At 39.7% G+C, this 72,089-nt stretch overlaps 1 long non-coding RNA gene across 1 annotated transcript; it reads right to left on the reverse strand.

The window, feature by feature from the left end:
* Positions 1-7,572: 7,572 nt before the first annotated feature.
* Positions 7,573-54,033, reverse strand: LOC140264652 (uncharacterized). The gene is made up of 3 exons (XR_011906067.1): positions 53,874-54,033; positions 16,307-16,388; positions 7,573-7,978 (listed from the first exon to the last, which is right to left on the reverse strand). It is a non-coding gene; the product is annotated as an uncharacterized lncRNA (long non-coding RNA).
* Positions 54,034-72,089: the final 18,056 nt, after the last annotated feature.

The raw sequence follows: 72,089 nt of genomic DNA on the forward strand, positions 1-72,089 counted from the left end.
AACATTTTAAATATGGTCTAGCTAAGTGAAAGGCATGACAAATCTCTATTATCACAAAGCAAAAACTTAGATTCCAAAGGTTGAATGCTAGTGCCCCCTAAAAAGGAATAAAACTATCTCACAGGAGGTGATTCTGAATTCTGAGGGACGTGGTTATTGGGTATGGTGGGTGTGGGTTGACAGCTGGGTAAAATGATCTTAATGATCTTTTCTAACCTTTATGGTTCTGTAATTGTCTAATTGTGTGCAGGGCTCAAGACCAGCTTCCCAGCCCTCTCACAGAGCAGACATGCTGCTACATGTGCAGGCAGCAGAAACACAGTGTGAAAATGCACAATGATACTTGTCTGCCTTTGCCAAACACAGTAAATATTGCTGTGATCCAGAGAAATGTCCTTTCTATAGCTGCAAAAAAAAGCTATGGAAGTAGAACAAACAGCACGGATGAGACATGGGGATATTAAGAAAGATGAGGGACACCACATGATTTGCAACAAGGACAAGGAGATGTCTGTTGCCTTCAGAAGCAAGCAGGTAAGTGAAGAAAACTTGTCCAGTGAGGACAGGCATTCATTCTTCAGTGTGCTGGCTGAAAAAACACAGAATTCATTTTCCCTTTCCCCTGTATTTTGCATTAGTTATTCTCATTAGTGTGCTTATTGTCACAGATAAAGCAATAGAAACCTTGGCAATATGACACATTTTCACTGTTTACTGTAACCCATCTACTGATGGTGACAGGTTCATTGCTATGCATTATGCAGGCAAAATGATAGCGCCTTCCACAGTCTAGTGTAATAGAGAGGTTAATGATTTTAGAAACATAATTTGAAGGATTATGTATGATTCTCAAATGGTAAAACCACAAATGAAGGTCATCCTAGAAAACGAGCAAGGAGACTCACATATCTTTTCAAGATATGATATAGGAAAGAGTACCAAATTGGATTTTAAATGGCACTCTTACACTTCTCTTTTTCACAAGGTCTCCCATCTAAGGTTAGTTGTATAATCTCAGCATCAGCAACCCTGCTGGTTGAATGGTCAAAAAGATCCCGGTGTCATTCATACATTTAGTAGTCACAGGGATAGGAGCTAAGTTAAATTCAGAGCATTCAGTCCTTGTAATGATCCATGTGATATATTAAAGTCCAGAAATTTGTATCCTTACCTATTTCTCTTATGATAATGCCAGACATGGGAAAGCTATAATTGCCAAATAAAGGATTTGCACGTCTTAATTTTATCAATGTAATTGAAATGGGAACATCCAAATCCTCCACCTCTGCTCCATATACTTCCTTCAGGTAATGTCTTCTTCTACAGAACTCAAAGTCTTTGAAATTAAAATTTAAAGACATAGTGTCTTCATTATAACCTTTGGAAAATAACTTTATAGCTATACTTTGCCATTCTGTGATTTTATGATTCTATACCAGTATACCCACAACGCAACAATACAAGCTTTGTCTCTATTTACCACTGTCATTAATAACAGGGTATCTTGACGCTGATTAAAAGCATTCTCTGCTAGTTCTTCTCTGTAAGTTGTCTGTTCTAAACATGGCTCCTGAAAGTTCATCATTGGAAAAAATAATAATCTTCTTTTGAGTCTGCAAAGCATCAGATGTCAGATAAAATTAAAAAGAAAAAAAAAAAATAACATTGATTTTTAGTTCATCTTTTATTAATCCTTCTTCAAACTAGGTGTCATCCCTTAAAGTAAAAGGGCAATTTATATTTATTAGATTTGAGTTATATTTATGATTGTTCATGTAGGGCTGTTCTCATTTTATACCTGAGAATTTATTGAAACCTGTGGAGACTGGCACAAAGTTACAATTTATCCAGACATAAGTGACCTTTTCAAGATGATAAGAATAATATTTTTCATTTGAATGTTCTACAGCACGGGAGATCTGTTATTGCAGATTGTAGAGCCTGTTTATTAAATGAATGCTTTCCTGATGGGCCACGATATGTGAGATTTCAGAAGTATAACCCAAAAAGAGGAATATATTTTAGAAAAACTGCCACTAGAATATTGCATTGGAAAAGTTTAATTTGAAAGCAGCTGGTATGAATATGTATAAGGCATATGCAATTACAGAATATAATTCCAGCTTCAACAAATATCATCTATCTAACAGTTACGCAGACTCCTAATTTTGTTCTTTTATGTGTGTTATATTTGGAGCACAGCAGTGAGAAGACTCAAAATGAATTCTTCTTTAACATTTCCACCTCTGCAATTGTTATCTAAGAACGGATTTGCAAAGCCATGAATGCAAATTAGCCCGAATTCAGTGATTCCTCTTGCTTTTTTCCTGCTTCAGCAGAATATAAACAAATAAATAAATAAATAAATCGAGATAATAAAGATATCATTTCATATTGGAATTCCTGGAACTTCTTGAAATCAAAGAGCCATTGGGTATTCATAAATGTCTTCCATTTTATCTGGCAACCATTATTCACTTCTCATGAGGCATGGCCCTGGAGAGAAAAGGGATCCAGGAGTCTAGGAGAGCTGGTCGATATCCAAGGATCACTTCTTCCAAGCTCAAGAACAGCGATCTGAAAATGAAGTAAAGGCAGCAGGAAGCCCAAATGGTCTCAAACTAAACTCAGACATAAAACAGTGGTATAGAAGAGGTGGTGGCAGGCCAGGTGAACTGGAAGGAGTGCAGAGACACTGACTGTGAAGGAATGGGGCTAGGAAAGCAAAGGTCCAGCTGGAGGTTTATCTGGCAAGGCATGTCAAAGGCAATGAGAATGATGTCTACAGCTGTGATCAGCAGAAGGATGAGCAGGGAAATTGCAGCCTCACTGACAAAATGAGGCAGAGATCACAGTGAAAAGCAGGAAGAAAAAGCTGATGTTCTCAATGTTTTCCTGTCTCTGCTAGTAAGATGAGACTTCAGGAATATCACATCTCTGAGTTCAGAAAGAAAATCAGCTGCAAGGAAGTTTTATCCACACAGGTGCAGGACAAGGTGAGGGAGCACATAAACTAACTGGATTTGTGTAAGTCAGTGGTATCTGATGGGCTGCACCCGAAAATACTGGAGGAGCTGGGTAATGGCATTGTGATGCTACTCTCAGGTATCCCTGAAATGTCGTGGTGATTCACAGAATCACAGAATTATCAAGGTTGGAAAAGACCTAGAAGATCATCCAATCCAACCATCAAATTCAGAGAATTTCCTTAATACTGGAAGAAACCAAGTGTTGGTTCAATCTTCAAGAAGATCAAAAAGGAAACATGTGAGAAGTTAGCTTCACCTCTGTCTCTCAACTGATGTTCTAATGCCCTAATTAACAACTCCAAAGCAATAGGGTACATTTGTTTCTTCTTTAATTTTTGTTGTTGTTGTTGTTGTTGTTGTTTGCTTGTTTCATTTTCTTGTTTGTTTTTGGTGGTGGTGATGGTGGCTGTTTTTTTCCTCTAGAATTCTGATCTGAGAACGAGTACCAGAACCCCTCCTTTTTGTTGTTACTGGCAAACACTAGCAGGAGGAGAGATATATATAGCACAGACCAGCTAGGACAGTTCATTAGTCTCACATTTATTTGCAAGCAGAAATAGACAGTGCAGAACATAAAGCACAGAGTATGGTGTTCCAATATCAGCTAGCTCCGTTGTCCCATCAGATGACTGACAACAAAAAGAAAGATGCAAGTTGCACTGCAGACAGATGAAAGCATGCTGTGATAAACCTGCCAGCACTTCCCCACTAATTTAATTGCCTGGACAAGGCTGGCTTTGAAAATAATAACCAAAAAGAACTTGATAAAAGCTAGATAATGTCTGGACAACCTTTCTGTTTGTGTTGGTTGCTGTTTTCTGTTTGTTTGTTTGCTTCCTGAGAGGACAAATAAAAACATAAATCTAAGCTTGGTTTTGTGTTTTCTTTCTTTTTTGTCACTCTGCCTCACAGTGACTGGGGAGGGCTGGTGCAGCACAGCTGAGGACTGTGAAGGACATTCTCATGAGGATGTGTGTGTCACTTCCTCAATCCTCACTAGTAGAGCATGGCTAGTATCATCTTCAGCCACTGAACCCAGCAGATAACTCCCATACATCCTCTAGGACACCACGCCATCATCATTAATAAAGCAAAACTAGATGACACTGCAGGAGCAAGCTGATATTAAGGACAGGATCCTCCATTAGACTGTTCATCCTTCCCCGTTTCCTGGGTTTAGTCTTTAAGCCTTTAATGAAAACTAAATTTTCCAGAGTTCACTTTCAAAACATTTACCTCCTCACCTTGCTCAATTAGGTGACCGCATTTCCCCTAATTTGAGCAAGTTGAGATTTAGGCGTTCTTTGAGGTCAAAGCAGATTTATGTGGCACAGCTGTCATTTGCATTTCCCAGGAGTAGCAGAGCTGAACTAAGAGCAACCAGCAAAAGCTTTGAAGGGAAAATCATAGATGTTTCTAGTATCCAGGTTACCCTGCAGTCCCACGCTCTCCTAGGGCATAGGCAGTAAGTAACTGGTACCTAAACAACACAATACATACACAGTATATACATACAACAGTACATATATATATATATATATGCCTAGTTTAAAGACCTGTCAATGAGTCCTGCCAGTTCCTCAGCTAAGACCCGTTTGCCCCTCGGAGACAGGCTGTTTGCATCCTGCCTGGTGCTGCTATCATACCTGGTGCTGAGTAAATTGCCTCATGGTCAAAAAAACCCAAATTCCTACATTTGCACCAGCTTTTGAGCCATCTGTTTAAGAGCTGGGTTCTTTGGACCCTTTCAGTACCTTTCCCTGCTACTGCAGGTATAGAAGAAAAGACCACCTGCACCCCAGCTCCATCAAGTATTTGCCCCAGTCCCCTGAAGTCTCTCTTGGTAGAGCTTAGGCTTACCTCAGCTATTTCCTCACTGCCAGCCTGAATTATCAAAAGTGGGTAATAATCAGAAGAGCGAATCAGCCTAGGAAGTTTCTTTGAAATGTCCCTGACCTGTGCCCTAGGGAGACAGTACACCTCCCTACGGGTAGGGTCTGGCCAACATATAGGGCCTTCCGTTCCTGTCAGGAGGGAGTCGCCTACGACAACAGCCCTTCTTTCCTTTCGGGTAGAGGCAGTCCTGAGGCGTGGGGTCACCCACTTTGTCTGAGGCAACCTTACAGGTGGACCTTCCTCCACACTCTCACTCACCCCTCCCTCAATTTCCAGGGCCTCAAACCTATTGCACAGAGGCACATGGGGAGCCAAGGATGGTCGGCCCCCTTCGCCGAGCCGGTACCTGTTTCCACTCCTCCTCCCCTCTCAAAATGCTGGTAGGGGTAGGAGAGGACAGGGGGCACACTGCAGCACCGTGTGCCAGTCGGTTCCCCTCAATCACCTGTTTGCAAGGTGGCAGGGGATGACATGCTCCATGTGGAGCATCAGGCATATGCCGAGATTTTGAAGCCAAGAGGGACTGGCACCACCAGTCAATCTCCCTCTCACATTCCTTTATGCTCCTCAGCCTCTCCACCTCCTCCTTCAGGTCAGTCACAAGGCTGAGTAAGTCAGACAGTTGTTCTCACCTTACACAGCTGTCTCCATCCTGTGGCAATGCAAAAGCCAGGCTCTGGCTGCGGACCTTGGCAATCAAAGGCTGCTTCCACATTTTCGCCTGTTTAAATCCCCTGCCATTGCCCTGACATCAATTATATATAGACTTTAGAAATTAACAGTCTGTGCAACAGATGAACGCTTCAACAAATGCATCTTTTTCCTGCAGTTTATGACCATGTTGTCCTTCTCTTGTTTTGATGGAAGCTGACCAGCCACCAGACAACATACTCATGCAGATATCTGGTAATCAATTAAAATTAATAATATAAAATCAGTTACCTTTTTCAGGATACAGCCTCAGATTGCTGCTGAAATATTTATTCATTCCCGACCCAGAGGGCTCTATGCAGTACAGAAACCAATAATTCTTGCATATTAAAAATCTTACAGTGAGTATCCACTTATCTGACAAGTTCGCTGTCTGTCACCCTACTGAAAAAGAGAAGAGCGTCATGCTTGAGACTCACAGGCAGAGACTGCTGTTGAGGAATACCCCATGAAATATCCTTGAACTTATCACCTTTATCCAAACATAAACAATCTTGTTTGTAAACTAATATAGCTTCCATCTGGGGCCTAAGATGTTATTAAAATAATTCCCTTTTTCTTTCTGTTCAGCCCTCTGGGCCACACGCTGTTGTAGTTTGACACTGAGAGCAGCATCTACCCTGCCAAGGAGTGGCACTTGCTGAACTTTGCATCGCAGAACCTTCATGGAGTTGTGAGAGGAGACCCTCTCCTGAGAAGTCAGCACAGCTCCCCAGGAGCATTGGAAGTCTCTGCTCAGGTGTCACAGAAGATCAGAGCTCCAGATCCAGGCAGCAAATGAACACAGTCATAGTGTTTATTTCACTGTTTAATTATCTTACTGGAGTCCAGAAGCCAGTTGAGTTTCTGGGAAGGGAGCAGGATAAGGACTGGCAGTTTGAGGAACAGAGGATGCCTTTTTGTTTCTACTTTAATTGCTTTTTGCTCTGTGCATAGCTGTTTCTTAGGCTGAATAAGAAATTACTACATTATTTTTGCATAATATTTTATTTTACATTCCTAAATATGACTGTGTACACGCACACAATTTATACAAATTAAAGTCAGGTTTACATTACAAATCTAATTCTGTTCCTCTTTGAAGCTGGAAGGCAAATAGAGCTTCCTCTGTGTGCAATATGCTTCCTTTGCAGACTACTAGACTACTCAGCACAGCATTATCATTGATTACTGCTAAGACCCTACTGTTACAGCTGCTTTTTTTTTTTTTTTTTTTTTTTTAATCAATGAATGTTACTCTGGAAACTCCTCTGGGAGGAATGTCACTGATTGGACTTCATTTTGAGATCTGGTAATCACCAAACATAGGAAAGATCTGACCAGAAATGATGGTTGCTTGTGAATTAAAAGCTTTGAGTATCTGTAAGCTATCAGAAAAAGAAAGCACAGCAGGAGTTCGGCTAGGATGATGTGCTTGCAGGCCCCAGCCTAGAAGAGGGTCAAAGTCTGACATGATTGGACAGAGGATGAGGAATCTCACCCCTTGTTTAGTTGGCCAGGCAAGACAAAGTCCTAACAAAATGAATGTTGGTGCAATGCAGTCTCTGACTGTCTTGTCTGGAGATACAATATGTGTGAATGCAGGCACCTTTGTGAAGCAAAAGGCAGAACAAGATCAGGCTGTGTGTGCTGGCTTCCAGTACTGATGCATTTCCTCACACAGAGCACAACACTCCAGAAGACAGGCATTTCCAGATTTTTTAACTACAGATTCTGTGTCCAGTATCTGTAATCAGGCCTTTTAAAGCCATATCAGGTTGAGCAGTAAACTCTAAAGTTGCTCAAAATGTGGAATTTCCCATATGCTTCAACTCTGACACTGTGCTCTTCTTTCCTTCTAAGGGAGGATGTGAAGTCAAACTGTTGACATTTCCTATGAAGGCTTTATGAAGCACTTTAAAATTACTGAAATGACTTAATCGAAACGCCACTGTATTCTACCAGAGCTCATAAGCCTATAAAAAGCATTTCCTTTTTTTGACAAAATCACCACAACTTTTAGAAACGCAGCAATAAAATAAATATATTTCTCTTGAAAGTGTGAGTAACAGCATTTCTGAAAAACAAATATCACTTTGTTTTGCATCACAAGACATGGATCATTCTTGAGTTCTCAAAATCTTGGACAATCTCTTATTCAGTACCAGGAACTTAAATAAACAGGAGTAAACATATATGCTCCCCAGGCATCTGCAATATGTTTCAATCAGTGTATACTGCAAAGGATTCTGCTGTCCTGATGCGTTGGTGGGAGGAGTATTCACTGAAGACAGCTGTCTGTGGACTGCTGCTGAAGGCCTGGTTCAGTCATTTTCACCGACTTCGTTTACCCACCACCATACCTACAACAATGAAAAACAATCAGCACGTTCAGATTCATTTCTAAAATTAACACTCAGTATATTGAGATGTGGATATCGAGTAAAAGTGGATGTTTGGGTGTTATGACTACAGGCTTACAGATGGCACTTGTGAATCAGGGATGGTGAGATCTGCTGATGGTCGTAAAGGTGGGAACTCTCTGTGTCCCCAAGAGACCCTAGTATATTTTAACCACTAGATGCATTCTTTGGCTTGGTCTATTTTCTGCTTATCCCAGAACACAACACCAGAAATCAATGTAAGTATTCTGCTTCAGTGAGAGATTTGCCTTGTAACTGTCTGACAATATCCACATTTTAGTCTTAATGGCTAACTTACAATCTTCATCCAACATGAGTGCCAGTAAAGTACGTCCCCTACTATATATTTTGTTATTGAATGTCTCCGGAGCCCACTCCGAAGATATTTTGGTCCTTAATGTATTATCTTCACCCTTACCCTGAGCAGGCAGAAGCAGAGCACGCTCTGCTGTAACGCTGGTGTCTCTGTTGTGCATATGTGGATGTCTCACACTGTGTGTTCTATCAGATGCATGAACACTGTCATAGATGGTCCAACCAGCCACTTTTAGCCATGGATGGCTACCCGGGCGTCCCAATGCTGTCGACATTTTTGCAAAATAACCACACCTTTTGCCTGTCTTTCAATTTGAACACCCAGGCAGTCTATTTTAATGCACTAAATCTTGCTCAATGATTACCCTAGCAGCTCTGATGATATTTCAGTACCCAACTGGATTTGATATTTAATTACTGAACAATCCCTCTGATATTGTTAAGCTACTCGCAAAGCAACCAATTATAATTGGAAAAAATGGCCTGTGGACTTTTCATGGTTTTTTTATTGTGTGTGTGTATGTGTGTGTTCTTTGCAACAGTAAATTCCACAGAATAAATAAATATCAACTCTGTTTGTTTTTAATAACAGCTCGCTTTGTTTCTCTTTCTCATTGCATTAATAGTGTTTTATGCCAACGAAAGCACTGCCATTTCAGCAACATATTTAAGCTTATGGATGACATTTATCATGGGATCAAAACCCAGGGGTTTCAACAGGAGCACAAATTATGCTTAAAATGAAAGATTTATGTGAATAGGAATAGAGTGCTGAAGTACATACAGACTGAGATTCATGCCTCCTCTAATTAGATGCAGACTGAATGAAAATCAACCAGCAAAATGCATTTTAGATCAGCATCTACATGTGTGGAAATCATCCCTTGAGGAAATTCATACAGTCACACGTATGTGCACGCATACAGACTCAGAAACATATTTCCATATTTGAACATACATAGACACATAGAAGAGGATACCAGCATTGATGCTTACATAGTCTATAAGGGGGATCAAATTATGTACCTATGAGTTTCCCATTTTTTCTCTTTACCACCCTTCTGGCCGTATCAAAGTGAAGAATCATCTTAGAGCTGAATAAGGAGGATACATTCTGAACTGATTTACCAGGAGCATTAATGTAGAACAAGGCATAAATAACTTTATCAGGAATGCTATATATCAGAAGCATTTCTGTCACAGAAACATTCCACCTGAAACTATTGCAGGCCTTTTCATTGTTCACACGACAAATTTTGCTCATTTCTTTGACTTCTTCAACAAATGCCCACTAAGGCTATTTGTTAATCAGAAATAAAAAATGACACCAAACACCATTTTACTGGAACAAAGCATCATACCTGAATTGAACTACCATACCAAAATAAACGTGCGGTCCTTTTTATTTCATGTTTCAAGCCCAGCTATGATGAGTAATGCTGGTCAACAACAAGGTCAAAATAATAATCTTGGGAAAAGAACGATAACGATGCTAAACTGAAGTCTAATTTTTGAATCAGTAGCTGCAAATGCAGTTTGTGCAATGATGTCTGTTAGACCCTTTCAGGTATCCACCTCTCATAAGGCTAGGCAAAATGCAGTGACGTTGATAGCTTATTCTGCCATCCCTTTAGCATACGTGCTTCTTCAAAATACTGCTTCATAAACAGTGGGATGTTGAGATTTGGGGTTTTTCCACTTTGGGGACTTTGGTGGACTAAAAACTGGATTTCTTCCCATATTTTGAAATTACTTATTTCTTACAGATCCCAAGTGAACTGTATCTTTCTTGGCAGCTTTAATTCTCCTCTCATTTGTGCTGTATTTCAATTAAGAAGCAAAGTATTTCTGACCTATGTGGCACATTTTGCCTCATTTGATTTTCCTTGGGATTGAGAAGTAGCACCTCCTGTCTGAAGCTTCCTCATACAAACAGAATAAACAAACAAACAAACAAACAAATAAATGTCAGAAAAGACCTTTGAACCCCTCAGCTTGGAGTGGATTTATTAGTGATCCATGGGGTAGCTCTGGATTCTTTGAAGTATTAAATACAGCAGCTACAAATGGCAATATGAGCAAGAGCCAGGCTGCTTCCTGCAGACATGGTCAATTACAAGGAGAGAGCCAACACAAAAGATGGCTAATAGTACAGCCTGAGATTTTCAACATGACTTCACAGAGTCAGGTACACTGCCTGCTTCGAACATCTCTGAAAACAGAGTGGCTTACCAGCACACCACTCTGTAAGGTTGCAATAGTTCCCAGCACACACAGCATAATCTCCTCAGAGATTAAAATGCTGTTCTTCAGAAGAAGGAAATGTGTCTTTTGTGAAGAAAAGCCAATGCAGAACAAAGGGAAAAAATGGAGCGAGCATTTATTTCTCACAGCACTCCAAGCAAAGGCAAAGAAAGCCTAACATTTATTTTGCAGGTGGAAATGCACATCAGTAATATAATGCTAATTGCTGTTGGGGTTAATGGTGTTGTCATCATAAATGTATTGGAAGGCTGATGAAAAAAAGCACAATAAAGCTGTCATAAAACAGTTGGGGCTAGTTTTCCATAATAAATGGGTCCGCTTTCTTTTTGCAAGCAGAGAGAAAGATATTTACCTATTTTGTGTGGTAGACAACATCCTTCTTCTGTCACAGTGCATTCTTACTAGGAAGTCTGTAAATTTTAACATCTCTGCAGGATTTCCTCATTGTTTGTTATCCTACCGTGCTCTCTCCCAAGGCATAGTATGGATTCAGCAATCATTTCATGGATCATGCTAACCACAGGAAAGAACTGCAAGATATTTAAATCTCAATAACTTCCCAGTAAATTACTTTATAATGGGTAGTTCCACATGACTTCTGTCTTTTTAGAAGCAGCTTTCTCCATTAAGCCAAAGGGAATTTTGTCAGTGGAGTGAACTGTCTGGACCTATGGATCATTTCTTTATGAAGAAGTACACAAATAACTTGAGTCATAAAATTTTACATTATTTGCAACATTTATAATCTTTTTTGTTTTGTTTTGTTTTGTTTTTTCCCCCAAAGGATGCAAAAAAATCAGGAAGGATACAGAAATTGTATTCTTAAGCTCTGAATGAAGTATTAATGGATTTTTCAACTACAGTGCTTAAAAAGCTCTGTCAGTGGCACACAAGTAAAGTAAATATCTATTTAATATTCTTTCAGAGCCTGAGACCCTGAATATCAGGTGGAATTATTAACGAAAAGACAATTAACACAGAAGGAAATGAGTAATGTCATGTTTTTCTGTAGGAACATCCTGTGATGCTGTAGGAACTGTTCTTAGAACTCTGCGTTATGCTCTTACAAATTAAATACAAATCTTGGATTGAGAAAATGCTCAAACTTGCAGATTACCATTTATTAAGCACAGTTTGTCTGTGGAATGGACCTTTGGTTCCTGAAGACCTCCCTGACACCCAAGAAGTTGGGAATCCTTTCAGAAGTTAAAGATGTATGGCCTCAAATGGCACATTATAAATTATGCAGGGCAGTAATCGCTGCCTCCTCCTCAGCTATCTGAAGACATTGTAGGTCTAAAAAGTTACCCGAGGTAGCATAACCTCTTGTGCTTCTGGTTTTCATATTTTCAATTTTCAATTCATGATTTTCAGTTTCCATATTTTGTGAAAACACTGTGCAAGCATTTCATAACTGGCAATTTCACAGCCTGCACAGATTGTTTTGTTGTTTTCAGGTGCATAACGAAGCATGTCTGTTTGGCATATGAGAACAAAGTTACATTGATGCCCTGTACGAGAAAAGAAAAACTGACGTGGCATCAATATTGATGAAGCAGAGTACTTTTAATTCTTGACCTGTGAGTATTTTCATGCAGTACAGACTACTTCAGAACAACTACAGTCTTGGAAATAATTAAGTTATTTTAAGTGCTTCTTGTCATCAGCATGTGAAAGTACAATACGCTTATCAATTTCTCACATAACTGCTTTTTCATTACGGTCTCCTTCACTTGTTTTAACCTTCCTTTACTCCCCTATATATTTCCTTCCTCACTGAGGCTCCTCATCTTTCTTAAAAGTTCATTCTTGCTGAGGCATGCACAGTGAATCAAGATGATTTATACTCTTCTCCACCCACCTCCTAGTTTCATAAAAATATTTAAAACTGCATCAGAAATCAAAATGTCTTGTTGGATGCAGGTGTTTGTAAATAACAGCACAGGAAAACATGTCCTCATTTAAAGGGGAGGAGGAAGGTTTAAAATACCCTTTCCACAAGAACAGACACACAGTATTATGTGTTTAAAGCTTGCTGTATATAAAGATATTTTCCTGGTTTCAACTTTTCCTCTGCTTCATTTTCCCTGTTGTGATCAAACAGAAAGAAAAAATAAATAAAACAAAAAATAGGGGAAATGAAAATTATCTAATATTTAAACCTCCAAGATGAAATTAAGAATTATTATTAGTAGTATTATTAGTAATAATAATAATCCTTAAATCCAATCAACAAAATAACTGATTGGTGAAAATCACTCAGAATCATAGAATTCTAGGGGTTGGAAAGGATCTCTGGAGATCATAAAGTCCAGTTCCCCTGCTAAAGAAGTTATTATTATTATGCTAGTCATGCTCTCCTTGATGCACCCTAGAATGCCATTGGCCTTCATGGCCAAGAGGGCACACTGCTGACTCATGGCCAACTTATTGTCCACCGGGACACATAGGTCCTTCTCTGCAGAGCTCCTCTCCAGCAGGTCAGCCCCCAACCTGCACTGATGCATGGGGTTATTCCTTCCCCAAGTGTAGCACTTTACACTTGCCCTTGTTGAACCTCTTCAGGTTCTTCTCCATGCAGCTCTCCAGTCTGCCCAGAACTTGCTGAACAGCAGTACAGCTTTCTAGTGCATCAGCCACTCCACCTAGCTATGTACCAGCAACAGACTCACTGTGGGTGGACCTTACCCCTTCATCTAGATCACTGATGAAGATACTGAACATGACCAGACCCAGTCTCAACCCACAGGGAACAATACTAATTACAGGCCTCCAACTGGACACTGCTGCTGATCACAATACATTAAGCTCTCCCACTCTGTCAGTTCCCCGTCCACCTCACTGCGCACTTATCTATCCCACACCTCCAAGTGATAGAAAATAAATAAATCCTATCTACCTTTTTGCAGCTTCTAATAAGTAGTAGCTCAGTAAAAAAGTCTGGGATGTTTTTATGGACAGATTGAAGAAAGATCAATTCTGCCCATGTCTGTCTGACTGTCTACAGAAAGTTCCCATACATGCTGAGTCTGAAGTCCAGTGGATCATTAAAACATCTGTATCTTTCATTTACAGTTTCATAGCTGATTTCCAGTGCTAGAAAATGTTTGATGTTTCTCTGTGTTCAAGTATCAAGAACCAAACCACTGTGCAAATATGAATAAAACCACGTGTGCATTCTTCCATCTTTGCTGGAATTTTCTGTGTGCTCTATTATGTGTGTGCTCAGAAAATGCATGTGCTGATCTTTTGTTTTGTGTATTGTATAATGTCCTACATATTGCACATCTCAATAAACCATAAGACAAAAATGGTAATTTTCTTCATTAGCACTTCCCAGTATTTCCTTTCCTGTTTATCTTTTACTGGTAATGCCCATCAACCCAGAAACATCCATTACAGTTGGAAAATCTTGTTCTTATTCATCCATACAATCCATTAAATAGAATATGTTGGCTTGAGAAACCTGTATCTACACCCTTTGAGTGACTGATTTCCATTTCCATTTTAGATGCAACGGGTTATTTTTCAACTAATACTTTGATATCCTTTTTCAGCGTGCAACTTTCCAAACAAAGAACCAATGAACCCGTCATAAATAAGGAAGAGACACATCTGTTTCAGTCTTTTCCTTCTCAGTGTCTTCTCTCAAGGTAACCTAGATATGAAACAACACATTACTTTGCATTGGTAAGCTGAGAAAGGATCGGTCACTGATCCAAATTGCTTCATATTCCCATCAATTCCCATCAATGCTGTGCGCGGACACACACACACAAACTAATAAATAAATAAAAATTAAGAACTGACGGAATTTAACTGCAGAACGGTCTTATGAAAAGAGTTTATTTTGTCCGAGTGCAGTTACAATGCAAACATAATATTTTCATGTGACTGAAAGATTTCTGAGAATGCAATTTTGCCCAGCTCTTCAGGATGGCCTCTTTCTTCTTTCAGCGCACACTCCTGTACAAATCTTGCATCCTGACATCAATAGCAGAATCATGCTAGTAATACTGGCAACATTGCTGAGACCCAGTGCTCCAAAAATATCAAAATTGCCCTTTTCTGATGCTGCAAGGACTAATATCAAAGTTCTGCACTGCTTTTGTTTCAGAATGGCCGCAAGTGGGCAGACACTGTCAACGCCATTCCACTGTCACATTACATAGGAAAGAAAAATGTCTCTGTAGGTGAAAAATAGCAATAAAGGTTATCATAAGTGTATTTATAGCATTTTCAATTCAATATCATTTAATATAATATAAATATTACATATAAGAGACTGCACAAGTATTACAAAGAATTCACCACTTCACAGACAAACACCAGTTACTGGCAGTGTCAGCTTATTTGGTCAGGCACCAAACAGCTGGTTACCTACAACTGATATGAGAAAAGAGAGAAATCTGTGTCGCTCAGATGGATGTGGTTAAACGACACCATTTAGATGGAAATGGTGAGCAGTGGGTGGGATGGAGAAGAGGGCAGAAAGAGTATGGAGTCTCCTAGGAAAGGGCTGCCTGTTGTGTGGGAGGTTATGGCTGGGGAAAAGCCAGTCTTGCGATTGAAAAGGAACAGATCCAAAGACCAAGAGGTGACTGCAGGCTGTGGGCTGGAAACTCAGTTCTCACTCCACTCAGGGCTTCCTCAAAGAAATGTCTTCTTTGGCACAGGATAAGTGACTCACACCTTTCTTCCTCCAGCTCTGCTGGCACATGCACTCTGCTCCTTGCAGGCACGGTGCAAATGCAAAGCCGTGCAAGCAAATAATCCACTGAGGCAAAGTTCAAGGTAGGACATGCAGGCAACAAAGCTGCTCTTCCCTCGTGCCCATGCACAATGATATAGTGAATCCTGCATAAACCATCTGTCACTGCTGACTGGCAAGATAATGGCACTGTGTTAGTAAAGAGAGTGACACAAATGATGTGTTGTAAAGCAAGAGCACAAAATGATTTAACAGGCATATGAAAAATAGCACAGTTGTCTGAGGGAAAAAAAAACAAAACAGAACAAACAAACAAACAAAAACCAAGCATAATACGAGAAGAAACTAAAAGTTAGTTCATTGGTACAATTAGGAAAACCAACATTTCTCCAGCTAACAAAAGGTACATTTTGATCATCTTGAAACCTCTAAGCCTTGTAGGAGTCTCTACTAGCTTTACCTGTCTCCTTTTTTTTAAGGAAAAGGAGGAGGACGAGCTGGTTAGTGCAACTATAGAGGAAAATTTAGGAGATAATGGGGATTACTAGGAAACTGGAGAAATGAATAGCAAAAATTTAGGCTTGCTGTCTAATGCATTTCTATTGTCTCTGTGTGGGTGTCTTGGAAAATGGTTACCTGCACAGCAGTTAAAATGCTAGAGGACAGGAGATCTCCAAGGGTCTCTAGCCTGATCTCCTGCCCAAAGCTCACCCATAGCATCCAGCCAGTTCAGACCAAGAGCTGTGCACACAGAACAGCTATCTTTTCACAGCACGTCATTTGTTTTATTTATTGCACATGTTTTTGTGCATCTGGGGATATCTGCATGGAAAAACAAACAAAAAAACTAGTTTGTTTGTTTGTTTTTCCCCTTTATTGGCATTTTTCAGCTGCTTTGACATGTATATGTTAAAATATACATGTCTGGGTGACTGAGTAAGTCTTTGTCTAAACATACACAGTAATAATTGGCTTACCTGATCCTTAGGAAGACTTATAGTATAAGCTCCAGATAAGCTCTTCCAGTTCAAATGGAATGGAAAAGGAACAGTGATGCAGCTGAGGAGCACAAAACAGAAACCGGGATCTATTTTATAATTACATTGAAATAAAAGTTTGAATTACTTATTGAGAAATAAGCTCTTATTCTGAAAATATTTTGTTAACTCAAAGATAATTCTCAATAGATCTTTATTTGCAATTTTCTGTCACATCTTTCCTTCCCAAAACCAACGCCCAGGAGTAAGTTCCCTTCAGCTATGCAGAGAAATCATCTCTGTACAGAGAAAACCTGTGCTGTTTTACAGGACAAATGCAAATACTGGCTGTTTGAAAAAGGGCTCCGGTCCTCCCCTTTCCAACTCAGTAAGTAATTCAAACTTTTATTTCAATGTAATTATAAAATAGATCCCGGTTACCTGACAAAGAAGTAACTGCAACAAATGGCATGATGCTTATTATCTCTGCATGCCAACTTTGACGCTGATCCTCTAGACATAACAGCCTGTACATGAGATAAGTGCATTCTATAAAGTAGATTGCCTGTTACATGTGCCTACACAGAGAAGGTAAGGTAAAACTACAGAAAACATAAGCCTAGCAAACCTTGCTTTAACTTGTGGAGAAAGATAACAAAAGTAGCATTAATGTCAGCACAGGACCTTGTATCAACCATCAGCCAGCAGACTCCCCAGGGATCATAAACATGCAAAATACCATAGTTTCTGTGGTGTGCCAGAGCCCTTGCCATTGCTATAGGTGAAAGATATACTTTGTCTGTGGCACTGCAGACATATTCGAGTAGTACCAGGATTAGTGTAATGTCCCAAAATAAATTCTCATCATTCTAAAGGTTATAACTAAGAGATCTATCTGACTTAGTGTCTGCAGAAAGCACTACCTCCCTGGCAAGCACATTCTGCCACATCACCTTGTGTGCACGGTAGCATAAAAGCAGTGTTCTGTTCAGATAACACTCAAGAGCTACAACTGTGTCAAGTCACAAAGTGAGGGGACGCAAAGCAAAGGAAGAAGGCTGCTTGATTCCCCCTCTCTGCTGAAGACACATCCCAAGAAAAACAAGCAACAAAAAAGGAGTGGGTATCATTGATGGGTCTACTACTAATTCTCATTCCATGAGGCAGCAATTGAGCACACAGACGTCCATCGTGATCTGTTTCACAATTAGCTGTGTGCACTGCAGCACTGCGCTGTCTTTTAACACATCCCCGTGGATCTCTGCAAACCTTAGAATAGCTTCCTTATCTTTTCCAGAGACATGCAACTTCAAAAAACGCATAAACTGAAAGAGTGATGGTTTTATGGTGTTTTCAGCCTCGATTTAAGTTCAGTAACTGTCACTGAAATAATTCCTAAGAAATGATCGTGTGTGACAGCTTCCGTATTTGTTCTACTTCAGTGTTCTTTCATATCTAATTTGCTCAATTTAAAAGCTAGAAGATGCATTTTCCTGCTGCCAGACAGCATGCTCCGCCAGGGAGCTGAAAAATCAAGCTGCGATCTTTTCGCCTCTTAAGTTGTCTGCCACTACAAATACTTGGCAGCTTGAACTCAGCTGACAGTTTGGCTGATGATGTGTAAGGTGGGCTCGGTATTCTGTTCTTCTGGTGATTATTATTTTCTTTTTTGGCACTAGAAACTGAAGAGATAGGCAGATATGAAAATGCAGTTTTTCTTCTGTTTATCCTAAACCGGTAGCTTCCTGTGACAGCTTCCTATGTGCTTCATGCTAATGAGTTCGCCCTGACTGGTGAATACCTTTTTTAGTTTGAGTCCTTAGATGCAAGCAAATCACTGCAAAAACAACAACCACATGGAAATATCGATGGCATTCTTTGTGCTTTCAGAGGTGCAGTATTATGGTGGCGATTGAAGTCAGACTGCTTGCACTCATTCTTCCCCACACACCTTTTGCTTTGCTGCACATGCTGGAGGCTTTTGCTCTTTCTTCAGGCATTCACCCGCAAAGGCAACCAGAACAAACAGAACATTTTAAATGGAGATGCAATTTGCACTAGTTCTGATCAGCAAGGGGTCATCAAAAACACCTCTTTTGGTCACCTCAAGTTGTAGGCACACTGGTAGAATATCCTACAATAATAGGATACATCCTGCTGCTTGGGAATTTCAGACATTTCTTTCACATTGTCATAGGTTACCCTAAAATCTACCGGCACCCATGACAAGGGGGCAGTCGGCCCGCAGGCCGCTGGCCCAGAAGGAAAAGAAAACAGGGAAAAAGGAAATAAATACAGCGGCAATGATCTAAGGAGGCACACTTATTTACTAAATACTATATCAGAATACAGAATAACACAATATAATACAATATAATTGGAATTAAGGCTAATGAATCAAGTAAAATAAGAGAGAGTGAGTCCCGAAACCGAGAGGCCTACTGTAACTCTAGGCGAAACGGCTGGAACGCTCCCATACACTCCCCCATGGCTGGCAGGATCCAAGAGAGCGAGTCCAGCACTGAAGTGAGATTATATAGAGTCCGTGTCATATGACTGACCGTGGTGTTCTCTGGGACATTCAGTTGTCTTTTGTGAGCAGCAGGTTCGTCAAAATTATCTATGCTTAACATGATGTTATGATGTGGAATACTGATAGCAAAATTACAACATTGCAAAACCATGACACACATTCTTCAGGGCTGGGAGCTAGAGAATGACTTAAAAATGGCAAAACAGGCAAAATATTTGTGTTTCACTAGTTAACGCAGTCAGTGTTGTGGTATTTTTGTTGTGCTAGATACAGGGTTAAGGTGGAAGAAAGCACAGGTTGGTGTTTCCATATAGAAAGGCCACCTTGTGTTTCAAAAACTTAAAAGCATAAGCAAGGTGGCCTTTAAAACAAACAATAAAAAGCAGTAAAAGAGTGCTTCCTAAAATAGTGTACTTTGGCCTTCAGATTCATGGCTCATGCAAAAAATGGATTTGGCTGGTGTTATGGAGAGGTACCAGGAGTTCACCAGCACACCAGCAGCAGCTCTGAGCTTTGCCTAAGGGGTGAGTTGAGACTCACTTGTTTAGAAAGTCAGCATCGTTTCTGCCCAAATGAGAATTAATCTTCCTGAATAATGCAGAGGGAGCTCTTCTGCTCTGTACTGTTTCTTATTAGTTCCCAGTGGTACATCCATTCATTAAGAATATTTTCATATTTGTGATAAAGCGGAGGTGGTAGGACAAGTATAAACCTTTATATGCATTTGTAGAATGAGGAAAGAGAGAGGAATGGAGCATCTACTTATACCATCATTGTGCCCTAACTATTTGTTCCCCCATTACAAAAGTGTAAAACTCTCTTGGTGTAAACAAATATATATTTTTTCTACACTGTTACAAAAGAAGACCTGTTTACCTCATGTGAAATCCGGCTCACTTATTTTCATTTTCAGTTTAGCCTTGCCCTTAGATCTTATTTTTGCATAAGAAACAAGTAGAAAAGTCATTATTTACTACATACACTGAAACAAACAACTGTGTAAGTGGTTATTTGCACAGTTATATAAATATTGTTTATACAACTGTTATGCAATTCTATAAGCATTTTTAATAAAATTAAGGAAAATGCATATCCTGAAAGAGAAACAAAAGTGACATCAGATTCTTCCAGATCCTTTCTTCTTAAAACAAACTCATGACAACAAATATGCTTCTTCTCCTCTATCTCTTTATTCACCTTGAATAAAATAAGAGTTGTTTTCAAGAAGCATCACAAAAGAATTTCCTAGCTTCCACTTAGTGGGCTCCAGAATATTCTCAACTTCCATCTGTTAGTATAGGAAATTCTGCAATACAGGCATCTGTTAAATAAAGTGTGCTGCAAATACGAGATCACTTTTGTGTGCTTACATTCTTTGCATTATGCTCTCTCACGATGGTCCAGTGTGCTTCAGGCCTGTAAAATATTAATGTACCTTGTATCTCATTAGCTGCATTTTATGGAAATTTACCTAAGCTTCTACCTTTAGTTTCATTAAAACAGAAAATGGTTAAAAGAGGGGGAGAAACTTTAATGTCTGTTTGCAATTAAATTGGTTTTCTAAGAATGGTAGAAGCTTACAGCTCTACCATTTCATCAGCTGTAATTTAAAAGATCCAAACAAAGTGCAGATTGATGAATAATTCATGCTCCATTTATTAACCTGGTAACCTTATAGTCAGCTTCATAAAATTGAGGGGACTCTGTGCCTGTGTATGCATGTGCTCACTCCTGTGTTCATGTATACTCGTGTATGTTTTGCTTCAGTGAGTCGGACTGAATTGGATTGAACTGAGCTGGATTCTTGTGGGTCCCTTTCAATGTGGGGTATTCTGTGATTCTGTAATTGTGTGTGGGTTCTTGGTTGAAAATGAAGACTGTGCATCCATTCACATGCACTGCATTGTGTATTTACAAAACCACGTTACGAACATAAGAGCTCGCTCACAATGTACACATCAGCGATGAGGACCTCAATGGTAAAGCTCCTCTGTATGAAACGCATTTTCTCAGGGGCTGACTCTTAAGGATCAACTCCGCTCCAGACCATCCCATTCAAAGCACAAAAGCCACCTACTTATCCTTGCTCACTCTAGCATAGATACGGGAACAAATCCAACAAATGCTTTCTTCCAGAAAGAGAAATGAATGATAGATATTGCTGGGTACTCCTCTTTGGGATGTGTACAGTAAAGCCACGACAATGGTCAGAATTGTTACTGGAGAGAAATTTCCTGAAAATACTTCAAATATTGTAAAACTTTGCAAAATTAGTTCTGAGCTGAATCATGAAACGCCTCTTTGCTCTCATGTAAAGAGTGCATGACCTGGTCAGTATCTAAATAATATTTTTCCATGAGAAATGGCAAAGTGCTAAAAGTAAAACCTTGTGCTGAAAATAAATAAATAAAAAATCAATGCCAACATCTTTCTGTTTTGTAAGAAAACTGGAAAAGACTGAATACGTTTGAATGGGCAGGTTGGGTCTTTTTTGATTCACATGACTTAGGGAGTTGGAAGGAATCAAGAGGACAAAGTTTCAATATTACTTAAAGGAAGCACTGTGATAAAAGTGATATTTTTCTGACTGCTACTTTTTACAGGAAATTTCTCAACCACACCGTTTCACAGCTATTCTTACCCTTTGCGAGGAGAACAAGTATAAAACCTGTGCCATTAACAAGCCTTCATTTTCTTCCATAGTTGTACACCTAGAAGTAATGTTCCTAATCTGGGATCTACAGAAAAGCAATTGAATATGGATCCCACATTATTGTCCTTCTGCTGACCATCTATGAAGGTTTACAAATTCTACTCAGCACAGTATGTAGGGCAGGCAGAAAGATAATAATCCAAAGCAGTCTTCCAGATGCAGCTGGGCAGAAAAAGCCCTTTCAATCTCCATGAGTCAGCACAATCATTCTGAACCTTCAGAACATCATTATCCAGCAGCCTTGGAAATACACTTCTTGAGTCTCTTCTTGTCAGTGAAAGCTTTTATAATGGTGTTTGGTTATCAGTCATTAATACACAACTGAAAGAAAAAACTTCTTTGAAAACTGACAAAAATAAATCTCAAGGAATACATGTAATCCACTGCTATTTTTAAGAGTATGTCAAAACCTGCATGTTAAAAAGTTTGATTTTATAAGGAAAAAAAAAAATGGCCAGCCAGTTTTTCTTCCAAATGCAGCAATCACAACGATTACTAAGCCGGAAATAATGTGCTTTCCTATGCCAGCAATAATGCCGCTATTGTCAGCTTTTCTCAAGCAGTGAATCTACTTTGTCTTCTATATTCCGCCCCATAACACACAGATTATTCACAACCACTGTCTCATTTTCTTGTTTTCTGTACTAGCTTAAAACATATCAAGTATGGAAAAGGCTAAGCTGGACCACAAAGGCAAGGATAACACTAATGAGCACTGTATTTTAAATTTTTCATTTTTGGTACAGAAGCTGTCACCACAGTTCTACTGTAAAACATATACTCTGGTTATAGATCTGACATCACCTTTTTTAACACTCCTGTCCTCAATTTTGTAGACAGCCAGACTTTATGTAACTATTTGTGGTAGATGTGCATGGAAAACCTCAAGGCATTAAGTAAATGCACATTTTTGTCACACTTCATGGATACCGTTTCCCCTTGGGATTATCTCACAAGAGTTGCATATACACCCAACAAGTTGTTTTGTCCCACAGGAAAATCCTATATGTCTGGTATGAAGTTTCCCTTGAAGCTCCCTTCACCTGTCTTCCATCTGCCTCTGGGACTTTGCACCATTCTTTGTATTCTCACTATGTAAGCTCCAAGCACCAACAAAGTCACAGATGTATTTATTGCTAACACTGGTGTTGCTGATAAGCAGTCCCCACTCCTTTTCTAGGCCCTGGCCCCTCGACCATTTTCATTAGGAGATACCCCTTAGCCCAGCTCCACAGATGATTTTGAGCCTCAATACCAGATTTTTACTTGGCTGTCCTTTCTGGCAGTTATTCCTCACACTGTGTACTGGGACCTTGTGTGAAGGACGCTAGGTAAGCACACGGATTGGATTGGCTGAGTAATTCTTTTTGACTTCATCAGGTTGTTAATCCTGCATGCCTGTGGTGATAAACCCAGAAAATCCCAGATAATCCTATATAATATTCAGGCAGAGCTGGCAACAGCTATAAATACATATCAAACTGTCAAAAACCATTATCATTTAGACTACTATGCATTCCCTTCCAAATTACATTAGAATATCCAGGCTTAACTTGAACTCACTCCCCCACCCCTTCTTGCCTCTTAATGACAGGGTCCTGTGTGCAGCTTAGCTTGCAAGTTTAATAATGCATGTTCCCTGCACACCTTCCTTTTAATACAGGTCCATGTCTGTCCTCATCCTGCCTCTTCATGGCTCACAGCACAGTGAGTACTTGCGTTTTCCTAAATAAGGAAATAATTTTTGGCACTTTCTAAAGCCTGAGAATCCCAATGCCAAAAGGCTTCTGCAGCAAACTACACGAAACGGATACTGCTACTGCTGCAATTCCAAAACCACATCGTAAATATATCCTTCCATTAAAGTGCTGTTATAGTCTTGGTGTCTGATTAGATACATAAAATGACACAAGCTTTATTTTTTCTTCCCCTTCTACAGTTTTTGTTTGGCTAATTGACAGATATAATTAACAGTTTAGTGCCTGCTCTGCTCCACAGCAAACCAGTATTTAATACAATTATAATTATCACTGGGCTATGAACCTTTCTGATAAGAAGAAAGCCGCAACCTTTCTCCAGACTGCTCTTCTGTCCTTTTAATTCCCCCCTCACAAGGAGGAAACATTCATCCCCTTTTTTCAAGGTATGAGAAAACATACACAGTGCATCCTCGATTAATTACACAAGTGTAAACCAGGAATTTCTCTGCTTGAGTCTGTGGAGTGATTCCACAATAAAATGGGATCATATAGAAACCAGGGTCTGAAGAGGAGTTACACCTTTTTCCCAGACATACAGAAGAGGTGCGCAATCAACTTGTTTTCTCTGCCATTTTCTCACTCAATTAGCTATCCAGAGACTCGGGCAAGTAATTACCCAGGCTAATGACAGAGAAGCTGAAACTGAAACATTACATACACACTTTTCTTGACAGAAATTAGCTCTTGGAGCACAGACCTATTTTAAAATCGTTTGATCCTGTTCTTTCAACTGGATAAAGATCAGATTCTGCTCACTTCATAAGGAGGAGTGCACATCCTGTCAGCTTTCTATCTGGAAACTTACTGCAACATGTAGAGAATTACAATAGTGTTTCAGTATTTCCTGCCTCCCATCCAAAAATATTTCTATAGTTCTTGCTTTGCTTTTAAGCACTGAACTATTACTGACATAACGGCATTTCATGTCTTCTTCCTTCTGGCACAGAGCACATTTAATAGGTCATACACTAAAAGAGGCAAGCTCCCATGTGGCTGAGGGCACTCCTGCTGCTCTGCCAGCGTGCAGGGCATCTCACACAGCAGCAGGCTCTGTCCTTACCTTTGCTGCCACATACAGTCTCTTCTTGCTCTTTTGTTTCTTCTGTGGGAAGCTGTAGTTTGACATCGGAGATAAACCAGTCCAAACTCACCAGACATTGTGAGATACTTGAGAACAGCATGGTGAATGTAAGTCTGAATCTCCAGGCATGTCTGGTACAGACTAGTGGTAACACACGGATAACAAGGTGTCCCTCATGACTCTGAGACTGTGTCTGCACTTGCAAGAACCAAGATGTTATGGGAATAGCCTGACTTAGGGAGAAAGAGCCATGGCTCAGAAAACGGAGTCATTCACATTGCTACTGTGCTGAAGTAGAAACGCTTCCATAATATTTTGTAATGGCATCAAGCTGGGTCAAAATGGGGGTTCCCAGAGTATTCAGTCAGAAGATCACTGCATTAGAGAAAGAATACACTGTAGAAACTAAAACTAAGATCCTCGGAAGCATGGCAGTATCTTAGCAGATGTGCAGATCTGTCTGCCTAGTATCACTTCCAGTATGATTCTGAAATAGTGAAGCAAGGAAAAAAGCATAGCAATTGGAGAAGACTTGTCTTCCCATTCAGTAAGAGCAGAAAGCAAGGGCTCCATCTGGAGTTTAAGTATCTATATCGGATATTTGTCCTAGGATGTTCTTACATCAAGATGGCTGATCTTCTTTTGGTTGATGGTCTCTCCGAAGAGGCCATATGAAGAGCAACAGTCACCTAAATGTTAATCAAAACCAAATCATGATTGCTCAAGTTTTGTGGGTTCCTCACTGCCAGTCTTCACGGCTGTTAACATATTTTGGAGTCATTGCAATAAGATGAAAAGAAAATGCGGAGGAGGAATATAAAGGTTTCCACATGTTATCCATATTGCTTTTTGATTTGTTTTGTGGGTAGATTTTTTTTACCTGCATGTATAGAACTGAGGGAAGGCAGTGGTGTGGTTAGAAGCAAGGCACTGCTCTGCATTCATTTTTATTTCAGGGTTTTGACTTTCTGTTTGTCATGAATATCAGATATACATACATTTGGTTTTCAAGCCCCTGGGTTTCAGACGGACCCTTTAGGCCTAGGAAAAGAGAGAAAAATCATATGAAATTTCATAATGCAGAAATGTTGCTTGTAGTGGATGTTCAATTAGAGAAAGGTGGTTTTGTGGCTTTGTTTTACAAAGCAGCTGACATTTTTATTTCTTAAACATTTGCCTTTTTAAGTGTAGCTATGCCTCAGCAAGCCTTATAAACAAAGAATCACAGAATCATGGAGTCATAGAATGGCTTGGGTTGGAAAGGGCCCAAAGTTCCAACCCCCTGACACTGGCAGGGTTTGCCAGCTGCTGGATCAAGACTAGATATCTGAGTTCCCAGTTTTGCCCTTTTACAGAAGCTGCCATTTGAATCACAAACACAAATGACATCAGAATAAGCACTTGGACAATTTCTCTCCCGAGGATTTCCTCCTTCCTTCTTTTAGCAGTCCTCTTAAACCAGAACAAAATATTTCCGTAGACTGTATGCAGTCCCTCACATATATGGAAATACTTAGCTTGTTATTTCCATTATTTGAATGCTAATATGCTCTAATTGTAAATAGTGAAAATCAAGTTTTGTCTTTTAGACACCTCGCACATTTAGAGCATGTTTAACTAATACATGATACACTGGATGGGTAAGGAACTGGAAACAGTTCTTTCTAACTCTTGCCAACAGTGTGTTAATAATCTTTTGGTAGATTTGGTGTATGCAAACCAAATGCACACATTTTCTCCATATACGTGAACATAAAACTCACAAATATCTAAAAAGTCCCACTCAGGGCAAAATATTTACTACAGTTTACAGCTGCTGCTGGTAACTGACAGGAGGTGAAATGCTGCCGCCTATTTTCAGACAACAAGTTAATTAGATATATTTTATTAAAATAATAATAATAATAATAAAGGGATTAATTTGGGCATCTCTTACCAGCCTGCTCATAGTATTTCTGTGCCTGGTAGCCGGTAAGAGGGATATAACTTGTTTCTGAAGCAAATGCTGGAATAGGCTGGTTATTTTTTGCACTTTATTTTTCCCTTCTGTTGTCTTTCTTTTGCATTTGCTAGTTTTCACGGAAATCTTCCTAACCAGAGCCACTGCTTCAGCCACTCCAAAGGTAACCAGCTGCAGGATTTTCTGAATGACTCAAAACATGAACAAAAAAACACAATGTGAACCAAGGAAAACTCTGGCAAGAGAGCAATACCCACACAAAGAAATACTTTACTAAATTCACCTCAAAGATAGGATATCTGCTCAACTTAGGGGAGTTCTTTCTGCTCAGTGGGAAAATCAACTGGAAGATATGCAGCAGTTCGTACAAGACGGAGGTAAACTCTTCTCTTTAAACACATGGAAGTGCTGCAACATCCATCCTCTTGCACTCGTGAAGTGAAATCAGTGTTGGCATGTGCTGCAGATTTGAAAGCAAGAGCTCAGGTAGGTGGAATGCCCTGGCCAGGACAAATAGAGACCCTGTGTGATGGCAGCAGGTAATGGAGTGGTTCTCCTTGCCCAAAAAGACAAAGGCTTGGGTCACTTTGCTTTTATTTTTATTTCATGTTATTTACCACTTTTTTATTTTATTTTATTTTATTTTATTTTATTTTATTTTATTTTATTTTATTTTATTTTATTTTATTTTATTTTATTTCTTGTTTACATTCTGTAGATCTAAATGGATTTAAATGAGTAACTCAACTCAGTTCTCATACCAGCATTCCCACTCTCTGTAACACTTCTTTGTTTAAATAGTATATGCTCAGAACTGCCCCATTGTCACCATAATGACATTAATCTAATCAGCTTTAAATAAGCCAATTATTCTTTACACAGATTAGGCCTAAATATTAATTAAGTTATGTAGCTTAGACTTGTCTATTTCCATGAAATAGGATAAGGCAAATGTTAATAATTTCCAATATATACTCACAGCTGATTTTTTAAAGTATTTTTGTTGTTGTTGTTGTTGTTTTTTTCCTAAATATAACAAATTACTGACACTTCTCATTCTGTATTCCCCTTATGTTTATTTATTTACTTACAGGCATAAGCCAACAGTCTTTCTCAGGTGGCTACACCAAACACCTTGCCATTTGACTGTACACTTAAAAACGGTGCCTTAAATAACTGATCCTTTTGCCTTTCACACAGATTATTACTTCTTTATTTTTCTGCACTTGATACTTTTGTTCCCTATCTATCTCCAAGAGTTATTTTCCTCTATCACATTGTGTTCGTCATGCTTTGGCTTCTTTAAGTTGAGCGTATATTAAAGTGTTATTCTGAAAAGAATTAAAGTTAAGCATTTCCTCTAAAATATATCAGGGCAGAAGTACTCAGCTCTTATGATAACTCACAGATGTTATCAAAATATGTGCTCGTTATCCACTGCAGCTCAAATAAATACAAGCTATTTAATGCTCAGAGGGAATGATTCTTTTTGAGACTGAAGAAGAAACAGGGGATCTGTTCCCATCATATTCTCAGCATCTAAATATAAGTAGAGAACTTCTTGTCTCTGTGCTACATGGCGTCTTTCAAACTTTCCTTTTATTTTTAAGGTTAGGATTGGAAGGATTGATTAGGATTTAACTATCATTATTTAACATCTTATTGGCAGAATTATTTACTGTCACAGACTCAGTCAGTGCAGCTGCACAGATTTCAGGGAGAGGCACAGTATAGATCTTGATGAGAATTAGAAAACCAGAAATATTCATTTGTTGTTGTAAGCCTTAATATGATGTCAGCTGCAGGCTTCAAAACAAATTTATGCTCTCCATAAAGAAGACAACTTTGCTGTTTTATTGATTGGTATGTATTCCTTTATTGCTTCAGTTTCTATTTAGTACTCTTGAAAATGGAAATATGGGTTTTAGAAAATGATACTGCCATACACCACAATTAACCATAAGCCTCACGTTCATGACAGCTTAATAAAAGAAGGTAAGTTGGACTCACTGAAAAAAAAAAAGGCAAGTCAAAGTTTGAGATGCACAAATTACAGTAGCAACTCAGCAACTCAGCAGGATACAAAAGCAAGGATAAAAAGATGATTAGAGAAGCCATGTAAATGAAAACTTGAATAAATTCAGATGGACAAGAAAAGGTACTAGCGAAGAACCACTGGCAACAGCAAAGAACCACTTTTGAACTTTTACGAGTGCGACACTGCATTTTGATCGTACCCCTGTTATGCTTTTCATTTAAATAGCTGCAGCTGAGATGGACAGTTTTCACTGTAAAATGTTCATTCCGGGGTGACTCTGACAGCTGTAGTGCATCTCAGTATCTCTGTCGGTACTTTAAGACCTGATAAAGAATGCAAGTGTTACTTTCAAAGCTTGGAAGACCAAGGCTAAGAAAATTTCTTAAGATGGTGTAAAAATGGCTGGAATCTACAGCTGTGAATAGGGCTAAAAGTAGTAATATTCAGTGGGGCTAATAGGACATGTTAGAAGCTGGAACAAAACCTCAGTCAGTTCATGAGTCATCATTATCGTGCAAAAATATCTGATGAGCAGGCAGAACATGACAGCCAAATTCTCATCATTCCCTGGTAGGTCACCCTGTAACTGCCTGCCTGCTCCTCAGAGCAAATCACAGATGCTGGAGAGTGATTTCAGACCTCAAATCTGCAAGTTCCCTTTGACTTGATATTAACAAGAGCAAAGCACGCATTGCATTGAATTTCTGTTTAAAGCAGCTCCTGGTAATGTTACCATTATATCCATACACATCTGGTTTTGCTATAAGCAGGTAAAGCTCCTCATTCTCTCAGTCCATTACCTTTCGATTCACCCTTGTCATGTGCTAACTTCATAAAAAGAAAAAGAATGAACCAGAATCATTTCTTGGAGGAGAACACCACGTGCAGCAGAACACCACATGCAGCTTTACCATATTCTTGCTCACAAGGCTTCATTGGTAATATTTTACGCTGTGCCCTTCACTTAGTAAAGATGTAGTCTGAATATTTTAAGTACCAATGTTTCTTTTCATTTCCTACACATTAAAAACCAAAAATCACCAACAAGCTCAAGATGGAGCTGAGCCGAGACACAGAGTGGGGGAAAAAATAGATGAATGAGTGTGGCTTATCACAGGTAAAAAGACAGTTGTTTTTCTACCTTTCTATTTTTGAGGGGTCTATTCTACTTATGGGCTGGATGCAACAGAATATTCAGGTGAAGGCATTTTATATCCTACTTCCAGCATGTTACTAGTTGAAAATTAAAATAATAATAATAATATTGAATTTGAAAAATGGATTAAAAAATATCTGGGAATGTTGAGTTTAAGATAAAATATCTCCCATCTCACAGAAGAATTGCATGCCTAGTGTATCTAATCTGTAAAACCTGGAGGAAGGGCGCTTTGTGTTATAAAAATGTAATTCTGCAACATAAAGAAAGGCAAATAGCTTATAAGTACAGGACTAAGTAGCAAAAAAAGTCTTGTTTTTCATGCAAGAGATCTATTTTCCTCCACAGTCATTCTTTTTCTTGAAATCCAAGTTGGCTGGATTTATTTACTTAATTGCCACAAACTTGACTTGGCTCTGGGCAGCCTGGTCTTGTGGTTGGCGGCCCGGCCCACAGCAGGGGGCTTGAAACTAAATGATCTCTGAGGTCCTTTTAAACCTGCGCCATTATGAAGCTCAGAAGGATTTTGAGCTTCTGAAGGATTTGCAGAACAGCGTACATACAGTCCTGCATTAACCATCATGTGCCTTAATTTGTTTTCATTTAAAGAAAACTTCCTTTCACAGAAGTATAATAGATCTGTTATTTCTCCAACCAGTCTGAATTACTTTCTCAACAATTTCCTCAACTGAGTAACGTGTCAGTGCTTCAGCATGTATCAGATTCCCTATTGAATTTTCCTTTTTCAGTTGTGAATTTTCTCAGATATTTACTCATTTTCTACCTTCTCTTCCTGAGAATTTTTTGAAATATCTTTTCCAACTCTCATTTTTCCCCCTCTTCTTCTATATCCACCACAGAACAGTCTCATTGTCTTCAGAGTCTGGGGAAATTATTTTTTTTCCCCCAATTTTCATTTTAATTCATTGATATTTTTTACTTGCTTTTGCTAGCAAGTGTGTGTAAATTAATATATCTCTCCTTTCCTCTGCTTGTTTGGTCTACAGACAAGAAATGTCTGTAAAGCCTGTAAAGAAATGACTGTAAACCCCTGGAAGATAGAGTTCTGTGGACTTCTCTCACAGATCACTTATCAATGAAGGAAGACACTAGTAAAAATTATTCCTGTATCCCTGCTGATTATTATTTTCTTCTGCAAAAGGGTGGTTCTCAGCACAGATGAACATTCTAGTTGCAGGAAGCTTGGTAAAGGGGAATATGTACAATGCCATCTGACCAGTCTGTGATCAACCACAAGTCTAGGCTGAGGTGTGTGTTTGGGTCAAGACTTACCAGGAATTATCAACCAGGGAAAGTGGGAATCCTTCATTTTTTCATGACATAACATGAACCTACCAAAGCTTGCACTGCCAACCACTGTGCAGCAAACTGCCCCTTTCACCAGATCATCACAGCGGAAACATCTGAGGGTGAAAAATGCATCCTTTAAAGGTTCTTCAGACCACAGTCTCTTAATCACAATCACAGAATTACTAATGTTACACTTCCTAGTTGTGTGGCATTGCGTTTTTCAATGAATAGAAAGCCCCACATAAGAAAGCCCGTTTCTTAATATGAAACAAACATTTCAAGGGAAGCATCTGCACCAATAAACAGTCTGATATGAAGGGTTTCCTTAAAGTCAGCACCCTAAGTTTAGGTCATTTTGAAACAAGATTGCCTGCTCACTGTTGCTGAAATTGAATGTATGCAAAAGCATGTGCTCGTTTGACTTTAGCTGCACAGCAGATGTCGTCATTTGGCTGAACAACAGTAATGGGAAAAAAAAAAACAACCTGAAGTAGGTCTGGTGATCGAGTTTCTAGTAAGCAAATGTGGGGGGTTGTGATTTTCCTGATATTTTTCATAATAAGAAGTTGTGTTAATTCTGTGAAAAGAAAAAAGAAAAAAAGGGGGAGGGGGGTGCAGGGGAAGGGGTGGAATGTGGGGAGAAATAAGGGGAAAAAAAGAGAGAAAGAAAGAGAGAAAACAGAGATGATTCTAGGACTCAAATCCTGTTCTTGATAGTCTTGCCTGCTGGTTTGCTTTCAATAGCATTTACAATTTTCTATTTACAAGTATTTCATTTTAAACATTTCATTTTCCTCCCCCCCTATTTCCTCCAGCTCCTATCTACTGCTTTCCAATTCACATGAAAGCAATTTCATTCTGATAAATTACACCACCCAAATCTTTTACTCAGTGATTTTCTTCTGCAGCCTTGCAACTGCTTTATAAAGGAAAGTAAGTAAGTTTCAGCACAGTGATTGCATGAATTCTGCAGGGGAGAAGCACAGTGGATACTTTATACAACCAAAAAAATGATAAAAAGGGGTATTAGTTCATTTATCCCATCTCTTCATGTCAAGAACTGGTCCATGTAGTACTGCAGTACTATATCTATGGAAGATTTGAGTTTGTCATGCAACACAAAGTTCATTTACAAAGTTCATTTGTTTTCATACTATGAAAGATGTGGTAAACCTACTTCATTTGGCCTCCTACTCTAATATTATTTAATTCCAGTACTTTAAAAAACAGTTCGTCATTACTGATGCTTATCCTTTCACCTATGTAGATGTAACACTTCCATTTAAGAAAGATGCTTTGTGGAATCCCCATCCAATCTAACCATGCTGCTGACTCAGAATATGCTTGCTTACTGTGATGCACAAGCAGGGATATGCAGTCATGTGACAGCAAAATTAGATGTATTTTCTGCTCATTTCCACTGGGTACAAACCCAACACGAGTGCTTACTCGCTGAGTATTTGACGTTTACTCTTACCCAGCAGATAACATTCCTCAGCTTTTCCCAGGTCTGTTGATATTCTCCTTGCATTTCTTAGCTTGAAAAAAAGTGAGGCATGGAAAGATATAGTAGAAGCATCTGTGTGGCAGCCAGAAAAGAAAGGGAAAATCCCTCACTACCTTCTGACATGACCTTTCTCCTTCCAGCAAACATTTATAAATTGGCACATTATTTCAACATCACTCTTGCAAAGAATCTGTCAGGTCCATTAGATTACTTGAAGCAGTTTTATGCAGCAACTCTTTTTTATCCTCTTCCCTGGAAGATTTTGAAACCCGAATGGAGCTATTTCTCTCCTTCACTAAGGCATCTGCAAAATACAGAACAGACACTGATGAGCTTCCCCCTCTATCATTGACATGCACCTCACACCCACTCCTGCAGAAACACAGCATGGAAGGGGAAACACTTTGCCCTCTGCAGAAATTCTGCAGCTGTTTGCATTTGGCTGCCCAGGATTAGGCTGCTAAATGTGCCAGTTATCACCATGAGATTCTGGGGGTAACAGCATCTAGGAATCCAAGCAGAAGCAATAAGAGAGCACATTTTCACTGGCAAACAGCAAGAACAAGTCTTCATTACAGGACCATCTTCCTACTTTATTACCTTGCATATGGTTCTTGAATAGCTGCAATAAAATGTGCACTTTTTTCCACCAAAGACAACACTGTTTTTTGTGACCAGATAACAGTTTTGGCTGCTGTGCCTAGGAAATATTTCACCAAGAAGATCTAAACACAGACTTAAACTCCTTGTGAAGACCTAAACCCAGATTTCACTGTTATTTCAAAAATGTTCAGAAGTTTGATTCAATTCAGACCCACAGAAAAGATTTTCATTCAATTACAGCTGTTGCAATTAAATGAATCAGTGACCAAAAAATATCACGGGGCTTAAAGTCCTGGAGTTAAGAAAATACTGTACCGTTGCAGCAACAGGGCATAGGTCATCACATACTATTTATTGGCCTGACATTTAAATTGAATCAGGGAAAATGTCATGCAGACGGAAGCTTATTTACTGAAAATGAAGGAGGAAGAATTTAAATGAACACTATCTTTTAAGATTTAAAAATAAATCCATGTTTGATTCAGTATGGGAATAAAATACAGCATGGTGGACATTCTGGCACAAAAGACGTCCACATTGTGCTTCCCTTTCCAGTCGAGTTTTCCACAGCATTCAAGGCAGGCTTTCAGCCCCTTACTTTGCTGCTTGACAAGGAGGTCTGCTCCTGCCTGTCCAAGAGAGAGTTAGTACCACCAGTTGTATCTTCTGCAGGACACCAGATCAACGTCTGAAAACCCGCACAACCCTGCTGGCCAGTTCTAGGTGCTACAACTGACCAAAGACAATGGGTTGAATTTAGGCCATCTGAACATAAATTTTAGCCACTTCTACGACTTAAATAATGTACACATCCTCTTGGTGGAAGTTGAGCAAATATGCTTTTGATATACATGTGCAAAGCATTTCAGACTCGGAGGAAGAGCGTTTCTGTTGCATTATCACATAACAGTCAAGGACTATGTGGTTTCTCCTTCAGAACACATTTTGGCCACTAGACAAGCAGCATAACCACTTTGCTTCCATTATAGCTTCGCTTTCATTCTCTCTCTCTCTTTTTCTTTCTTTTTCCTCATCCGTTAGGACAGTTTATGTGATCAGGATGCGAATTTCTGTCTTCATGAGAAAGGATATTTACTCTTTGCATTCACTCAGCATCTCCCTTGGATACACTTTTCTGAAGCCACTCAAGGCTATTATTTTATCTCCCATCATGTTTTCTAAGAGATGAACACACAGTACCTGCTAATTGACAGGACTGGCTTTCAAGAAGTCAGAATAGCTTTTGTGATGGTGCATCAAATGGTGCTTAATTCCCTTTCTGCTGGTCTTAGGACTGACCTTGGACTGAACCTCCTGACTTCTGATTAATAATCAACCACACTTCATCCTTTCACGAGTTCCAGTTTTTATATACTAGAGATTGTTACTCACATTAATACATCACGCTACAGGCCTTCTGTGGGGGGCACAGTTTACTCGTGTTTCATTAGTAAATGCCTGATGTGGATGAGAGTGGACTCACTTCTTCCAGTTCAACCTCACATGCTTGGACTGTAGCTGCTGGGCAGCCTGAAACAAGTTGCTGTTGCTTGTAAAATAGGCCATCCTCTTTAAATGATCCACACTTTGACTTTCAGTCTCTTCCTTGAGCAAAGCATCACTCTGGTACAGACGAGAGGAGCAGCCAGGCTTGGCCAGGCCCTGTCTACTGCAGATGGAGCCCCAGACATGCCCTCCTGGAGCAGGGTTCCTCTGAGGTGCACATGTTCAGTGTAGCACTGCACCCAGCCCTCTCCACTGAGCTGGCTTCACCTCCCACATGTACACCTGGGCATTACTGGCTGCCCTACTCATGCTTCTTCCTGCACTGCCTCCTTCCTGTTACTGGGTTTATTTTAGCTTTAGACACTGCTACTGGTCCTGTGCCTAGAAGGAGGAAACAGGAGGAAGGTTGAGTGACTGTCCCTCAGAGGAAGCAGGCTGGACTGCATGAGTTCTCTGCAAGGGAACAGGATTGCATTGGGAAATACACAGTTTGGTCAGGATTCTCAGCTTCCTATAGCACACATAGTGGACATGGTATGAGGTACAATACAGTGTAACTAAATTTTCCTCCTAAAGTTTTCAAATTCAGGCAAGTAAGCATAAGGAATCTCCTGAGTAGGCATAGGTCTTTTATTTCCCATTAACTTCATGTGATGCTGTATGTTTAAAGAGATGCCACTGTGCAATAGTTGTGTACCTTTTCACTGCAAAGAACACCTTTCCTGTCCCCAGCAACCCTGCACACATGGAATGAATGACTAAACTGACTCAGTGGTCTGGCGTCTGTGCAATCTGGGGTTATGCAAGTCCAGACTGAAGCAGAGATTTGAAGTGTTTGCAGTTCTATGCATGTGCACTTGAATCTTTTGGCTTTACTCTTCTTAGAAATACATTCTGATCTGGGGCTTTTAATGTTAAATGTAGTTACATTCTGAAAACAAGGAGGTGTCATATTAGCTATTTACAATACATATATCCTTAAAGAAAACAAAATACTCTCCTGACTGTTTGTGGTGTTTTGTTTTGTTTTGTTTTTTATCCCAGGTCATAATCTAGGAATTGCAAGGAGTCAAATTAAATTTGTCTTTTGTGTAAAAATTAGCAATGATGCTAAGTTCTCTGGAGTTACAGAGGCTTTACACAGCAACCACTGGCAGAATGAGATAGCAGATCAGTGTGCTGGGCATCAGTAGTGCCATGTTTCAGGCATACACCTGCAGGGAATCTTCCACACACTTCCCTCAGGATTTCATCTAACGAGTCCTTTGACGGCACATGTTTCTAAACATATGCTGAGATAGTAAAATACAAATGCCTTTTTAATTTTCACCGTGTGACAGCAGGAAAATTGTGCTTTTCCAAATACATTTCCCCTTGTGATTTCCTTCCTGCTACACCCCACCTATCTGCTGCACACAGTATCATCTCTTAGTTAAAAAAACAAACCAGACAGATCTTAGTATTTCACAAAAGCAATCAAATAATCACTTTTCAAACTGGAGCTTAATCATAAACCACAATAAATTCATAATGCAGTTATCACATGGGAATTAACTCCAGAACAGCCTTTAAGCAAGTCCTTCCATAAAAAGATTAAGAGATCGCATTTAATTCCAAAGGTCTTATCTACCATTCAAAGCTTGGATATATTGCAGGCTCCTTGAACTAACGGCCTCTCTAACCCACTTAGCATTTTTTTATTTTTATTTTTTAATAAAAATACCCTAGGTTTTCTGTAGCTGTTCAGAAAAACAGTAGTTCTGCATTTTTGGAAGTTAACATCCATTTTGTCATGTTATTTCAGATAAACATGTACCTGAACAGTAAATCCTAATCATGGCATCAGTGAGAGAGGAAAGAAATGAAAGAATGAAAGAATGGAAAGAATGGAAAGAAAGAAAGAAAGAAAGAAAGAAAGAAAGAAAGAAAGAAAGAAAGAAAGAAAGAAAGAAAGAAAGAAAGAAAGAAAGAAAGAAAGAAAGAAAGAAAGAAAGAAAGAAAGAAAGAAAGAAAGAGAGGAAGAGAGGAAGAGAGGAAGAAAGAGAGGAAGAAAGAGAGAAAGAGACAAAGAAAGAGAGAAAGAAATAGAGAAAGAGAGAAAGAGAGAAAGGGAGAGAGAAAGGGAGAAAGGGAGAAAGGGAGAGAAAGGAAGAAAGGAAGGAAGGAAGGAAGGAAGGAAGGAAGGAAGGAAGGAAGGAAGGAAGGAAGGAAGGAAGGAAGGAAGGAAGGAAGGAAGGAAGGAAGGAAGGAAGGAAGGAAGGAAGGAAGGAAGGAAGGAAGGAAGGAAGGAAGGAAGGAAGGAAGGAAGGAAGGAAGGAAGGAAGGAAGGAAGGAAGGAAGGAAGGAAGGAAGGAAGGAAGGAAGGAAGGAAGGAAGGAAGGAAGGAAGGAAACAAGAGTTGTCACAGAAGGCTGAAAAGAAGGGTAAGATAAGGAGAAAATTTGTGTCCTTGCAAATTTAAAATTGCTGTCTGTAAGATTCGATCAAGTTGATCTTTGTCATGGATGGGTGAGTGGTAGCAGTATGAAACTTATTTTAATGCCTTCACTAGAACATGCATTTGTGCACTGCAGATATTTTTATTCACCAAGTCCTTGCCTAGTTGCTTTCATTAGAAAAGAGACAGTGTGTCCCTTTGCACTTTTCAGAAGTAGGAAATGTGTGTTTTCAGGTGTCTCAGCTTCATGCAGTTTTGGGGGAAAATAAGATTGTCAGCATCCATTGACCAAAGGCAACACCCATTGACACAGCTACTTAAAAGTTGGCAATTACTGCCACAGAAAGCAGGAGGTCTTTATCATACATGCACACGAAAACATAATATTGTCTAGGAAGCAGGTAATCAGCAGTGTTGAAGAGCATGGAGAACGGGATCTGTATATTGTATCCTGTGTTCTCTATTGACAATTGCTCAGTTAATTTTAGTTTGTGCAACAGTACAGGGAGAGAAGGAGAAAACCTTTCTTTTTTGTTCCTTGATCACCAGATGGGGACAGTTTAACTTTTATCCTGTAGTCTTTGCCCAGACTGCCAGGCCCCAAACCCTTTAACTTCTCATTCGCCTCATAATCATAAATAGAAGGAGCAAAGATCTGCTTTTCTTTCATCGACACATAATCACTGAGAAAGAGATGTTTGTGAGGAAGAACCCAGAGAAGCAATTTTACCCATCTAGGCAATGATTATTCAGAACTCTTACAGCATTTCTGTTCATTTCATGCTGTCTTACACAAACACCCGCTCGGTGTTTTATATTTATTATTCAGGGTCACTCTGACATTGTATAAGCTCTCTAAGTGAAAAAAAAAAATTCCCCTAGTGGGATTGGCTCCACATTTGTGCAGAGCTAACATAGAAATAAAACAGGACTTCATAGACAAAATCAAATCTGGAAATATGCTTTAAGCCCTCACATGTTCATAGGCCTCCTCATATATGAGGAAAAATTGCCTTTTTCCCTAGATGCAACAGTTCTTTTTACAGCTCAGTTGACTTAGGGAGTCTTACATAAATTCTAGTTTGAACAGGTTAGTCAGTCAGTACATATATTGAAAATATGCATCAGAGTTATAATAAGCAGGTCTGGACTTGGGAGGAGGGTGATTGTTTGTTTTCTTGCTTCTTACCACAGTATAGTAGATATTAACATGAGTCTTGAAAGCTTTGCGTGTTTTCTCTCTTGGATCCTACTAGCAGGTCATGTCCAAGAATATATCCCATTGCAAAGAGCAGTGCGGACCATTAGCAACCCACCTATACATTATCCAGCCATTTTCCATCTGATATCAGTCATGGTTTGTGCATCACTCAAAGACAGCTCCAGCCCAGCTTAGGTTTCATCTCATTCCCAGACACAGTGTGCTCAAGCTTTCAGCGGTCACTTGACCCAGCCAGGAACAGTGCACCCAACATGTTGCTTGTTCACTGCCTTCCCCAGCAGGGGAAGGGAAAGAATCAGAACAGCAAAAACCTGGAAAACTTGTGTTTGGAGATCAAAGCAATTTAATAAGCAAACGAAGGAGAAACAAAAGTTAAGTTTCACAAAGACAGTCACTCCCCCCCTCCCACAAGCATGCTGAAGGCCCGACAGTCTACCCTCCCTCTCCCACAGATATATGCACTTTGTTTGTTTGTTTGTTTTCTAATTGCTAAGCAGGATATTATAAGGCATGGCCAATTTGGTCCATTTGGGACAATGGTCCTTACCCAACCTTTTGCCCACACAAATCTTGCTTGCTGAAAGGAACAGAATGGGGAGAAAGCCTGGGAACTGTACAAACATTGTTCTGCAATTGCCAAAATATTGGTGTGTTATCAGTACTATTTTAGTCTCAAACCTAAAGCAGCATCATAGGGGGTTAATATGATGAAAGTTAACATCCATCCAACCAGACCCAGTAAATGGCCTCCACCTCAGTGATCCAGAAACCATATCTTGGTTTGCAAATACAGCTGAGCTACTGATCTCACCCAAGCAGATGAAGCAGCAAAAGCATATCAGCATCACACTCCACAGTGACATAGATCTGAAGGTAAATAATAGACTAAGTAGCCTTTACGGTTTATAGAACCACAATTTAAAGCAAAATAAGTATAGTTCCAGTATGAAAGTTATTTTGGTTGTTTCTTATTTACCAAATATGAGTAGTCAGTCTTTTCTCTTTCAGCACGTGATTCCTTCACACTTTTAGCTAAACAGGGTTTAAGACTATGAAAATATCCTGAATACTTATACTAGTAATTCCAATGGAAGTTTGCATTGCTTAGGAAGGAGAATTCCCTCTCCCTAAATTCACAAAACCTCATAGGACAACTAGCAACTCGATGTTTGTAGCACATTATACATATCCAATGCTATTTCCATGTTGTTCTTGCTGCATTTTCCTAATCCCAGTTCAAAGCCAGCCAGCAACAGTTCATATTATGCAGCTAGTAAATTCAAAATTAGGTAATAGCAGTGACAGCAGGAATTTTGTGCAGTTTCATCGGCATTAAGTCAAATCAGAAAAAAAAATAAAATAAAAAAATAATAATAATAATAATAATAAAAAAAATCCCTTAATGTCATTCATTCTTGTTCTTTCCAGTGTCAGAAGGAACCAGAAAGTGTAGTAAGAGTTGAATGAATAAATGTTTATACCATTACAGAATTAAAAAAATAAAATAAAAATTAAAAAAAAAAAAAAAAAAAAAAAAGAGGGAGGGAGGGGGGGGATATTCTTTAAATTTGGGGGGGAAAAAGCAAAGATCTGCTTTTCTTTCACTGACACATAATCACTGAGAAGGAGATTTCATTTCAAAGACAAGAGGCCTTAACAATAAAAAATTATTATTAAGAAAAGTAAAATCAAACTAGAAAAAAAAGTAGGGGGTGAACAGTGTTTGGTGCGATGATGATGAGCTGATGATCACTCAGGGAATTATACCATAAAACAAATCATTCAGATGTTTAATCTGCTCAAAAAGCATCACCTTTGCAGAAAAAAACCAAACAAACAGAAATTACGTTGCTTCAGCAACAGATTTAACAAAACACACCAAGGAAAGTTTAATCTGTGTGATAGACACCATGTGTTAAAATATGTCCTACTGCAGATTTACTTGAATAACTAATACACATTTTGTAAGGTTATGTACTCGTATAGTTATTTACCAATATTGTGGTTTGTTTGCTTTTTTTGCATTCCTGTACAGAATGGCACGGATGAGATACATACACACCTTTTACTCACAGTTAATCTTGCTGTTGAAATCTGTTCACCCTGCATTTTTGCTCCACAGTCATTTCCCTCCATAGGGAAAGAGGAAGAGTATCCAATCTTCAGAGCAGCAGGGGTGACTCCTTCTCCTGGGCTCCTTCCCAGTCCCTAAAACAGTGTATGGGCACCAGGACTGCTAAGTGCCTGCTGCATTAATACCAGATATTTCTACCTCGACCAATATTCAAAAAGCCTCTTCATTCAAGTACGTCTTATGTCTATTTAGTTCTCTATACAAGAAAGCTTTTAAAAAATTTTAATTGCAGTTTACTATTACCCTGAGTTCTTCAGAGAGTTTATACTGCTAAATTCTTTTCATTAACTTAGTTTGTTTATTCTAATTATTATCTAAAGCAGGGCATTCTAAGCAATATATTATTAAAATTGCCTCAAGGTGATCAAAAGAAAAACTTCAATTTTTTTCCACTTTCTCTCTTCTAAAAATGGTAAATGGATTTCAGAGGATGATGCTCCTGGGAATGAGTATGCAGAAATATTGAAATGTGGCCACAAACAAAAACATACAAAGACTGAAGAGGCTTCCTTAACAAGTGTGAACTTCAGAACGAAAGAAAATCCAGTATTGCAGGAGGACTTTTCTGATATCAGGTATTTAAGTGAAGGCTCAGTTAACAAAGTAGCTGGCTAATTTCCTTGGCTGCTTCACAGTATTATACATTTCAAGAGCTTATATGGAAAGCAGAGGGAAGAACTCAAGTCAGTACTCAGGCAGGTTGTTGCGACCAGAATCTTCTGCTATTATCAGGAACTTTTTTTCTTTTTTTCCTTTTTTTTTCTTTTTAATGGTGATACTGCTGGTTCCTTGTTACCATCTACCCTAAAACTATTTCAAAGCTATCCTAAAACTGCACATATTTCTTTTGTCTAACTGCTCCTTTCTTCTGCCCTCTTTTCATTCTGCGTCCTATTTCTCTGTGCTGTTTTCACCGACTCATTTCCCCACCTTATGTTCATTTTAGATGATCCAGTCACACCAAGATCCTAAATATTAGAGACACCACAGCTCATCCCATTTCCTGACCCCCTGTCCTGTCACCTATCTGTTGGCTAGAAGAGTCCAGATTTCTCTCTATAACTTTGTCTGATTTAACAAATCCTTTCTAACAAGTGAAGAGTATATTTTCTGTCTCTTACATACATTTCTATAACTGAAATAAGTAGAGAAGTAAAGTAGGCTGCTTATTCCTGCTGTTCTTCTCAGCTACTACAAGGACAGAAACTCACTCTTTGCACTTAACATCTAATCCATAAAACCCGTAATTCACACTCAGTCAAGAGTTGGCAGGGCTGTATAGGAAATGGATACACAGCACCTTGTGTATTAGATTCAGGTTTCATTTCTTCACATACTGCTAAATGTAATCATTTCTACTATCTTGTACAGTGTTTTCTTCACAGCAGATGCTTATATACTTGCTTCTCTCTTGCAGTGTTTTTGGGAAACCCAGGCTATTTCATAGAATTATAGAATTACTCAGGTTGGAAAAAACCTTAAAGATCATCAAGTCCAACCACAGCCTAACCATAGTACCCTAACTCTAACAACCCTCTGCTAAATCATATCCCTGAGCACAGCATCCAAATGGCTCTTAATCACATCCGGGGACAGTGACTCAGCCACCTCCCTGGGGAGCCTATTCTAGTACCTAACTACCCTTTCTGTAAAGAAGTGTTTCCTAACATCCAGCCTAAACTTATCCTGGCACAACTTGAGGCCATTTCCCCTCGTTCTGTCACCTGTCACCAGTGAGAAGAGACCAGCCCTGCTCTCACTGTAAGCACCTTTCAGATACTGGAAAAGAGCAATAAGGTCTCCCCTCAGCCTCCTTTTCCCCAGACTAAACAGCTCCAGCTCCCTCAGCCTGTCCTGATAGGGCTGATTTTCCAAGCCCTTCACAAGCCTCGCTGTCCTTCTCTGGACCTCCATGTCCCTTTTGTACTGAGGTGCCCAAAACTGAACACAGTACTCAAGGTGAGGCCTCACCAATGCCGAGTACAGTATTTGTTTCCATCTCCATCTACTCCCTGTGATACAAACTACTACACTGTTTTCTGGAAGAGCCTGAAAAGAAAGTCTACAGCTTTATACACACTAGAGCTTCGTTCAGTTCTTTTGCATTTACAGAAGGCTGGCAGTGAAATAGCAAAATGTATAATGAGCTTCAAAGGGTAGGTCAAGGGAATGTGAGCAATAACTGTTTGTGTAAGGGCTGGAACGGGTAGGTCCTGGCAGCAATCCACTTGAGCATTGCTTGTAGCTCAAGAAAGTGCTCCAAATCGAAACTACCAGTAGGGTGGGGAAGTAAATGTTGTTTATGCATAACAAGAAGATGTTATGACTCCAAGGAGATCCAAAGTGACATCACGAATCTCTGAAACAAGATAAGCTCCTGGCACCAAAATAGAAGATATGCATTTTAGAGTAACATTGGGAGATACACTGGTCCAAATCTGTTCTGCGGTTTAAATGATAGCCAGAGGGGAAGGTTAACTATGAGAGATTATCCCAGCGCCATTATAGCTGAAAACTAAACAAGAATAGGAGGAGAACAAGGAGAGGCTAACCAAGCAGTAAAAGGAGTGGGACACCTGCCAAAGGAACTAAAAGCATCAGAAAGGCTTTAAACTGTAGAGTACTCAACCTGTAAGTAAAAGGGAGGGAAATCATGCCAGGAAGTAGGAAATATAAACCGTTCAATTTCTTCAGTTGTGCACACCTTTTTGTCCTAGGGTTGCCCCTTCTTGCAAAAGCGTGAAATAAATTGTGATTCATAATGAATTCTGCTTGAGCCTGGACTATTGAACATGAGCATTGCTCACAGTAGTAAGTGTACTCTGATGATTTCCAGATATCTCTGGGATTTTCAAGAGTCATTTCTGATCAGGCAAAAATTGAAACGTTTTAGAGAGGTTACACATACATACAACATGTTTAGCAAATCTGAAGAAAACAGCCTGTAAGATATCTCAAACTGTTCATACAAAATTTCAAAAGATCTCTGAATCTTAGGTGGGAGCTGGGGCAACAAAATTCTTTCCTCTGTGATGAAAGAGTAAGTTCCAGACCACCTCGTGAGTCTGAATGTGTACAAGTCTATGTGGTCAGATGACACGCATAACGGTGTCCTGATGGAGCTGGCTGATGTGGAGGCCAAGCTGCTTTCCATCATATTTGGTACTTCGTGGCTGTCAGGTGAACTCTTTGGGCACTGAAAAAAAGGGAAACATCTCTCCATGTTTTAGGAAGGGTTGAAAGGAAGATCTGGGGAACTGCAGGACGGTGAGCCTCATCTCTGTGCCTGAGATCATGGAGTGGATACTCTTGGAAGTCATGTTAAGGTACATGAGGGATAAGCAGGTGATCCAAATCAGCACAGCTTCGCCAAGGGTAGATCATACATTGGCCTTTGATATGGTCCCACATGACATTTTTATCTCTAAATTGGAAAGATATGGATTTGAGAGTGTGCAGAGCTGGTTAAAAGATGGGCTGAGCAGTCACAGCCATAGCTGTGAATGGCTCCATGTTCTGGTGGAGGTTGGTGATGATCCCCCAGAGGTCCTTCTTAGAAACAGTACTGTCAAAAAATTTATCAGTGAGATAAACAGTGGGATAGAGTGCACACTCAGCAAGTTTGCTAATGGCACCAAGTAGTAGCGCAATTGATATAACAGAGAAAAAGGCCCCATCCAGAGGGACCTGGACATGCTTGAAAAGCAGACCCAGTGACATTCAACAAGGTCAAGTGCAGGGTGCTGCACTTGGGTCAGAGCAATCTCAGCTATTTGTACAGGATATATTTGATGAGGAATCTGGAAGGACTCAGCGCTGTGCCATCAAAGAATCTCAGTGATTCACAGCAAGGATGAGGGATAAACTAACTAGGTACAGTGGATACTACAGAAGAGCTAGTAAACCTGGGAAGTTTCTGCATTAGCTTTTGGAGCACAGGCCACATGAGGAGAGGCTGAGGGAGCTGGGAATGTTCAGCCTGGAGAAGAGAAGGCTTAGGGGAGACCTTATTGCTCTCTATAACTTCCTGAAGGGAGGTTGTAGTGAGCTGGGGTTTGGCCTCTTCTCTCGTGTCATTAGTGATAGGATCAGAGGGAATGGTTTCAAGCTACGGCAGGGGAGATTCAGGCTGGACATTAGGAAGTATTGCTTCGCAGAAAGGGTGGTCAGGCACTGGAATGGACTGCCCAGGGAGGTGGTGGAGTCACCAGCCCTGGGGGTGTTCAAGGAACTACTGGATGTTGTGCTGAGGGACATGGTTTAGTGGGAGCTATTGGTTGGACCACCAACAGTTGGACTGCATGAACTTTTAGGTCTTTTCCAACCTTGGTGATTCTATGATTCTATGAGGGAAAAGAAAGATACAAAGTAATAAGCATATTTTTTTGTGGGAGATGACCAGGTGACAAGCCATTGCAGAATTCAGTCAAAATTCCACATCGAAAGAATATACAGCTAATAGTGAACATACTTTTGGAGATGTATGGTGAAAATGGGGAAAAAAAATAAATAAAAATAGGTTGCTCATATCTAACCATTATAGCAGCAAGGAGAAATAAAATGTTTAATATTTTTGTTCAATTACATAATTTCTTCTACAACTGTGTTAACTTAATGCCACAGATGAAGCAATATTATTCCAAAATCAGACACTATGAAGTTCCTCTACAGGACTGAATTTTGTCCCTCCTGTTCTTCACAACAATGGAGTTGTATTCTAACCAGCAAGACTAGTTAGTGGACCAGTGTGAATGTAGCACTAACTGCTCCAGGACACTTCAAACCATATTTTATTCACAGCAATCATCAGTCTGGAAGAGCTAAGTGAAAACACTTGGCAAATAATGTGATGTTCTGAAAAAAAAAAAAAAAAAAAAAAAAAAAAACAGTTGACAATTGCTGTCCAGTGAAATGACTTAGGATCTGATGTATTCATTATCTTCTCCAGCAGTCAGCAATCAAAATGACTCAACATTCCTGCATTTTCAAAGATTGCTCTTCCAAACAATTGATCTCAGGCTGTGCTTCTCATTCATCCATCATTATGAACATCATGACACTACTGTAGAAAAAGTTCTGATGATCTGTTTTGACAAAACATGAAGAAAACAAAGCTTGATGCAAGGCTCCAGAAAGTTGAATTTATATTTAGGACAAGCTTAAGGAAACAGGAGATCTCAGTGAAGGTTACAGCTCTGATGATGACCTTGAATGACTCGGCCTTCCTTTTCTAGGTCATGTTGATGTGAAATGCAGAGACAGGTCTGAGATCTGCTGAGGAACCATCCAGCAAGAGAATTACGTGCTCAAATTTCTCGCATCCACCACTAGCAATCCACTCTGCTAAAAAAACCAACTAAATAAACATTTATTTTCCTTGTACTTCAATTTCTTCATCAAATGCTGTTTCAATTTGCTCCACTGCCATACTGGAAAACTCCAGGTACACCTGGCAGTGTAGGATGTATGTAGCTCCCAGAAGTGCCTTGTACATTTGTAAGAAATTAAATTATTAATTATCTCTGCATTTATGTTTTTATTTGATCTACAAGTTTGATTGGTTCACTCTAGTGGCTGACTTACATGAATGTTCCAGAGACATAGTACAGGTGTCCAGTTCTGGGCTCAAAAAAGACAGGGATCTCCTAAAAGGAATCCAGCAGAGGGACACAAAGATGATAAAGGGCCTGGAACATCCTTCTTATGAGGAAAGGCTGAGAGACCTGGATCTGTTCAGCCAAGGAAAGAAGATGGAGGGTATCTGATTAATGTTTATAAATGTTTAAATGGAGGTGGGAGGCAAATGGATGAGATAGATAATAGAGAATAGCAAATTCTGCATCTTCTGTTCTTGTGGTTATGTTTTTATACATCCCCTCTGTGGAAGTGATGTGGCAAAGCTTCTACATGGTCTGAAGGAAATAAAGGAAGTAAGGAAGGAAATAAAACTCACAGGTGGCTTGTGTGTTGAGAGAAATTATGCGCTATGGATGGGTAGAGAGCTGCCATCTATTTAGGGATTCAGCCTTTGTTGAAGGGCTAAGTTAAAGAGGTTAAAAGCCGAAACTCAGTCCTGCAGTGTAGTCTGCCTGCATGGGCTCTCACATTCACATGGACTCTCAGCTGCTCTCAGTGGCACACTGCTGCCTTCACTGGCAATCTGCACTGCTGCATTTTCATGTAAGACACCTGCCGTCTGCAGCTACATCAAGTTTTTGAAATAGCACTCCTCTCTACTGGCACTTGTGAAAGTCAAGTTATCCCAGATTATTCCACATTTGCAAGCTGCTTGTCTGCTTCTCTGCTCAAGCAATCTCTTATCAGCAGGGAAGTCTGCACTCAGTGAAGTTTCTTGGAACAAAGTGCCACACTTATGTGCAGTGCTTTCACACGATGAGAAGCATTTAAAGACAATGAAAGCTGCTGAGAATACAGGCTGCAAAGAAAAAACTTGGGAAGAAGAGCTTTCAAGTTTTCCCCCTGTTGAGGACCTCTTCCTCACTTTGCTTCTGTGGATGCTCCCTGGAAGGAAGAAATGAAAATGAACATGCTGTTCTGCCCTAACACCAACCAACCACTGAAGTCCCTCTTAAACTGTCATCACCAAAGAGCATACAGGCAAGCCTATCACAGAGTTTTCTAACACGCAAGCTAATAGTACCTGGAGGAGGGAGAGAAAACAAATATATCAGGGATGACAATTTACAGATAAGAGTAAAATTGGCAGGACTTAATTTTTAAAGTTATGATAAGCAACCAGAAATGCCACAGCACTTCGTCCTCTCTTGTCTGCTTAACTAATACTCTGCCAGTATCTGAATGTTTATCCCAATGGAGAGCAAAGACCTACTTAATAATTACTAGAAACTATAAGTAGAATACATTTAGGGAAAGGAAACTGAAAGCTGATTATCACAATGACAGTACTATCTATTGGTCTATGGAAGGAAGGAAGGCATAAATAAAATATATACATTAAAAGTCTGCAATGAAAATGCAAGCAGTGTACTATACTGGTTAGTAGGAGTGATACAGTGCTTCTTTGTGTTATTTAGGCTGCTTGTGACGAGGGGGAGAGGGAGAAGTTCTTTTGATTCCAGCACCGGATTCCCTTCATGCTTCCTCTTTCCAGGTCTACAAGTCTTGGGGTTTTTTATCTTGCAAAGTATTTAAGAAAAAGGATTGCATCTTTTTTGCTTGTTTGTTTATTTTTTGTAGTAATGTATTTGAGGAAGGGAAGCAGAGCAGTTTCATTCAAAAATGACTAGAAAAAATCTCTCAACAACTGTTCCATTTTATCACCAAACATTTCAAGCCCATCCATTAACAGCACATGTCTTCAGCTTCAGGACCTGATCAGAGCCTGATAATGTTGACCACCCTGCAGTGCTCGTATTTCTCACTCAAGTGGGCACAGAGACTCTTCATGTAGGCATATGCAAGTATGGAGTTGTAAAATCAGTCTTACATTGTTAGATTTGCAAGTCTGTGACATGAACCAATCTGCCACTTTACTTCACATGGCTGAACCTACGAATGAACAAGGAATTGAAATGAATGAGGAAACATCTAAAAGGCTATGGTAGGACCTGAGCTGATAATAAGGAGAATCTTTTACAGTTCTGCACCCTCAATCCTCATGCCATCATCCTGCTGTCTTGCTTAGTTTTGGTCTGGTGAACAGGCCTAACAAGAATGAAAACAAAGCGCAACTATCCTGGGAGCTCCAGACAGATGTTCTACTTGAAGACACAATCTAATACCACAAGCTTATTTCTGAAAGGCTGACAAGCATTACTGAGACAGTCACCAGCAAAACACCAGCTACATTCAGATGAGAGATGGAAAAAATGATATATATCATCATCAAATCTGTAATTTCAATCCCTGCCAAACTCTGTAGCTTCATCACGTTGCTACGTAGTTATTTAAAATGTCACACATTGCTTTGTCATACATCTCAAATGAGTTTTGTTTCCAGTTTAAGACTAGTTATAAATACGCTTGTGTTCATGAATTGCATCATTGCCTCAGAGAAAGCCATTCTCGGTCCTGAAGCAAGCTCCTTAAAACTAATAAAGGATAAGGAAATCAGTACAAATTTCTATAGACGATCCAGCATTCAGAGCTGGATGACTGGTTGGACACTGTGCCAGTACTAGAACATTTCTCTCTTGGTCTTATAGAGGTAGCATTTAAGGAGCTGGCCAGTAAAATCATAATTACAGAAACTCTGATGATACATTCTTGCAATGTAATGGAGAAGTTATTCCCAGACTCCGAAATCTTTTCTCTTCCAAAATAAAGGAATCAGCATAATCCAGTCTCTGTAATGGCCATCTTTGTAGCCGTAAAAGCATTCACAATTAAGGGTCTCACTTCTGCCAAAATATGAAGACTGTTTTTCACTATCATCATCATCACCAACTGGAAGACATTTGAGATGTGCTAACGCATCACTGGCGAGCACTCACTGGAACATGAACACCCTGAGTCTTGCTGAGAAATTAAGTCCCTATCTCAGTCTAAACACATGTCAGTAAATAAAATCATAGCCTAGAATCTGAAAGCGCTGAAAAGCTTTCAGAGAGAGATAGACCCATACTCTCCCATCCCAAAACAGAACTAAAATACACAGACATCAGAAAAAATCATGGCCAAACAGGTCATAACTTCATTAGCCTATTCTGTAAAAAATACATTTATAAACATATTTATTTATTTATTTATTTATTCTCCATTGCCAAGTAAAACTTATAAAATGAACTTAAGCGTGATGGGACAGGGAACTCAGAACATTGGGTAGCGTGATCAACACAGTTGTTACAGTTTGAATAAATGGATAACAGACTTCACCAGGAAAACATCTGATTTTGCATGAGTCTGACTGACTCAGTCCTGATAAGGTAGACCTACATTTCATTTTGAATAGCAATTTGCAAGGAAAGTAACAGTCTTTTCATACATCTGTTATGAGAACGGAGGCAAATGTTTGAAAATGTTTGCTTGGAGAAAAGTACATGATTTTTTCCTTTATTTTCCTGAGCTATGCCAAAATCTTCCTGCCGGCCTCATTTACAGCCAGAGAGCTGCAACCAATAGGAGTCCCACTGGGAAAGAAGAGACCTTCAGTTTTGCTGTTCACACATCCAAACTTCACAGACAGCCCAGTATCTTGCTTTGATTCCTAGATCTCTCTTTTTTAATCTTTTATTTTGGTTTGTTTTACATTTCATTCTTGAGAAAGAAGCTGACCTTGGGTGTTTGAAATCTCATTAGATTTCTTTTGGAGTCATGGACTTCAGATGCATCCTAGAAGCCTTCAATGAATTTGAACTGAAACCTTGACTTCAGCCTTACAAAGCATGTACAAACAAATAAATAAATAAATTCACAGGAGAAGTACCAGCCCTCCTTTTTTCTCTGGACATTTCCCTTCCACCATTCCTTCATGGCAGGACCTTTTTTAAGAACTCAACATCAACTTAATATTCAGATGGATTAAATGAACTTTATGCTGTTGGCCTCAGCACGTGACTCTTTGCTGCTCGAGACGATGAAGGAGATGGTTTTGCAGTAGAGTAAGACATAAGGAGCAATTTCTCTGATTGCATTCTAAGATTAATTATTCTTTGAAGTCATTGTCAGTGTCAAACAGCAACTTTAGAAAGTGAATGATCATTCTGAAATGGTAAATGGACCAGCTAACATCTAGGAAAGTAACAGCATTCTCAAGTACTGTCTGATAGCTGATGACGAGATACTTCAAGTTGCCCTTCCATCTGTTCCTAAATCTCTCCTACATTACTTTATCTTAGAAGGATCATACCCAGCAAGCAAGGAGCTGTTGTGCTACATCTATTTTGCGCCCTGTATGGCTCCAGGTGATTTGTCTTCAAGTCCTCTTTGGTCTGAGCCACCTCTTACCTCCCGTCTTATGAACCCATGGCAGCCCTACCCATGAGGTAGGGAAAGGTTTCTCATTGGTGCCACCAAACAGGTCTCTGCATGATAGATGGCCACAAGAAGACTGCCAGGCATAACAGCACTGCAGACAAGCATGGTAATGGGAACCTCAGACAGAGAAGAGTTCATTGAAATGTTCCTTTCTTCTTTCTTTCTCTCACTCCTTTCTGGTTCTGTATTCATCCTAGGATTAATCGACTATAATAGCAGCAAATTCTTTGAATGAAGGAGAGTTACTCTAATTAAATTGTGAAAGGATTATGTACTTATGTATTTAATCTCTTTATGGAGAAAAAGAAATGAGGTTTTAGCAATAATAATAATAATAATAATAATAATAATAATAATAATTGTATTTAAGACATGCTAAATATCGCTATATTATCCAACTTCTTCTCTGGCAAAATAATAGCCAGTTAACACTGTTGATACTGCTGATACTCCTGAAGGCATGTGTGCAACTTCTACCCATCAGCTTCAGATCAGCACAGATATATGAATTTGGGGCAGGAAGCAGAAAAAAAGACAGGAAGTAGTGGCATCATCCTGGCTAGTTGCACAAATGGACATTCTTGGAGTTCACAAAGATGGTGGGACAAATGTACTCCCCTTGTGTTCAGGGAAGTTTTGCTACTAATGGCCTAATAATTTATTTCCAATGTTGTCTTATGTTATGTGAAGGGGAATTTTGTGATCCAAGGAGGTCTTTAAACCTGTGGGGCCCACATAGAGTACTCTTCCAAGGACAATGACTGTTCCCTCTCTGCCATCCACACTGGAGGTGAAACATCACTTACACTCCCTTCACCTCTGCAGAGCTGAGGTGTCTCTCAGCCTGTTCAACTGTCTCCTCTGCTCCAGTCACACAAAAATTTGGGTTCATTCATGATATTTCAGATTGGCTAACAACAAATGTTAGGCACTGCTGCTCTCTTTGCCTAGTTGGCCATTAACAGGAGGACTATCAGGCTTCTTCAGACAACCTTCTGATCAGCACCAGCTTGCAATGGCTCTTGGCTGGACTGCTTTAGTTCTGCTCTGGCACAGCCCAGCACCAGTCTCCAGAGAGGCATCCATTCCCAAGCAGGTGTGCATCCATGATATAACAAAACTATCCAATTTAGAAGTTGTATGGAGACAATCAGATCATCTTCAGAATCCATTTGCTCCATTTTCTGAAAATGTGTTACTTAAAGCATCTGTTTTCCTTACTCCCGAAAAACCACTTAAAGAAAACATGTTGAGCTTGAATTATGCAGAAACCAGAAAGCTCTTTTTTGTGCAGGAAATCAGTACTACGGAGAATCAGGTGGCAGTTTTGGTATTAAAAATTCAAATGAAATCCTTATCTGAATAAGTCATGAGAAAATGAGCCTAGGTTGTCTTCATGAGGCAGTAAGTGGAAAGGAATTCATCCCACCAACCTTCAGATACTGTTTACGTCTAACATGCATAGACACTCTGTGGTCAGTGAAGTGAGATGTTCTTCTGGAAACTCAATTCAGTTGATGTGTTTTAGGTGTTTGCAGCTTGAAAAATTGCCATCACCTGGAAGAGAGAAGCTAACTTGTTTTGTCCAGGTCACTTTGCCTCCGTTGTTGTAACAATGGAGGCAGTACCACCCCTGGTAGCAGATCCTTTCCCCTCAGTGTATGGCACGAAGAGCAAGAACCCTCTGCTGCTTTTGCCTGTTTTGTCCCTCAGCTGCCTCCTCCTCCTTGCCGCAGCCACCTCACCCCTCTTACTTTTGATACCCTTTGGAAAGTGTTATATCTTTGATCACCCCTGACCCCTAAGATACAGCAAAAGTCTTTTCCTGATGAGGAAGAAAATCACTAAATAATTTGGTGATATGAAAACTGTGCTTTAGCTAAAGCACCACAAAAAATACAGACTCAGTGCATTTTTGCTCTGTTGATGAGTATATGAGGGATCCTGCAGTTTCAAATTAGAGCTGTGTTAGTGCACCGGAGAAAATAAAACACCCAGCACTGCGAGTCAATCTTTAGTACTCCTGCATTACCAAAACAGAAGTTAAGCTTCCTCATTTGCACTCACCTCAGACTCCTGCATCTGCCTAGGACTGGAAGTCAATGCCTGCAGTGCCATTTCTGTAATGACTGCCAACAGGGAACACAGCCTCACTGCATCTTTGCCCACAGACTCCAACTGTTTGTCAGTTTTCCTTGGGAGCTGGATTATTTGATTAGCCTTATTCCTGCAGTTTCACCCTGCTTTGTGCAAAGATGTTTTCCCAACCACGAGGCCACAAAGGCAGTAGTGGGAAAAGTTCAAAGAGAAGGTGCTTGATGGAGATGATTCATAAGACTGATTTCCTTGATGGCTTATTCTATAGTCCCTTACTTCTTCTGCATCCCTCCTCTGCTCCTTCCCCCAGCAGTCCCATCGCACGCAGCAACTGCTGCTGATAATGCACAGAAGGATCCTTTTAGCCTACAGGGGCAAATAGATAACTCCTGCACTCCTTCAAACACACCTCTTGCCAGGGGGCTGCTCTGTCCACAGAAAATGCCACCCTTACACAGCACTGCCAAGCACAAGTAATGGAACATCTGCTCTGCACATGCCCTCCGTGTAGGAAAGCAGAGGTGAGGGACACCTCCTGAAGGCTCTGGAGGTCTCATCCTCAGAGTTCCACACTGACTTCGAGTGTCAGAAGTAGAACAATGCTGTGTGCTCCATCTTCTGTCTTCTTTGGAGAAGCAGAAGCAAATGGGAAGAAGTAGGTCAATAGAAGAGGCAGCATGGCCTGTCAGAGGTCAGCACTGTGCAGTGATAGCAAGGATTCTACTTGTTTGTGAGAATGCCTCAATCTCAGCCTCAGAGCCTCAGAATTACAGCCATCACCTCATCACACTGTGGCCCTACTGCTTCCGCCATCTGGAAAGATATGCCTAAATGTTTTCTTTTAAAGACTGATTAATGTTCCTTGACAGATCACGTTTCATTAAATTAAATAATGTTCCAATTAATTGATCTGTTTGCAGACATTCTTAATTTAGTAAATGCTGAGGAGAATACTAAAATTACCATTATATTTCTGCCAGAAGCACCCTGAAGACTGATAATTGATAGCTTTGCTGTTTTCTCTGATGACCCGAAAAGCTTTTAAAGCTGAATTCTGTAATTGTGTTCATCTTCGGAAATTAGTTTTGTGAAACCACACATTTAGTTCTTGCTGAGAAATCTCATTTTAGTCATTTTTAACATAATTTATAATGCATAAACTAAATTAGCTTTTGTAGCTAAACCAGCACATTTTTCTCTAATTTTTATCTCTTCCTAATATATTTTTGACCTTGAGAACAGCGTATGTAGGATACTGCAGCCTCAGAACAAAGGAATCATTTCCATTCCATCACTATGGTTACACTTTCGTCTATCTCCAGCACAGAGCCGGCTGGAAATGTTGTATCCAAGTCCTCAGGAGGGCAAGAAAACTTCATTTAATGTCATTTAGTTCTGATTACACAAACAAGCACGCATACCAGAGCCCTGAATGGAGCAAATGACTGCATTGTGCTTACATTGCTTATGAGATGAAACCAACCATAAAAAACTGCACATCATGAAGTGCTGTCCCCTCCCCAGCTGTTCCTTCAGCCATTAATGCTCATACCTGCTCGTCTCAGGTGGTGTCAGTGGAGTGCTGTGCCCATGGGTTCAGCTTTGTGTCAGTTCCTCAGACCTCTTCATTTCCCACTGTGACAACAAAGACAGACCAGCACTGAGAATCACAGCTGCTCTCTGACCACCAGAAATTCTGTTTGGAATATTTTCAGAAGTCCTCCCATGGCTTTATTCCAGCCTTATAAAGAAAGCTGTGGAGGAAGAAATGTGAGACACGTGCTTGTGCTATTTTTGACAATAGGAAGAATCTCTGTATTGATGGTACTGTACTCTTTTAAATAACCTGGCTGGCAACAGGATCATGGAATCCTGATCACAGAATCATAAAGGTTGGAAAAGACCTCAGAGATCACCAAGTCACACATCAGCCCACCCCACCATTCCCACTAACCCATGCTCCGCAGCGTCAAATCCCCAGGTTTCTTTGAACACCCCCAGGGATGGTGGGTCAAAATTCTCCCCCTAGTTTTCATCTTTTCTTAGGCAAAACCATTACTGTGATATTGACGCTTTTTGCATGGAGAATGTTGTGCTCTGTGTCATCTATTTATGCAAATTTCCATGAGGGGAATATCTCCTTACTAAGAAAAATATCCTCCCAGAGGAACATCCTCTGAAAGCTCACTAGAAAATGTCATGGTATATACAACTTTTTCCCTGTCATGTAAGTTTAAGGGCTCAAATCATTAGAGGCTTCTTTCAGACTTAAGAAGTGCTTCTGAGAAGTAACTAAACTGCAAAAGGGGGTTGGGGGGAACAAAAAACAAAAAACAAAAAATCACTTTCCAGATTTCAATTCAGCAAAGGTTTCCTGTGCCTGGAAAAGTTAAATACACGCTGAATTCAGAGTGTAGTTTCTTCACTAACAATCACCAACTCATCACAGTGTTTGCAGTTCATCTATCTCTCCATTTTAATTACTTATTTCTCTCTGCCTCGTTATGGAGAAAAATATGTCATATTATACTGAGGTTTTAACAAACATCTGAACATCTTTTTTGCTTGGAGGGGTTAAAAATGGGGAAAAAAATAGAGACAACAAAAAAATAGAGACTTTTGATAAAAATTCAGTATTCACTTTAAAAAAAGTGTATTGGAAGATTCCTCCTAACCATGATGTTTCTGTGAAAACCTTTTTGACAAGAAGCTATCATTAAAATGGTTTTGTGAAAAATCAGCTCCCCTGGAACTCTCATGCCAGATCTGTTCTCTTTACTTTATTCAGTCCCCACTAAACACACACACTCCCCTCCTGGCCCACTTACTCCCACTGTGACTCCCCCATTCTACCACCCGCCTCCTGCTTTGCTTTGCTGTCTGTACAGAAACTGCTCAGTTTTTGCACTGTAAAAGACTGCCCTCTTTTCCTTCATTTTTCCTGTGATCAGTCCTAAAAGCAGGCTGCTGATATTTTCCATTTTCAACAAACACCAGGGTCCTGAAGCGCTTCAGCTCAGTAATGTGTTCAGAAAAGGAAATGCTTAACACCTGTAACTCATCCAGAATGTCACGCCAGTTCAGGCAGTTTGCCTTTCACTAGCTCAGTTGTGTCACACATGAGCCTTCAAAAAACACCTTCAAGGAATCGAAAGAAATTGCAGAGGAAAAAAAAACAAAACAAAACAAAACAAAAAACTGCATTCAATTTAATACAAACACAAAAATAAACAAACAAAAATGCCACAATTGTAAGTAATACCTGTGAAATATAAATCACAGAATGACCTGGGTTGGAAGGGACCTCAAGGATCATGAAGTTCCAACCCCCTGCCTGGCAGGGCCACCAAACTTCCATGTTTACTAGATCAGGTTGCCCAGGGCCCCATCCAACCTGGCTTTGAACACCTCCAAGGACAGGGCATCCAAAACCTCCCTGGGCAGCCTGTTCCAGCACCTCACCGCTCTCCTAGTAAAGAACTTCCCCCTAACATCCAACCTAAATCTTCCCTCCTTCAACTTAAATCCATTTCCTCTTGTCCTGGTATTATCAGTCCTTTTGAAGAGTTTACTCCCCTCCTGGATATAGGTTCCCTTCAGGTACTGAAAGGCTGCAATGAGGTCACCCCACAGCCTTCTTTTCTCCAGGTGGAACAAGCCCAGCTCCCTCAGCCTGTCTTCATAGGGGAGGTGCTCCAGCCCCCTGATCATCTTTGTTGCTCTCCTCTGGACCCTTTCCAACAGCTCCATGTCTCTCTTGTACTGAGGGCTCCGCAACTGAACACACTACTCCAGATGGGGCCTCACAAGAGCAGAGTAAAGAGGGAGAATCACTTCCCTGTCCCTGCTGGCCACCCCTCTCCTGATGGAGCCCAGGATCCCATTTGCTTTCCGAGCTGCAAGAGCGCACTGCTGGCTCATGTTAAGTTTCTCATCCATCAGGACCCCCAGGTCCTTCTCTGCCAAGCTGCTCTCAAGGATCACTCCTCCCAGTCTGTACAGGTGCCTGGGGTTCTTCCGGACCAAGTGTAAAACCTTGCACTTTGCCGTGTTGAACCTCATTAGGTTCACCCGGGCCCAGCTTTCAAGTCTGTCGAGGTCCCTCTGAATGGCATCCTTTCCTCCCTCCATAACAACCGCACCACTCAGCTTGGTGTCGTCAGCAAACTTGCTGAGGGTGTACTCATTAATAATGAATTGATAATAATAAGTTACTCATTATAGACTGAAGGAACTAGACCTTTTCACCCTGAGAAGACTTATAGGGCACTTCACCACAGTATTCTGGTACTTAAAGGAATGGCTGCAAGGAGAACAGAGGCGCTGTGGGTACAAGATGAGCTTAGAAAGGTTTCTTTTTTATATATGTATATAAATATAAAATTATTCACAAGAAGAATCTGTCACTGGAACAGCCTCCTCAGGGACACTGTTCAATACCCATCACTGGAGGTTTCCAAGATGCTACTGGACAGAGTAGTTAATCTCATCTAGGTTTCTTTTTCCCACAGAAATGTTCAATCTGGTGATGTTTTCAGGTCCCTTCCAACCTGGCCTCTTCTATGACTCTGTAATTCCTCTGTGATTTTGTCAGGCAGCTCCTGTCTACCAAGATCATTTTGTTCTCGCTGATCTTGTTGATAATAAAAGCATAATCTTGGCAAAAACATTGCACACAGCTGTTAGAGATGGGCACTGGAAGCAGCAGATGTAGCTTTCTGAATGTTACATGCCACTTAAACATGACGTCCTTTTTTAGTTTCAGCTGGGATAGAGTTGTTTCTCTGTTTCTCTTCTCCCTCCCATTGCAAAAGGGGACAGTGAGCAAATGACTGTGTGGTGTTTGGCCTTCTTCTGGGTTAAGCCACAACACACCACTACAAACGTTCTCAGATAACACACTACCTCTCACCTGCTACAACCCTCTTCGAATAAAATTTCCCACTTAACCCACATAAAGTGCTATAAAAATTAATTTTATTGCTGTGAAGTAATCAAACAAATAAGTACTTCTGAGATAGCCTCATTAGGGAAAGAAAGAATTCTCCCTCTCCCCCATCAATGGCATCCAGGATGGATATTTTGATAGTTCAAGTCCATCAGAGTGCAAACAGAGTTGAACAGCTGGAGAAGTTTACATTCAGTGGCAGTGAGAAGGACAGAGCAGTGGAAGAAAGCTTTATGTTGAGTAATACATAGACATCTTAAAACTTGAGGGTGAGTCCTGGTCTGATTTCTTCCATAATGGAGATGCAGAAGGTAGAGACTGAGACAAATTGCATTCTCCTGTATTTTTTTTTCCCTCACATAAATTATCTAGATTTTGGTACACTTCCAGGTTTATACTAACATCCATGTTCCTAATTCTCAGATAGACTGACCTCATTTGTAACACTCAGTGTGAGTAATTCTAGTGTGATCATCCACAGTCATTACACAAGCACAGCACCACAATACTCCAAGCTCAATCCATTCCACTGTCCTGTTGAACCCTTTCAGATTCAGTTGTTCTGTTTATTTCTCCCATCCACTGTTTTTCTTGTGCTTCTTGCTTCAGTAACAACGACAGAGATTCTATAAAGAGACTGATACTTGTCTAGTGAGTGTCTGGTACAGGGAGGCTTTGAACTCTTCATAGAAGTTCCCACTGTAATGGCAACTCATTTGGCTAAGTGATGTAGCATAAATTGTGACTTAGTCCAGGATCTACCTAAGACTTTTTCAGGATGTTACAGTTAAACACCAGCTCTACAATAAGCAAAATGCAGAGGAGTAGGCAAAAAACAGAAGCTGTATTACAGAACTTCAAATGGAAGGCAAGGTATGAAGTAGCAGCAAGATTCTATACTTTGAAACCTGACTTGGCTGGGATCTCTTTGGGATTGCCTTAGTAAAGGTTAAGAATGCACTATGGGGGACAATGAACTTTCAAAATGTGGCTTTTAAACTTCTTTTACCATCTTGACTCCTCACCAGGCAATTAAGAGGAAAAAAAACACAGTATGTGGAGAACGTCTCTGTAATCTCTGCTCTGTGTATTTCAGAGACCCAAAACTTTGCTTCTTGTTGCCTCTCCTGAGTTTCTCCTTGGCACATTATAAACCAGCACTTCCAGTACTGTCAAACTGCATTTCAAATTTATTTTCAAATGCTTTAAATTAAACTATCGTAATTTAATTTGAAATTATCTTCTGACATTGTTCGTGGGCTATGAGTGAGATTATTCTAGGGGAAAAAAACGGCAACAGCAATTAAGAGTAAGGGATGTTCTTACAAAACTGTCATCATTTTAGAAAGAGCTGTAATAGTGTTTTATGTCAATATAATTCTTATCACAGGTAATAAAATAAGGATATGTATTAGGAACACACATGTTGATAAATTAGACCTGCAGAAACTACTTTTCCTGTGTTCCTTATCCAGACAGACATTTAATCTCTGACACCCACATAAAGTGGGAGTCAATTTCTTCACAGTAATGTGAATAAATTGGTTTTACTTCTGAAAGGTGTGCGTGCTACAGATCTTCAATTTAGTGCCTGCTTTAAGAATTTCCAGTCTTAAACAAATATATATGCATAAATATGTACATATACACTCCTGTTACTGTCATGAATAAATGACATTCTCTTGATGAATTGATGGTCACAAATACAGATAACCCCCCGAGTTCTCACTTTATGATTGTTTCCTATTGCTTAGATCTTGGGCTGAGGTCTTTTATGCTAAGAGCTGTCCCTCAGGCAGAATGGTTTTGGAAAATTTAAGCATTTCAGCCACTTCTGTGAAACAGAAGAAATTGTTGGGCCAATTAAAAAAAAATAAAAAATAATAATAATAAAAAAAAAAATAAAAGAGGAGAGGGAATTTATTTTTCCATGTCTTTGAACAGAGAACATTATTCCAGCCTTCTCTGTAGCAAGGATTCATGATTTTGTAATGGAGTTACCTTTTCAACAAGGAAATGCCCTTTACTGTCACCGTACCTTTGAAAAATACTGGTTTGCACATGCTTAGCAGAGACATGCTCAGCAGTGAGTGCAGCTGTTTAATTCATGAAGGCACTCATGTGCTCTCTTGACTCACCATCTCAGCACTGAACTTGCAGAGCTGGGCTGGATTCATGTTCTGATCCAGTACAAGAGCTGGGATCTTACCTCCTTGCATTGATAGTCAGTCTGCCACCACGCAGGTCCCAACCCATCCAAGAAAGGAGCAGTTTTCTGTTAAATGACAGAACAGTAGGTGGACTTGAACAGAAATGTCAGGAAAAAAAACACAAACTGGAACAAATGGCTGAGGAGAAGAGACAAAGGAAGACCAAGGCCAAAAATAGCTGGAGTGAAGCTAACAAGGGGCTGAGAAAGGGCACCTACATTTTACACAATTAGGGTCAGAAAAGGCAAATTGCAGACTCAGCCAGTGGACTGAAACCTGTCTGAAACCTTTGCAGAACTCCGTGATTGAAGACTGAGTGTTTTCATGCAAACAGACACAGGCTGTTTTTGGCTGTGACCATAACTACCATTACCCATCAGTAATTTTCTCCTTTACCTTGACAGCTTCATCATGAGTATCTATGTGTAAAACTAGACACAGTACCTTCTTGGCCACAAGTAAGTTTCTTGTTAGGCATGCTGAAGCCAACCAGCAAAAAAATGCAATCATTCAGTTCACAATATTGTAGGTGTATGAACTCTGCATGACTTTAAGCGTGAAACAAAGGTCCTGCAGCCCAGCAGCAAACAACATGCAACACTCTAAATGCAAATGTAGAGATAAAATGAAAATCAATCTACTGGAACAATTATACAATCCTTCAAGCTCCTTGCACAGATTGTAGAGAAAAAGCAAATAATGCCTGGATACTCTCTTGTACAAGTAGAAGTTTTCCACCAGCTGTAAAAGATCAAAGATAATTTGTTGATAGCTTGTCTTTGTTCTGCTGAAATACTAGGTTTTCTTTGTGGCTTTGTTTCATGCTGCAGTAACAGCAAGAATATCAACCATCTAAGTTAACCATCTACTTTCAGGCAAAACAGGCAAGTACAAAGATGGTAAAATCTACTTTGAGCAAAAACACACTGGAAACAGTTTCCTTTTTGGAGGCTCCAGATAATTCTGAATTCAATTCAGTATTCAGGAAGACTATTGGGGCTTTCTCAACCATCTTCAGTGTTATTTAACTCCTTGCTGATAAAGCTAGGCCCCTAAAAGGAAACATGAAAACTGCATGGAAAAACAGAACTTGCTTAGAGAACTCTGTCATTTCACCTGAAATTAGATTAAATTCTGAACAGATTTCAACCACCAGCAAAGTACTTCTTGCTGCTGCAGTCAGTTTTCTACTTGGTTCTGAACAATACAGATCTAAGAAGCTAGTGCCATGTTTATATTGTGCTGCAGATCTGCCTTTGAAAAACTCCTCCAACCAATGACTCTACTTCACAGAAGTAAAAATAACACACAAAAAGTCCTTAACAAAGGCTTCAAGAGACTCAGCCATGACAACTACATCCCAAAGATGGAGAGAAGAGTGGAAATGTCATCACCAAAGCAAGAAATGCAATGGAACATCTGACAAATCTCGACTTGTGTGTTAACAGAGGCAAAGAGAAGCATGAATGAACAGATATATAGGAAGAGCATTGCTCACCTACCCATCTTTCCAGGCAGACAGATGTGGACTGCAGGTGGGGAGAGAAGAACTCATCTATGCATGACTGCCAGCACAGAGACCAAGGAGCAAGCCCTGCTTGTGCTGAGAGGCCAAGTTGGATGCAGGCAGAGGTGGAGCAGGTCAAGGTCACTATTTTGGCAATGGAGAAGGAAGTGATTCTGCATTCCTTCCATGTACTGCAACCCCAGAATATATCCCAGGCAGCTTAGAGCATGAGAGCAGCGCTTGGGTGGCTGCTGAGGTTATCTTCTACATCCATGGACACAAAGCATACTGCTCATCTAGTGTCCCAGTTAGCTCAGAAGAGATGTGGAGTGGAAAGAAGGGCTCCAGCTCGTCATCTTCCCCTCATTTATGGATGATGTCTAAAAACTGCATGTTTTTTGTTCTTGGCCAGGGTAGCACAGAATTAAATAGGGCTGAAAATCAGCAAGTAGCCTCTTTTGTTGGCTCTGTGCCTATAGCATAAATGAAGTAACAAGACCGCCTTTACAGAAACTATGAAAGACCAATTGCCTTCAAATATTTCAGGACTAAATGTGATTTGATTCAAGTCTAGCTGGATGTGGCTCTTAAAACACGTAGTTAATGTAGCACTTTTAGGGTACCATTAGTGTTCTGATATATTATTAATTAGACTAAAAAGGGAGAAAAGAAGGCAGATACCAATTACTATAGCAGAAGCTGTAAATAGTCTGCCTTTTCAAATTTTCAAGTCTTCTGGAGTTGAATATATTAATGTTTTATTTAATATATATTAATTTCTTACCAAACTTCAAAGTGAACTGTCTTACCAAGAACATTTCCTGTGTATTGCATAGGTGATGCTAAACGCCTTGGGGGCATAAATATATCTCATTCCACTTTCAGATCTGTCCCACTTTTAATAAAGCATATTATCTGTACTTAAAGATTATGGGTAAGATATATGAACAATTCTAGCAAAAAACCCTACTTTTAGCAACCACTGCTCTAAAAACTTGTTATTTCTGTAAGAAATATTACCATTTTGTTGAAAGCAGCAGAGGGACAGGATCAGCTTTCTTGTCTTGCTGGCCATGCTGCTTTTGATGAAGCCCAGGATATGGTTGGCTTTCTGGGCTGTGAGGACACACTACTGGCTCATGTCCTGCTTCCATTCCAGCAGTACCCCCAGGTATTTCTTGTAAGGGCTGCTCTCAGCCCTTTCATCTCTCAGTTTGTTTTGGTAATGGGGGTTGCCTTGACCCTGGTGCAAGAAACTGCACATGGATTTGTTGAACCTCATGAGGTTAACCCGTGCTCACTGCTCCATCCTGGTTAGGTCCCTCTGGATGATATCGTGTCCCTCTGGTGAGTCCACTGCACCCCACACCTTGGTGACATCAGCAGACTTGCTGCAAATGCACTCAATTCCACTATTAATGTCACTGATGATTAAAGAGTATTGGCCCTAGCACCAACTCCTGTGGGACACCACTCATCACCAATCTCTGTCCAAACGTTGAGCCATTAACTGCAACTCTCTGGACTCAATCCGGCAGCCAGTTCTTCATCCATTGAACAGTCCAGTTTTGAAAACACAGGGTGAACATTCACTCTTCAGGAAAAGAGAAACACTATCACTGACTTGACTTCCCTCCTGACTTATTTAATCACCCTGTGAAGTACAAATATGCTGAGCTGAAGTGCAGGAGATAACAAAAGATTCCTACTTTGGGTCAAATACACCATATTATGCAGCTTCCTGCCTTTCCCAAGAAGCCTACGTTCACTCAGACAGAACCACATTTCTGATTTTCATAATGTGTACAGACTAGTCTGTTGAGAAGGAACTAAAGATTGCTGAAAGAAGAAAGCGCTTAAAAACTTGTGGCTGCTGTTGTACAGAAGCTTTACCAAACAAAAACAAACAAACTGTATTGAGTGCATATATATGTTTATAATCATACTAACAAGTGTTAGCATGTGAATCCTGTCAATTTCACGTGAGCCATAGTAATGTAGTTGAAAAAGTTCAGATTTCTGTTATAATCCTGAGACTTTAAACCTGACCACTGTAATCCACGCCAATGCTATTCATTGTAAACTCCAAATCTTACCACATGAACCACGGCATGCCCCTGCAACACATACATCTTACCTACTGCTTCATAACATCATACACAATGTCATTCGTTAGACTCTGGCCCATATAGAGTCCAATACCCAGCAGTTTTAACAGTCTTGAGAAGCAGGGAGAAAGTTTTGCAGTATAATCTCTACTATTAAATTCCTCTCAATTGCATATCTGTAATCTCTATTGTGAGCCCAAACACTCCACACAAATTGCTGGGAATTTACATGCTGGTTTCACACTCCTGCATTTAGAATAAGGTAGACATGCAGGAAGAACTGAGTTTTAAAATTTCTTTACAATTCTGAGTTTGGTTTCCGTATGGCAGTCATTCCAAGCTTCAAGCCATCTGACATAAAAAGAAGAATGACTCTGTGACTGGGAACAAACACTGACAGTCATTATCCTACTAATGCATCACCCCAGGAACAGCCTTTCCCCAGTGGACACAGCTCACAAGTTGGATGTGATTTCCTAATAGCAGGCAGAAAAGGTGACTACCTCGGACAGAATATGGGTCCTGAAAGCAGTTCACAGCAGCCCTAGTAGGCTGGCTGTGCTACAGAAGCAGTGTGGAAGCCACGGATCTTGGCCAGAGGAAGGCACAGCCAATGGGGCACATAGTAGAAGGCTGCTAATTTCTTATTTATGCAAATTAGAAAAGAAGAAACAGTCAGTGATGAAATTGAAAAATGTCCCAGTAAAAGTCCTTGCCCAACTTTTCCATAAATACCTCAACCGGGAAAGCCTGGACTAAACAGAAAAACTGAGATATGCACCTCGTGAATCCCTATTTGGGGCAAAAAGCAGGTACTGATAAAATGCATCTCTGCCTTACTGTAGTAGTTTTCCAAATGTTTTTGCATAGTTCCAAAGCACTTGCTTAAAACAAGGTGAATATAGATTTAAAGTTTTTCAGGTCCACTAGGAAAGCCTGCAGACACAGTATCTTTTAAGGAGGTGACACAGGGTGAAAAAACGGGGTTTCAAAGAGATTTTTATTTTGTATACAATCTTGCTTTTGCTACCAGTAGGGGAGAAAATCAAAAGCTGCCTGAAGCAAAACTCCCATCAAATTCTGATGAGAACTGAACATTCAAATCACTGCGCAGCACTGAAAACATCAGTTAGAAACTCTCAGCCTCACCCATCCGATTTCTCTTCCCTGGCACCATAAATTACTGTGGACAAAGCACAACACTTCTTTAATTAACAATTAACTTATGTTTACTTCTCCTTCCTTCTCTTTGAAAAAGGTAGAGAAAGGTAAAGAATAAATCGGGGGGGGGGGGAGGGGAGGAAAAAAAGCCCAGCCAAGTTTTCCCCTATCAAATTGGATTTATTCACCTTTCAAAAACTGAAAACTTTTTCCTTCCCTTCACTTTACCTTCCTTTCATGAAAACACTTGCTTTGTTTGGGGAAAAAAAAAAGATCATTCCTTGTCAAAAAGAAAATGCACTGTCAGTTCTGCCCAGCAGATAGTCTAGTTGACATCTGGATGCGACTTTCCACCCTTCTAAGAAATCAGTGCAGAAGAGAAGTGAGAGCACAGAGATCTGCAAAAGGACTGAGAATGTCCAAGAAGTTTCAATCCCATGACAAGCAGACAAGACCTGATAACATTTTGCTGATTTTCACACTGATTATTATTTAACTGGTTTTTGTTTTTTTTTTTCTTTTTTTATTATTATTTTATTTATATATATCCTTTATATACTTTTATATGTACTTTATATACTGATATAGCAGTATAGATTATAATCTAAACTGATATAGCAGTGTAATTCAGGAGACAGGTAAAATAGTGAAGAGTTGAAAGACCCTGATCATAGAATCATTAAGGCTGGAAAAGACCTCTAAGATGATCAAGATCAAGTCTATTAAACCATCACTGCTATGTCCATTAAACCACATCCCTCAGTGCCACATCTCTACATTCCTTGAACACCTCCAAAAGTGACTCCACCACCACCCTGGGCAGCCTGTTCCAATGCCTCACCACTCCAAGAAATTCTTAACACCCAACCTGAATCTCGCTTGGTACAACATGAGGTCATTACTTCTCATTCTGTCATTGTTACCTGGGAGAAGATGCACGCCTTCCCCACTGCAGCCTCCTTTCAGGTATCTGTAATCATTTACAACTCAAAACTGTAGAAGTTGTTCTGAGACAGAGACATTTTCTGTCTAAATCTCTCACAGAAGGTCTCATAGAGGCACATAATTTTCAAAACACATGAAGTAAAAGAAGTACACTTCATGCTCCCTCACATGCTGAGCTCTGATTCAGTGCTCTTCTAAACCCTAAAGAACCCTCCAGCATAAAAATGGTGACTCCTGATCACTTAACAGACCCATAATACTATTCCCTCCTCAAATTCTGACACAGATGAAGAATGTCTATCGGGCAATGTAAAAGTCCTCATTTTTTTCTAGTTAAACAATTTACAGTAAACACTCAAGTGAATTCAAATCCATTCCCATTCATTTTCTGCCATCTTCCCTACTTAAGATGCTGCAGTCAGATGCAGAGGATAACCAAATGAATACACATCTCTGTATAGTGAAAAGTGGAAAACAGATCAGGTTTGCTACATACTCTAAAGTAGAAAACAATTTAGTTGAAATTCAGTGGAGGAAAATTTTAAGGCAGCAAGACAAAACATACTAAAGTGAAAATATTTTCACATGCTATTCTCCAGAGGCATTATGCTGCTTTTACAAACTTGTGATGGGGAACATCACCACCAGGTGCCTAATAAAACAATCACGTGAGCAGAAATGGAAGATATTAATTAATACAAAAAAACAAATAACAAACAGTCAGAAAAGAAAACAGAAAGAAGAAAACAAGTTTATTTTCAGTGAATATTCAGCTCTTATTACCTGCCTTGCACCTTTAGAACATGCCGTATGTACAGAAGCAGTAATTCTGTGTTTAATTCTTGAGTATAATGTGAAGTAGCACTTCTGGATAATGCCAGCACAAGGAAGAAAGAAAATGAAAGAGAAAAAAAGTCAGGAGGAGAAAGTGCATGTGCAGATTGACCAAGAAAATCATTTCAGAGCAAAGAGAAATTCTAGCCATTTGGTGGATTCCCACATTTGTAAGAAAACAATTAGTCTCAGTGTATTGTCCGATTACCAAAGAATTACAATTAATGATTATTATTATATAAATTGTATTCTATACCATGAACAGAATCTGGAAGCCTAAAGAGGAACACAAAATAATCATGAAAGAGAAACTACACAAGAAATTCCCAGGGTCAAAATGGAAATACCAGAAAGCTTAGATCTAGCACCAATGCTACATCGTCCTATCAATTGTAAAGGAGAAAAAGCTAACCTACCTGGAATTAAAATAGAAATAGACGATTCCAGATGCCTTCCCTCCTACCACTACATGATCGTAGTCTGGCTTACGTTATTTAGCAATTACCATCAAAACATCAGCATTCACCTTTCTTCCAATCAATAACAACTCAAAAATACAGGGTTAATTTTTGACATCAAATGCACTCTTAACACACAAAAGAGGCAACTGAACCCAATTCTATGGGATCAAAGCATAGCTGGTTGTTCTTCAGATGTTTTAACAGTAATAAGCACAGGCTTCTACATTTTTCCTTCTGCTTTCCTGATGCATAACAATTCAGTTGCTAATTTCACATATTACACATGAGGTAATGAAAAGACCAGTATGAGCTTTTGAAGGCTTGCTGCTGCCCTGTCCTTCATTACACATTCTAAAGAACTGCTTTGTCCACATTTGAAGCATTCAGGCTATAAAGTGTGGAAGTCTGATACACACCTGAGAAAACTGAAAAGACAGAGCAAAGATACAAGAAGCAGCTGTACTTCAGAGCTCCAGACACTTCTTTTCATTTGCTGACAGAGCCGAAGGTCACATTTGTGCTTCTCAGAAGAATAAAAAAGCTGCCTGAAGAGTCATTTGACAGATACACTGAAATGCAAAATAAGTGAAGGGGCCTGAAAGGCATGTCAGGTTTCTTATTACCTTCTAGGAGGAATAAAAAGGAAGAGAAATCTCTTTCTAACAAACTCAAATATATATATTTAAAAGGTAAAATTCCCACCCCAACATCTAACTGCAGAACTACTTTAAAAAATAAAATAAATAAAATAAAATAAAAATTAATGATTATCATTCAATAGACACCGCTGTGTGACACATCTCTCTTTGAGGTCTCTGGAACCAGGGCATGATACCCTCTGCCTTCAAATAGTACACACCAGGAAAACAATGCAAAAACTTGCATTTCTTCGAGATAAAATAATAGGGTGCAGAGAATTGGTGTAAGATAATGTGGGTACAAGGAGTTATCAAAGGAGAATGACCAGACTGTCCCAGATAATTATTAGTTGAATGCCTTAATGACTACACTTCTTTCAGCAAACAGGAAGAATCAAGACCAAGAATTACCTTTCCCTTTTTCTGTTGCTGACAATTTGGTCTGCACAGATTAACACATGCAATTATCACCAGCGTCATGTAAGACCCTGGAGAAAAAGGGTTGAAGGAAATGCTGCTGGTGCTCACATATTTCATATTCTTTTCATGGAAAGAAGTGAATGGGAGGGGAGGGGAAAGAAGGAGAGGGAAAGAAAAGGAATGAAAAAGATTTAATCTCACATTATCGTGAGAAAATATTTAACAGCAATGGAAAATAAACACAGAATTCATTTGTTGGTTAAATCCCTTCAGAATTAATCAACAGCAAGCATATTGGGCTTCTTTTCACTGGACCTTTCTTCCTGTAGTGAATATCTCTCAAAACACAAATAACAAACACATAAATAAGTAGCAACCAACTTATTATTTAATGAGGAAGCACTAACCTCTATCTGCAGCCTGAGCAATTCCTCTGTGTGTACTCTGATCTTTTACAATATGCAGAATTATTTCACTTTTAATCAAATTATATGGTTTATGACAGAAAAAGATGTGGCATTAGAGAAAAGGAGAAGGAAAAAAGAACTATTGCACTGAAACCCCCGGATTAGCAGCACTGATAAATTCAAGATAAATCTTTTGAACTTCTGAGGACAGCTGATCTTCATTTAATTCAGTAGTTCTCTGTTTCATGCAGCATAAGTGCATTGTAATTATGTGTAACGGTATCTCTTTTCACCAGAAGAGATTTATGTTGTCTTCATTCATATCAATACAAAAGCAAGCAAATTAATTAGAAATTTACAGTGTCCTTGGTGAGCAAATCACAGGTGCAGAGCAATATGTGGAAACTGTTCCTGTTTGCTTTTGCTGCTATTACCACTGTGAGCTCTGAACCAGACCTATGGAAATTACTTTCTTTCTGCTCAATAGTGCTGCATTGTTCTGTCTGGATGAGAGCAGTGGGAATGTCCATTTTTCTCTATGCAACATGAATTCTCTCTGTTCTGATTTCACAGGGTTCTGCTTTTGACTCCAAACCATTCTGAAGCGGTGTGCATTGCCATAGTATAAAAGCACAAGCACACAACTGCAGTAATAATGAAATTATGAGCCAGTGAAATGAAGGGCTTTTTGGCTTTGGTTACAATGCTTGATGAATTTCAGAAGTTGCCTATTACATACTTTTAATGAAAAATACCAAGCTAAAAAGAGTACGTTGTCCAAGAATAGTAGTTCTTGATATACCATTTTGGTATATCAAAATACCAGATATTTTTCCTTCTACTTAAAGTATAAAAATGTCTTCAGTACCAAAATGAATTATACAACAGCCCTTTTACTTATGGCCCCTCTTCTGGTTAAAAGGTGTTTGTCAGTGCACATACACGCAGACGATCTTATTAGTATCTCTTAAATTTTTTACTGAGCCATACTGACAGAAGCACAAGATGCTATGCTTCTTTTTGTTTATGGACAGTCAAAAAATCAGCAGTTGGAAGCTTACTTTTCTCACTTAAAATAAATAAAAAAATAAAGTGAAGATCATTTTATTAACCTTATTTATTTATTTGTCTATTTATCTATTTTGCAGATTTGTATTAAGAAAAATGAAAACAAAAAACAAACACTATTTTTAATCTTAATTTCTGTAGTATCTATTTTGTGTTATTGTCGCCAGGCAGCATCAGGCTGCATGCTACTCACAGCTTATGCAGTGGAGGCTCTGGAAAAATGACCAACTGATAGATAATGGAAGGATAATGGAAGGCAACAGTGGTTTCCTTTGCAATTAAGACAGGTAGACCCCTTGCAAAACTAGCTGAGGGTTAGAGAAACAACTAGCATGTGAAATATTCTGGTTGTGAAATAGCAAAACTTACTTAGAAAGCAAAGGGTGCAGGGTGACTGTAGGAAGAGACATCAGGAAGGGTACTGCAGGTGGGAGGCTCCCACTTTTGGGCATAAACACAAGCACTCATGGGTGGGAAATGAGAGGGAGTGGAGCATTGCTTTCAGCCACAGGAATGTGGCTTTCTGTAGTAACACCAGGACCCATATGGAAGAGATGAAGGGCACTTTTCACAGTTCCTTTACAAAATGGAGTTCTCCTCATTTGCTTGCTGGCAGCTAAGAAATACACTGAAGAATCACTGTCTTTACGCATCACAGGAAAGATTTTCAAAGAATCTGAAATGCCAAATTTGAGATCAGGGTTGCAGACACAAATATTGTTCATATCACTGAGGATCACAGATCTTTGTCACAGGCCAACATGTGTCCAATTTCATATGTAGAGATTAAGCTCAGATTGTCCAAAACACAAAATAACATGCAGAAAGCCCACTCACACTTCCAGCTATGAAACAGCTCCACAGCGATGACACCAGAAATGCTGGCTATGTTACTCAACAGGAAAGAACTAATAATTTCCAACACTCTCTAGTTTTTAATTACATTTATCCTGAGCTATACCAAATCATGACCATAACAATTTTTCTCAGCACTGGAGAAAAGAAAACCACTGATTCCAAATTTAGAAATTGTATTTCCCCTTACATTTGCAGAATTGCCACTGTTAAAAGCATTTTCAAGCTTTTCCTTCTCCAAATCTGGAACAACTCTCAATTGCACTGAACATACTATTTATCATTCATGCAATATGAAATTTTAATATAGGCTAAAGCTTCTGCAAGTAAGTATAATGCTTGGCTGCTTAGTACTGCTAGAACTATTTGACTGTACTCAACTGTACATTCACTTGTAAAAGCTCATTATATTGGGAAATTACATCTAAGGGATTGTCCTAACTTTACAGGTATCATACTGTAGAAAACACATCATCAAAACATGGAAACATGAAAACACTGAATCATGATTTGCATTGTGTGGTTTTGTACACAAATTTAGAAAGGACTTGATATTGTGGGAAAGATTGTTCCCATAAAAATATGGAAACTGTTGTTTTAATAGTTTCTCAGCTGGGATGTTGTAGTTTTACAACACTTACACTCCTGCACGGGACATGATAGAGTCGCAATACTCAGCATGGCACACTTGTAATTTACATAACACAGTACACAATCTACCTGGGAATTCAAATGGTGGGATTGGTATCATCAGCTGAAGAGTACTATACAACTCAAATTATGTTAAGAGACTTTCAAGCTTAACAGCACAGAACAAATGATCCCAGTGATAAAAGTTTAAATCCCTGACTATTCTTAAATCTCAAATATGAGAATATTGCTTTTATGGACAAGTAATTCTCTCTACAATGAGAAACTCTCATGCTTGGTTTACTGCTCATATATTAGAAGAAGCAGTGGGTTCTGAAGGGAATGGGACAAACTGCTTTGATGGTATAAGAAAGTGTAATTATATAATTGTGGGTATGTGGAAGTGTGACTGAAGGTACAAATAGTGGGATAGTGTATAAAGGAAAAAGGGCTAAAGATAAAGTGAGTTTATGTAATGATGAGAGTTTGGAAAGTGAGAAAGTTTGGGACAGACAGGCTGAAGAAGGCAAGGACTGGCAAGGTATAACAGCGGTATCAGGACTGATAAGAGGTGAACGATGTGAAAACAAAACAAAACAAAAAGAATTCCTGTCTGGATCTTGGCTTACACTGGGACTTCCTGAATGGAGAAAGCAACTGACACAAATACCCCTATTTATTTATTTAATTTGAAGTGGAAGTGCCACAAGAGAACGCATCCCTGTGCTGCTCCCCCTCACCGCCCCCCCATCCTCTGCCGCTTGTGATCAGAAAGTAAACAAATCGTTACTTCTGAATAGGGACAAAAGCACAACATTGGAAGTGCACGTGCCCTTAATTTAGTGTTAATTATTACCCCTGATAGGATCAGTATTACAGACAAAGTAAGTGATCAATTTGGTATGGGTAGTAGAAACCCCAGGTAGGGATAAGAATGCAGTGTCTCATACAGGTTAAGAAAGGCAAATACAATCAAAGTTTACCTGTGGTAATTAGACACGGACTCTGTGGTTAGTGCAGAACAAAAACTTTTATTGTGAACAATGAACTCAAATAATATGAACTTGGTCAAGTGCCTTATTAAATATGACTCTCTTTTCACGCACGATGGTGCTGGATCTTCCATCCTGCCCTGAGGAAGATGGCGCTGGAGCTGTGCTCGATCCTCTGGTGCCGTCCCGCGGCACCCAATCTTTGGTACGAGGCACAGGCACTGTCAGTCTCAACTCCATTTCGTTGTACCTCAGTGGTGTCTCCCGGTAATGGGAGATGAGGTCGTAAAGGCTGTCAAATATTTGGTTATTGGTCAGGTAGTACCTGTGGCTATTGGCATCCTGCCACCAATGGATGCGACAGTGCTGCACCCCTCCATTGCGCCAGATGGACAGGAAGTAGTCCCCAATGAATGTCCCACTTTCTCTTACAAGAAAGGAGCCATCGGGAGCCCCCATCATGGCACAGTACTCCCTCAGCATCTATTCAGCGATGAGCCGCCCACTGCACCCTGGTCCCATCTTGCCATGGAACCATTCCTGCGTGAGATGCAGCTGGATGTTGGCGCTCACCTCCTTCTGCG

Source organism: Excalfactoria chinensis, chromosome Z, assembly GCF_039878825.1.
Source record: "Excalfactoria chinensis isolate bCotChi1 chromosome Z, bCotChi1.hap2, whole genome shotgun sequence".
Taxonomy (NCBI): Eukaryota; Metazoa; Chordata; class Aves; order Galliformes; family Phasianidae; genus Excalfactoria; species Excalfactoria chinensis.